The sequence below is a fragment of the Dama dama genome, chromosome 30, assembly GCF_033118175.1.
Source record: "Dama dama isolate Ldn47 chromosome 30, ASM3311817v1, whole genome shotgun sequence".
Lineage (NCBI taxonomy): Eukaryota > Metazoa > Chordata > Mammalia > Artiodactyla > Cervidae > Dama > Dama dama.
In genome coordinates this window covers 52,378,423-52,450,511 of record NC_083710.1, presented here as the reverse complement: position 1 = coordinate 52,450,511, position 72,089 = coordinate 52,378,423, and positions in this window count along the sequence as shown.

Sequence of the window (72,089 nt, the reverse complement as noted above, 5' to 3'; positions counted from 1 at the left end):
GTTGCTCTTCGAATGAATTACGAAGTCTTCAGGGTAATAATTAAGGTTCCCTGCAGAGAGCACTGAGCCTCTCAGGTGGCTCAGTGGTAAAGAATCTGCCTGCCAATGTGGATTTGGTCACTGGTTGGGGAAATGCCCTGGAGAAGGAAACAACAACTCACTCAAGTCTGCTTGCCTGGGAAATCCCATGGACAGGGGAGCCTGGAGGGCTACAGAGGCCATAGGGTTGCAAAGAGTTGGACAGGACTTAGCAATTGAACAACAAAAAATTTAATTTTTAGGTGCTAATATACATGGTGTTGTATTTTAAAATCACATTCCACTTGTTCATTGTTGGTATGTAGGAACACAGTCAACTTTTATAGATTAACCTTACATCTGGAAACCTTGCTAGAATGGCTAATTAGTTCCCAGAGTTTTATTTTTCTGATTCTTTTAGGTTTTCTACATAGATGGTCTCATGTCATCTGTGAAAAAGACAGTTTTTTGTCTTCCTTCACAATATGTATATCTTTTCTTTTCTTTTCTGCCATATTTCATTAGCAAGGAGTTACAATAGAATGTCCAAATGGAATGGATGTTGAAAGAGGAATCCTTGCCTTGTATCTAATCTTAGTGGGAAATCTGAGTTTGTCACAATTAAGTATGAGTTGTTCCTTAGGTAAATACCATACTTTTATTAATTTAACTTTTTAAATTTAACGGCTCCCTGAAACTGATTATATTCTTTGCAGCCAAAGATGGAGAAGCTCTATACAGTCAATAAAAACAAGATCGGGAGCTGACTGTGGCTCAGATCATGAACTCTTTATTGCCAAATTCGGACTGAAATTGAAGAAAGTAGGGAAAACCACTAGACCATTCAAGTATGACCTAAATCAAAACCTTATGATTATACAGTAGAAGTGGGAAATAGATTTAAGGGACTAGATCTGATAGACAGAGAGCCTGATGAACTATGGACAGAGCTTTGTGACATTGTACAGGAGATAGGGAGCAAGACCATCCCCAAGAAAAAGAAATGCAAGAAAGCAAAAAGGCTGTCTGAGGAGGCCTTACAAAAAGCTATGAAGAGAAGAGAAGTGAAAAGCAAAGGAGAAAAGGAAAGATATACCCATTTGAATGCAGAGTTCCAAAGAATAGCAAGGAGAGATAAGAAAGCCTTCCTCAGTGATCAGTGCAAAGAAATAGAGGAAAACAATAGAATGGGAAAGACTAGAGATCTCTTCAAGAAAATTAGAGATACCAAGGGAACATTTCGTGCAAAGATGGGCACAATAAAGGACAGAAACGGTATGGACCTAACAGAAGCAGAAGATATTAAGAAGAGGTGGCAAGAATACACAGAAGAACTGTACAAAAAAGATCTTTATGACCCAGATGATCATGGTGGTGTGATTACTCACCTAGAGCCAGACATCCTGGAATGTGAAATCAAGTGGTCTTAGGAAACATCTCTAGGAACAAAGCTAGTGGAGGTGATGGAATTCCAGCTGAGTTATTTCAAATCCTAAAAGATGATGCTGTGAAAGTGCTGCACTCAATATACCAGCCAATTTGGAAAACTCAGCAGTGGCCACAGGACTGGAAAAGGTCAGTTTTCATTCTGATCCCAAAGAAACGCAATGCCAAGCAATGTTCAAACTACTGCACAAATGCACTCATCTCACACGCTAGTAAAGTAATGCTCAAAATTCTCCGAGCCAGGCTTCAACAATATTGAACCGTGAACTTCCAGATGTTCAAGCTGGTTTTAAAAAAGGCAAAGGATCCAGAGATCAAATTCCCAACATCCACTGGATCATCGAGAAAGCAAGAGAGTTCCAGAAAAACATCTATTTCTGCTCTATTGACTATGCCAAAGCCTTTGATTATGTGGATCACACCAAACTGTGGAAAATTCTGAAAGAGATGGGAATACCAGACCCCTGACCTGCCTCTTGAGAAATCTGTATGCAGGTCAAGAAGCAACAGTTAGTACTGGACATGGAACAACAGACTGGTTCCAACTGGGGAAAGGAGTATGTCAAGGCTGTATATTGCCACCCTGCTTATTTAACTTATATGCAGAGTACATCATGAGAAACACTGGGCTGGATGAAGCACAAGCTGGAATCAAGATTGCCAGGAGAAATATCAATAACCCAGATATGCAGATGACACCACCCTTATGGCAGAAAGTGAAGAAGAACTGAAGAACCTCTTGATGAAAGTGAAAGAGGAGAGTGAAAAAGTTGGCTTAAAGCTCAACATTCAGAAAACTAAGATCACAGCATCTAGTCCCATCACTTCATGGCAAATAGATGGGGAACAGTGGAAACAGTGGCTGACTTTGTTTTTTTGGGGGCTCCAAAATCACTGTAGATGGTGACTGCAGCCATGAAATTAAAAGGTGCTTACTCCTTGGAAGGAAAGTTATGACCAACCTAGACAGCATATTAAAAAGCAGAACTTTGCCAACAAAGATCTGTCTAGCCAAGGTTATGGTTTTTCCAGTAGTCATGTATAGATGTGAGAGTTGTATATTAAAGAAAGCTAAGTGCTGAAGAATTGATGCTTTTGAACTGTGGTGTTGGAGAAGACTCATGAGAGTCCCTTGGACTGCAAGGAGATCCAACCAGTCCCTCCTAAAGGAGGTCAGTCCTGGGTGTTCATTGGAAGGACTGATGTTGAAGTTGAAGCTCCAATACTTTTGCCACCTGATGTGAAGGGCTGACTCATTGGAAAAGACCCTGATGCTGGGAAAGATTGAAGGTGGGAGGAGAAGGTGACAGGGTGAGATGGCTGGATGGCATCACCGACTCAATGGACATGAGTCTGGGTAAACTCCAGGAGTTGGTGATGGACAGGGAAACCTAGAGTGCTGCAGTCCATGGGGTTGCAAAGAGTCAGACACGACTGAGAGACTGAACTGAACTGAAATTGAGACATTTAATGCTTGCTCTCTAAGGGTTCAAATCATAATCATTTCTTAACATTCCTTGCATCTGTAACAAGGCTACCTCCTCTATAAAAACAGTCCTATTGTTTGCAATCATGTATCATTCTCTTTGAACTTCTGTGTATTGGTTATCTGTTGCTTAACAAATTACCACCATCTTCATAGCTTAAAACAACATGCATAGACTATCTTACTGTTTCTGTAGATCAGGAGTTCCAGCACAACCCACTTCATCCTCTGCTTAGGGTCTTATAAAGATACAGGTAAGATGCCAGCCTGTATGAATTGGGTCCTCATCTAGAGGATTAACTGAGAATGGATCTGTTTCCAGGCTCCCTCAGATTGTTGACAGAGTTTATTCCTTATAGTTGCAGGATTCATGGCAGGTTGCTCCTTCCAAGCAAGCAACAGAGAGAAGGGGATTCAAATAAATGGGCTCTATGTGCTCCTGCAATCTTCACATCCAATCAACTTTGCCACTTTTTAGTGGTTAGAAGTAAGCCACAGGTCATTTCTACTCTCAAGAGGAAGGAATTACACAAAGGGGCATGGCAACCCACTCCAGTATTCTTTCCTAGAGAATCCCAATGGACAGAGGGGCCTGGCAGGCTATAGTCCATGGAGTCACAAAGAGTTGGATATGACTGAGCAACTAAACATGTGAATACCTTAAGGATCATGGGAGCCTTCTTAGAATGTCTGCCACACTCCGTATTATACTTCCCATTCTCTTATGATATAGTTTATGTCTCTCACATTTTTTAAGAATCTGACTTTCTCTTTACAAAATATTTTAGCTCCATGATCTCAACAGTTTATGCTACTGGGGTCTCAAAGAGTTGGACACAACTGAAGTGACTTAGTGCACATATGTGGGTTAAGTAACTTATGATTTCAGTTGATCACTGGATGCTTATATTATTCTGTAGAGTCTGTTTTTATCTGTCTCACATATTGTAAGCTTTTTGAAGACAAGAACAGTATTTGTAACTTATTTTGTCTAGCACCTAAATAAGTAAAAATCAGCATTTAACAGTATACTCATTGTTTACTGAGTAAACCTTTTAGAGCATGAAACTATTGAGCAATTAAATTTGTAAGATGGATGTGATCCTGCCCTAAAGATGACAGATGTGCCATGCCTTATGAAATGTGTTGTATGAGGGATACCATAATGTATTCAGTTCTCCAGGAACATCATGCCTCTGATATAAGGTCACTCTGTTTTTCTTCATTTTCTTTTCTTAGCTTTGCATGAAATATTAGCTGTGTGGAAAGCTGCCAGACATCTTGAAATAGGGGCACTGGATGTGAGGTGCATTTCTGGGATAAAGAAAAGCAGTTGGCCATGATCAGAAGGTGATGGAGAAGTTCTAGGAAGGAAGGATCAGTAAGTAAAAGAATCCAAACTTTAGGGAAAGGGTTTCCCAAAGGATTTTCCTTCAAGCTCTTGTTCGTTGGATATCTTCAAGGTGTTATTTGAAAAAAGATTTCTATTGTCCAAGGATGTTAAGTGATGTTAAACAGATTCTTGGAAGTACATTCTTCAGACTTCCTAATGAGCATCATATTCTTCCAGTGGGGAGATTTCATATGTGACTTTTCTGAAATTTGTTTTTCTTGGAGGTGTGTGTGTGTGTGTAAAAGGTAGAGAATTTCTTGATTAGTTTAAAAAAGATAAGTTAAAAAAAATAAAAACAAAATGACATCTTGAATCCCATGATGACTTTGGGGAGGGAACAAAATATTGAGTAGAGCTGTGTGAGTATGGGTGGGCTGGTGCGGGAACACCTGTGTCATTGAAGAAATAATGGAGACATCTTTAAGCATTCTTGTTTGCATCTTGAGTTTAGATAGCCTGAGCAAAGCTTTCCTATTAGTTAGCAAATCTATGAGGGAAAGCCCCCGTGGTTAATGTAGTGAGTTGATCAAGTTTTCACTAAGTTACTTAAAAAAGGAATAAAAATACATTGATTTTTGTTAGTGACTGAATAAATAATATCCATGGTATATGCTTAGTCACTCAGTCATGTCCAACTCTGTGACCCCATGGACTGTAACCTGCCAGGCTCCTCTGTCCGTGGAATTTTCCAGGCAAGAATACTGGAGTGGGTTGCCATTTCCTACTCCAGGGACCTTCCCAACCCAGGGATTGAACCCACATCTCCTGAATTGGCAGGCGGGTTCTTTACCACAGAGCTACCAGGGCTTCTCCAATATCCACAGGTTCCATACAGAAATAGAAGCTAAACGCATTACCTCGCAAATGTAAGCTAAATGTACTTCTTTATTTTGTCATTCTAAAGTTGAATTTCTGTCAATTTGTGTACTGCAAACAGGGTTTCCCTGTAAGAGTCAACGGTTTGTTTTACCAGGTCCAAGGACTGATATTTTAATAAACTTCAGATTGATTGTTTTTAAAAAACCAAACAACTACATTTGTTAGGATGTTTACTCTAGAGAATTATGTTTATTCTCTTGGTGGAATAAACTATGTTTACCATGGGAGTCTGAATCTGTTCAACCACCTTTTGAAATTTACCTGTTGAATATAGTTTTCTTGATCTAGTTATAGTTAACTGATAAGTGAAATCTGTTTTCATTCCAATCCCAAAGCAGAGTAATGCCAAAGAATGTTCAAACTATTGCACAATTGCACCCATTTCACGTGCTAGCAAGGTAACACTCAAAATCCCTCAAGCTAGGCTTCAACAGTATGTGAACTGAGAAATTCCAGATATACAAGCTGGATTTAGAAAAGGCAGAGGAACCAGAGATAAAATTGCCAACATCCTTTGGATCAGAGAAAAAGCAAGGGAATTCCAGAAAAACATCTGCTTCACTGACTACATACACTAAAGCCTTGGACTGTGTGAATCGCAACAAACTGGAAAGTTTTTAAATAGATGGCAGACCACCTTACCTAACCCCTGAGAAACCTGTATGCATGTCAAGAAACAACAGTTAAAACTGAACATGGACAACAGACTGGTTCCAAATTGGGAAAGGAGTATGTCAAGGCTATATATTATCACCTGGCTTGTTTTACTTATATGCAGAGCATATCATGAGAAATGCCAGGCTGAATGAAGCAGAAGCTAGAATCAAGGTTGCCAGGTGAAATATCAATAACTTCAGATATGCAGATGACACCACCCTTATGGCAGAAAGTGAAGAGAAACTAAAGAGTCTCTTGATGAAGGTGAAAGAGAAGAGTGAAAAGGCTGGCTTAAAGCTCAACATTCAGAAAACTAAGATCATGGCATCCGGTCCCATCACTTCATAGCAAATAGATGGTGAAACAATGGAAACAGTGAGAGACTTAATTTTCTTGGGGTCCAAAATCACAACAGATGGTGGTTGCAGCCATGAAATTAAAAGAATCTTGCTCCTTGGAAGGAAAGCTATGACAAACATAGACAGCCTATTAAAAAGCAGAGACATCATTTTGCTAACAAAGGTTCGTATAGTCAAAGCTATGGTTTTTCCAATAGCCATGTTTGGATGTGAGAGTTGGGCCATAAAGAAGGCTGAGTTCCAAAGAACTGATGCTTTCAAATTGTGGTGCTGATGAAGACTCTTGGAGTCCCTTGACTGTAAGGAGATCAATCCAGTCAATCCTAATGGAAATCAACCCTGAATATTCATTGGAAGGACTGATGCTGAAGCTGAAACTCCAATATTTTGACCACCTGATGCGAGGAGCTGATTCATTGGAAAAGACCCTGATGCTGGGAAAGATTGAAGGCAGGAGGAGAAGGGGATGACAGAGGATGAGATGGTTGGATGGCATCACTGACTCAATGAACGTGAGTTTGAGCAAGCTCTGAGAGATAGTGAAGGACAGGGAAGCCTGGAGTGCTACAGTCCATGCGGTGTCAAAGAATCAGACATAACTTAGCAGTTGAATAACAACAACTCTAAGAGCAAGTTTATATAAGCAAATATTAAATGTGTTTCTAATGGAATAACTTCACACACACCCACAGACACAGACAAAGCAACAACTTGAAGTGCCATTCTTCCTCAAAGGTGTCTCAGAAGTTCTAAATCTCAGTGAAAGGGATAATGGTGATTCCATTAACAGAAACAATGAAATAAAGCTGGAATATGTAGTTTGGAAGGATGGTGGAGGATAGGGTGGTATATTTAATTTTAGAAATGTTGAATTAGGAGGTAAGGTGAATTTGAAAGTCATGATGTTCTGATGTCACAGCTCTGGGAATCGATTTCTCAGAAAAAGCCTGGGGAACAGAGAGAAACTATTTATTTTAGTAAATTCTGGAAGCATATCAATAAGCACTGGGTTAAAGGGTCAGAGATGTGAAGAGCTGACTCATTGGAAAAGACCCCCATGCTGGGAAAACTTGAGGGCAAGAGGGAAAGGGGATGACAGAGGATGAGATGGTTAGATGGCACCACCCACTCACTGGACATGGGTTTGAGAAAACTCTGGGAGATAGTGAAGGACAGGGAAGCGTGGCATGCTGCAATTCATGGGGGTGGCAGAGAGACACAACTTAGTGACTAAGCCACAAAGGGTCAAAGAAAATCTGTAGAGATCTCATTGAAACAAACAGTTAAAAAATTTTTGTTTTGTTTAAGTATAGTATATATACAATGTTGTGTTTATTTCTTCTGTACAGCAGAGTGATTCAGTTACACATGCATATATGTTCCTTTTTTCATATTCTTTTCCATTATGGCTTATAATAGGATATTAAATAATCCCCAATGCTACACAGTAGGACATTGTTGTTTATCCATGCTGTGCAATAGTTGCATCTACTAATCCCAAATTCCCAAATTATACTGCCTCTACCCTGCTTCCCCCTTGGCTTCCATAATTCTGTTCTCTATGTCTGTGAGTCTGTTTCATAGAGAGGGTCATTTGAGTCACATGTTAGATTGCACATATAAGTGATATTATATTGTATTTGTCTTTCTCTTTCTGACTTACTTCACTTAGTATGGTGATCCACAGGTCGATCCAAATTGCTGCAAATGGCACTATTTCATTCTTTTTTATGACTGAGTAGTGTTCCATTGTATATATGTACCACATTTTCTATATCCATTAATCTGTCAGTGGATATGTAGGATGTGTCCATGTCTTGGCTATAGTGAATACTATTGCTGTGAATATAGGGTGCCTGTGTCTTTCTGAGTTATAGTTTTATCTGGGTGTGTGCTCAGGAGTGGGATTGCTGGATCATAATGGCAACTCTATGTTTAGCTTTGTCAGGATCCTTGATACTGTTTTTCATAGTGGCTGTTCCAGCTTACATTCCCACAAGCAGTGTAGGAGAGTTCCCTTTTCTCTACACCCTCTCCAACATTTGTTATTGGTAGACTTTTTAATGATGCCATATTGGCTGGTGTGGAGTGATATACCTCATTGTATTTTTGATTTATAGTTCTCTAATAACTGTCAATGTTGATCATCTTTTCATGTACCTTTTGGCCATCATTAGAAAAAATATTTCAATTAAGTGGAACCAAGCAGGCAAATCTTGCCGAATACATAAGAGTTTTTTAGGAAAATATTATAAACGAAAAATCTGGGAGGGAGTCACTTTTTCAACTAACGTTAAAAGAACTGATGAAAAAATTAATGAAACTTTCATGTAAGTTAATGTCAAAGTTGAAAAATATATCTATATGATGTGATGACTTAGAAAAATTCTTTGAAGACCTGAGTAACTAGAACAAACAAAAAATAAAAAAGATTAACTAGAACAAACAAATGCTTCATATAATTCTTATTATAAGTGGCTCATTCTCAGCAAAATCTCTGACCATCTGTATTCAGATTAGCAGTACTCGCTCATTCTCTTCCTAACCCATGAAATCAATCAAGTTATTATTATATGAGTATTTATTAGTCATTTATTTTTCTGTCTCTCCATCTCCCCATGTTTGAATATACGCTCCATGAAGGGATATCATAGCAGCTCAATAAATATTGTTGAACAAATGAATGAATCTGTCTTGTATTCAGAAGAATGACTTAGAATGGTGAGTACATATATACAACCACCACCGCCATAAATTCCAGGTTATCTTAGAGATCCAAGAAGGCTTTTGCTTGGGGCTGTAATTTTTCCAAGTGTATCCTGGCTTGGAAGGGAGTGTATACAAGACCTAAACTTAACAGCTATTTTCTTTCACTGTGACACTCATGTGAAGTGATCCCCAATTAAGTTTTGAACACCAATTGGAAGACTCTGCAGCAGCCATATTGTGAATGTAAGTTCTCAGGGAGGCTGAAAGTTAGCCCAGTATTTGGGTGGGCCGTGTCACTCAGACTGGATTATTTATTTATAGGGCCTTCTTGAGGAAGGCATTCTGGTCCTATGGAGTTTTTAGACTGGCGTGGGACCAGATTGCCTTCCGAATGTCTGGGCAGAGTCCTGGGCCTCACCTTCTGGCAGTCACCCTCCTGGCAGACTTCCAATCGCATTATTCTACTAATAGTTTAGTGAAAAATGCTGAGAGTGTCTCCTCATCTTTATCTTGTGTTCCTGCTAAAGCGAGTTCAATAGCAGCTTCTGGAAAGCATTCTAATAATCTCCAAAGTATTTAAGAAGCATTACTCACATTATCACAGAAACATGTCTTGCTCCAGAAATGTATTTACTGTTCTTTTTAGAAACACAGATGCAGTCTAGGTAAATAATACAAAACAGTTACGCTCTTGCCAAGGGAAAAATGCTGTTTTTGTATTTATCTATTTAAAAAGCAAATGAAATCATTCATAGTGAAGGAAGATGTATGATAGATCAGGATCTCAGACTTGCTCTCTTCTTATTCATCTGTATATTTATTCAGCACTGTCCTTTCAAGTTTATCTCTATCTGGTTTAACTGCGGAGGGTGTATTTTCTTTTAAGTCAGCCTGTGTATAATAAACAAAAATGTGTTGTTTAACTCTTTCATGGTTTGCAGACGTGGCTTCTGTTAATTTACCATCTAACGGTATGCTGCAAAAAAAAAAAAAAAAAAAAAATGTGGGGGTTGTGTAAATTGGGAAATGATTTTAGTCTTAGTATTTAGAGGTTGGGGCTGCCAGAGTAGCTCAGTGGTAAAGAATTCGCCTGCCAAGCAGGAGACATGGGTTTGATCCCTGGGTCAGAAATATCCCCTGGAGATGTAAGCAACAACTCACTCAAGTACTCTTGCCTGGGAAATCCCATAGTCAGAGGAACCTGGTTGGCTACAGTCTATGGGATTGCAAAGAGTCGGACACAACTTAGTGATTAAACAACAGCAACAATTTAGAGGTTATCTATTTAAAAAAATTATTTATTTATTTTTAATGTATTTGTCTGTACCAGGTCTTTGTTGTAGCATGTGGGATCTAGTTCCCTGACCAGGGTTTGACCTGGGCTCCCTGCATTGGGAGCATGGAGACTTAGCCACTGGACCACCAGGGAAGTCCTGAGATTATCTGTTTTTTAATGAAGTTTTAACTTATTTGGAATATCAAATCATTGATTAGCCCTTTAATGAGGGAATGTGAATGAATGCAAGCAGCAATGAGCAAGTTTCTTTCTCTTGCTTCAGTTCAGTTCAGTTCAGTCGCTCAGTTGTGTCCGACTCATTGCGACCCCATGGACTGCAGCATGGACTTTGTGACTCCCTGTCTGTCACCAGCTCCCAAAGTTTACTCAATCTCATGTCCATTGAGTTGGTAATGCCATCCAGCCATCTCATCCTCTGTCATCCCCTTCTCCTGCCGTCTTCAATCTTTCCTAGCATCAGGGTCTTTTCTGGTGAGTCAGTTCTTCGCATCAGGTGGCCAAATATTGGAGTTTCAGCTTCAGCATCAGACCTTCCAATGAATATTCAGGACTGATTTCCTTTAGGATGGACTGGTTGGATCTCCTTGCTGTCCAAGGGACTCTCAAGAGTCTTCTCCAACACCACAGTTCAAAAGCATCAATTCTTCGGCACTCAGCTTTCTTTATAGTCCAATTCTCACATCCATACATGACTATTGGAAAAACCATAGCTTTGACTACACAGACTTTTGTCAGCAAAGTAATGTCTCTGCTTTTTAATATGCTGTTTAGGTTGGTCATAACATTCCTCCCAAGGAGTAAGCAACTTTTAATTTCATGGCTGCAGTCACCATCTGCAGTGATTTTGGAGCTCCAAAAAATAAAGTCTGCCACTGTTTCCCCATCTATTTGCATGAAGTGATGGGACCAGATGCCATAATCTTAGTTTTCTGAATGTTGAGTTTTAAGCCAGCTTGTTTACTCCCCTCTTTCACTTTCATCAAGAGGCTCCTTAGTTCTTCACTTTCTGCCATAAGGGTGGTGTCATCTGCATATCTGAGGTTATTGATTTTTCTCTTGTAATCTTGATTGTGCTTCACCCAGCCCAGCGTTTCTCATGATGTACTCTGCATATAAGTTAAAGCATATAAGCAGGGTGACAATATACAGCCTTGACACACTCTTTTTCTTATTTGGAACCAGTCTGTTGTTCCATGTCCAGTTCTAACTGTTGCTTCCTGACCTGCATACAGGTTTCTCAAGAGGTAAGTCAGGTGGTCTGGTATTCCCATCTCTTTCAGAATTTTCCACAGTTTGTTGTGATCCACACAAGGTCTTTGGCATAGTCAATAAAGCAGAAATAGATGTTTTTCTGGAACTCTCTTGCTTTTTTGATGATCCAACGGATGTTGGCAATTTTATCTCTTGTTCCTCTGCCTTTTCTAAATCCAGTTTGAACATCTGGAAGTTCATGGTTCATATACTGTTGAAGCCTGACTTGGAGAATTTTGAGCATTACTTTACTAGCATGTGAGATGAGTGCAATTGTGTGGTAGTTTGAGCATTCTTTGGCTTGACCTTTCTTTGGGATAGGAATGAAAACTGACCTTTTCCAGTCTTGTGGCCACTGCTGAGTTTTCCAAATTAGCTGGCATATTGAGTGCAGCACTTTCACAGCATCATCTTATAGGATTTGAAATAGCTCAGCTGGAATTGCATCATCTCCACTAGCTTTGTTCCTAGAGATGCTTCCTAAGGCCCACTTGACTTCTCATTCCCAGATGTCTGGCTCTAGGTGAGTGATCACACCACCATGATCATCTAGGTCGTGAAGATCTTTTTTGTATAGTTCTTCTGTGTATTCTTGCCACACCTTCTTAAAATCTTCTGCTTTTGTGAGGTCCATACCATTTCTGTCCTTTATTGTGCCCATGTTTGCATGAAATGTTCCCTTGGTATCTCTAATTTTCTTGAAGAGATCTCTAGTCTTTCCCATTCTGTTGTTTTCCTCTATTTCTTTGCACTGATCACTGAGGAAGGCTTTCTTATCTCTCCTTGCTATTCGTTGGAACTCTGCATTCAAATGGGTATATGTTTCCTTTTCTCCTTTGCTTTTGGCTTCTCTTCTTTTCACAGCTATTAGTAAGGCCTCCTCAGACAGACATTTTGCTTTTTTGCATTTCTTTTTCTTGGGGATGGTCTTGATCCCTGTCTCCTGTACAATGTCACGAACCTCCATCCCTAGTTCTTCAGGCACTCTGTCTATCAGATCTAATCCCTTGAATCTATTTGTCACTTCCAGTGTATAATCATACCTGAAAGGTCTAGTGGTTTTCCCTACTTTCTTCAATTTCAATCTGCATTTGGCAATAAGGAGTTCATGATCTGAGCCACAGTCCAGTCCTGGTCTTGTTTTTGCTGACTGTATAGAGCTTCTCCATCTTTGACTGCAAAGAATATAATCAAGCTGATTTCAGTATTGACCATCTGGTGATGTCCATGTGTAGAGTCTTCTCTTGTGTTGCTGGAAGAGGATGTTTGTTACAACCAGTGTATTCTCTTGGCAAAACTCTATTAACCTTTGCCCTGCTTCATTCCATACTCCAAGTCCAAATTTGCCTGTTATTCCAGATGTTTCTTGACTTCCTACTTTTGCATTCTAGTCCCCTATAATGAAAGGACATCTTTTTTGGGTGTTAGTTCTAGAAGGTCTTGTAGGTCTTCATAGAACTGTTCAACTTCAGCTTCTTCAGCATTACTGGTCGGGGCACAGTCTTGGATTACTGTGATAATGAATGGTTTGCCTTGCAAACGAACAGAGATAATTCTGTCATTTTTTAGATTGCATCCAAGTACTGCATTTCAGACTCTTTTGTTGACCATGATGACTACTCCATTTCTTCTAAGGGATTCTTGCCCACAGTAGTAGTCTCTTGCTTTCCTCCTTCCAATTCCTGATGTAAAAGCTACACCATTTGCAGTTAGATGGTCATTTTCTGAATGGCAGTTTGTTTTAAGAGTCATGACTCTTTCTTATTGTACCTCAGCTGCACGTGCATGATTTAACATATGTTTGAAATGATTCAAATTGGATGTAAATCTATAAAATAGTGTGAGCACAGTGCCTGGCTCATGGTATACACTCAATAAATGAATATTGAATGAATATGTCCTTTTTACTTTAATTCTTCTGCCTGTATTCAAATATATTACAAATTCTGCTGAAAACCATGGCTCATGAGACTAAGACGAAAGGCAGTTTCAATCTGGGTCTCCACAGTCCGTTTGCCCCAGAGTTCCAAGTGCAGCTGAAGCAGATGGCTAAGGAAGAAACCCTGGTGAGTGCTATTGGGTTCACCTTGGATCTAATAGGAGAGGAAATCATTTAATGAGGGAGTTCTGCTGTTTCTCTCCTGTGTGAACATCGAGAGTCAGTGGAGACCCAGGTGTCTGAGCTGGTCTGGAATGAGTTGTGTGGAGTTCTTACCCCCAGGCATTTCTTGTTCTGCTCTGTGATCTTATAGAGAAAACCCAAGAATGAGTCAGCCAGAGGTTTCAAGGCTGACAGGAGCTCTGTCTTGGGCTCCACTGTATGGGGGTGTGAGGCAGAATGAACTGCTGGCCCACCAGTGTGGTGCAAAGTCTGCATGGCATATATTCTCTGACCTCACTGCCCTGGAACGCTGCTAATGGCTGCTCACAAAAAAATCTAATGGAAAATAGTCTACCAAAACAGAGTGAACCAGCTGTTCCTTCCTTCTCTGTTGGGATTTATTTTAAGTATTAAAATCAAGTATGAATTTATAAAATTTTATAACTCTAACTCTAGAAACAAGAAACCTCTGGAAGAGTCATTAATCTGTCTCTCCTACCTATCTAGTAAGTTACAGGAAAGGGAAAGTGTTAGTCGCTCAGTCATGTCTGACTCTTTGCGACACTATGGACCATAGCCCGCCAAGCTCCTCTGTCCATGGGATTCTCCAGGCAAGAATACTGGAGTGGGTTGCTATTCCCTTCTCCAGGGGATCTTCCTGACCCAGGGAGCAGGTCTCCTGCATTGCAGGCAGATTCTTTACCATCTAAAGAAGTCTGCCTCCATCTAAAGAATGGCCACCAGGGAAGCCCATTGTCAGTTATGCAGAGTTTTATAAAGAAATTTGGAATTTAGGGACTTCCCTGGTAGTTCAGTGGCTAAGACTCCACACTTCCAATTCGGGGAACCTAGGTTCAATCCCTGGTCAGGGAACTAGATCCCATGTGTCACAACTAACTCTTCGCTTGCTAAAACTGGAATAAAAAAATAAAAAGACCCCCTGATGTGGCAAGTAAGAGATGGCATGGCCAATATATATAAGAAATTTGGAATTTAGATGAATCTTAAACTTTCCTTTTGTCTTATTGGGGTGGCTCAGTTGTTCTCATCTAAGTGGTTCAGCATTTCATTGAACTTTTTCATTCCTGTCACAGTCCTTTGACTTAGGTAAGTGGAAAATTTTTTCTCCCATTTTCACAACACAGAGTTCCACCATGAACTCCTCTGTGAATTTCCACATCTGTTTTATATACTTCCTCTGGGTGTTAACTTCCTACAAGTTTCCATATCAGTCCACCATGCAGGCCCCCACCTCTCTACTGAAGCGTGGACATTTCACTTTTATGCAATCTAGTTTTTGCATGGGGTCATGTTTAACATATTTTCATAATTATTGCTAGCACAGAGCATAGGCTCTGCATTTACCTCTTATGAAAGCTTGGATAGCATGAATGTCATCCTCATAGTACAGAAGTGAGGGTTAAATTGGATTTATAGAAAACATCAAAGTTCCTGGCATATTGCAAGTGTTTCTGTTCTATCGATAGTGTGTAGAGTTGACTGTGCTTTGAGATATGTTACTTGACTTTTAAAACTGTAAATATTTTTTAAGTTATGAAAAGGAGACACTTCTTCACATGAATATAACACATAGGGAGCACATCACATCAGGATATGAAGTTTCTTTTCTTGATATTGTGTCCTTTATTCTCTTTCACCATTTCTATGATTGAGGATGTGTTATTGTTCAGAAGCTGAGTCACGTCTGACTCTCTGCAACCCATGGACTACATGCAGCATGCCAGGCTTCCCTGTCCTTCCCAATCTCCTAGAGTTTGCTCAAACTCATGTTCATTAAGTCAGTGATGCCATCCAACCATCTCATCCTCTGTTGCCCCCTTTTCCTCCTGTTCTCAATATTTCCCAGCATCAGGTCTTTCCCAGTGAGTCAGCTCTTCACATCAGGTGGCCAAAGTATTGGCGTTTCAGCTTCAGCATCAGTCCTTCCAATGAATATGTTTCTTCTCCAGATTCCAACGGAAAGAAGTGAGTAGTGAACTTGAGAGTACAGTAAAATTGTTAGTTTTTTTTTTTTTTTTAAATAGTTATTTATTTGGTTGTGCCAGGTCCTAGTTGTGGCATGTGAGGTTAATCTAGTTCCCTGAAGAGGGATCGAAACTGTCGGGCCCCCTGCATTGGGAGCAGGGAGTCTTAGCCACTGGACCACTTGGGAAGTCTCAAAGCAAAGGACAATTATAAGTAACTGTTGATTCTTTGGGTGGAATCTACTAACACCATGTAGGAAAGCATATGACCTGGTCTTAATCTCAGCTCTGCTGTGAGTGTCTGGGTCAACCACTTACAGGTTGAAATCTCAAGCTAGCTCTTCATCTGTAAAGTAGGAACAATACTAATGCTATATAAACCTAATTGGGTTGCTGTGTTGTCCTGATGGAATGATGTATGTGAAAAAGGTTTAAAAATTTGGAAGATTTTACACAAGTATAAGGTATTAAAACTGCCAAGGGATTGTCTAGATTTTCCTAACCATTTCAAAGCTAAAATAATCACTGTGGCTGGAGACCCACATGTGGATTCTTCTCAAAAAGCATAGTGGAAAATAAGCAGTTGTTTTATAAAAACTTCCACATTTAATGATAGTATTTACCACTCTTATTTGAAATTCTAAAGAAGGACAAGTTGTTGGTTCCTTGATACATTTAGCAATTTTAATCCCTTTTCTATTTCTGAGGTCCAAACTCAGTGCTTTTTTTTTTAAAACCCAGAAACCTGCATAATATTATTCTGGAAGAAGGTGAGAAATCTAGTCCATGGAATAAAACAACTTTGTACCACACCTAAATTTGGAATGCAGAGATACACGAGAAATGTCAGTCTAAGCTGTCCAATATCTAGGATTAGAGAGAAAAATGTTCATTTGAAACCAAAGTCCTTGATAGTATATTAATAGTGAAATAAAGCTTGATCTGTGACAAAATACATAAGAGTATTAGACAGTGCAGAAGACAACGAGGGGATTAATAAATGAAATTGAGCAATCATACCACAAAACAAAACAAACTTCTGTGGTTTCTGGAGACACAAATGTCACAAGCTTGTACATGTTGAAAGTCATATTTCACGTGTTCATTCAACTGATATTTTCAGATCATAGCCTACATACCAGGTACTGTGTAAAGTTGTAGGACGCAGAGACAAACATATAGTCCCTTCCACTAGACCGATGGTTCTGAAGAAGGTAAATCTTGCTGTATTTTTAAGAATCTTGCATTCCACTCCTAGAGATTTAGATTTAGAAGCCCTGCAGTGGAATCTGAGCAAGTAGATTAAGAAACTCCGTCATCAATAACAAAACGAGTTCCCTGGGGTTTTGATGTGTCACTCTGGTTAATAATCACTCAACATTGTTAATGAGCTTCCCTGGTGGCCCAGCAGTAAAGAATCTGCCTGCCAATGCAGGAGACGGGGGTTCAATCCCTGGGTCAGGAAGATATTCTGGAGAAGGAAATGGCAACTCGCTTTAGTATTCTTGCCTGGGAAATCCCATGGACAGAGGAGCCTGGTGGGCTACAGTCAAGGTTCCCAAAGAGTTGGACAAGACAGCAACAACATACAACAACATACAACAACATGCTAACAGGTGGGGACAGATGCAGCATGGTAAGAAGAGCTTCTGAGATGTGAACAGGATACTATGAAATGCAAAAATAGGGACACTTAATCTGTCCTCAGAGGGAGATGGATAGGGAAGGATTTCTGGAGAAAGTGATTCCTAACCTTTCCAAATATTTTTGTGTTGTTTTCTAATCATAAGTTTAATGTAGGAAACCAATGAAAAACACAAAAAAGCAAGAATCATCCATTGCCTATGAATTTGATGTTCTTAAATTTTGCTATAAAATGTGCATGCTAAGTCGCTTCCATCATGTCCAACTCTTTGTGACCCTGTAGACTGTAGCCCACCAGGCTCCTCTGTTCATGGCGATTCTCCAGGCAAGAATACTGGAGTGGGTTGCCAGACCCTCCTCCAGGGGATCTTCCCGACCCAGGGATTGAACTCCATCACTTACATCTCCTGCACTGGCAAGTGGGTTCCTTACCACTAGTGCCACCTGGGAGCCCCCTGCTATAACATGTATGTAGTGTTTTTTCCCTTAACCATAAATTTTGCATTGTATAAATTTTTGGATTTATGATCTTTAATCATTCTGTAATTTAGGGAAATATACATACCCTTTAAACATCTCTCTCGTCTTTTTCTTTGTAATTTTCTGGGATTTCTATTATCTGTATCCTGGCATCTTATTCTATCCTTTCTCTCTGCAAATTTTCATTTCTTTATCCCTCCTTTGTTTTTGTAGATTCCTTATTTCATTATTACAGTTGGTATTTCAACTATTATATTTTCAACATCCAGTAATTCCACTTGGTTCTTCCTTTTAACTTGTGGTCTGTTTCATATTATTTAAAACTTACCCTAGTTCTTTGAGACTTTTATTCTTGCTCTTAATTCTGCTTTATGCAATAAAACTCTTCTTTGTAGTGAATGCACTACAGAGTTAGTAATCTATTGCCCTATAAAAATTCTTGACAAATTACCCCAAAACTTAATGATTTTAAAAACAATAATATGTATATTTATTTGGCCTCTCATGGTTTCTGTGGTTCATGAATTCAGACAACGTACAGCAGGGGTGGCTTGTCTCTGCCTCATGTTGTCTGCGCCCTCAGCTGGGAAGACTTGAATGTTGGGGACTGGAATTATGTGAATTACAATCTCTCACATTTCTGGTGATTGATATAGGTGTTGGCTCGAGGCCTGGCTGTGACTGTCTGCAGAAAAACCCACACGCGGCTTCTTCACTTGGCTTGAGGTTCCTTGTAACATGGTGGCTTGGTTCCAAGAGAGACAGAGACAGAGAGAAAGAACCAGGCAGATTTGTATTTTTTCCTCTTCCTAACCTTAGAAGTCATAGAGCATCACTTCTGTTCTACTCCTCTGTTTGAGGCAGGCATGAGTTTGCTCAAATTCAAGAGTAAAGAATATAGACTATATATTTTGGGCAGAGAGAGAATGTCAATTATATTGCAGGAAGAGTGTGGGACTGGATGAACATCTTGGTGTGGGCATCTTTGTAAGATAGAATTTGTCATGTTCTCATCGTCTAGCTGTTTTTTTGTTTGTTTTTTTACCTGTGAGCTCAGGTTCCCTTAGGGCTGTAATTGTCTTTCTGTTATATGTAAGGAAGTGTGGTGAACCTGAGCACTAGCTTCTACATCTTTTGGTGAGCTTAAGAAGATCAACAGGGATGGCCTCTTCTTTGTCCAGGTGAAAGATTTCAGGAGATTATTCCTTTATTTCTCTACCAGGGGTTCTTGCAGATGAGTTCTTGGATGTGAGCTCTTCTTTCATTACTATTTACTTCTTAATTTTTTCTTTGAGGCAGCCAGGAGCTGAAGCTATTTCATCATCTGTCGGGAACCAGAATTTCCCTATTAGTATCCTTATTTTCTAAATAGTCTGTAATTAGATCTTGGATGTCTTCTTTGCCCCAGGAATTATGTAGAACAATGTAGTTTTATTTTCCCCAATTCCTATTTGATTGGGTTTAAAAATTTACACTTTAAAATCTTTTCCTTCTTTTATTGCTTCTTGGTCAAAGCAAACTGTACTGTTTCTACTTTTCAGAATTTGAAGTTATTTTTATTACTTAATTATACAGTCAGTTTTTGTTACCGCTCAAAGAAATCTTAAATAAAATGTATTCTCTTCTTTGGGAAACTTTTTTTTTTTTTTTTCCTGCTTGAATTCCTTTTAGAATTCTCTCCTTATCCTTGGAATTCAGAAAATATTAAAGGCGTTTCTAGATGCTGGCCTTTTATCATCACTATGCTTGCTACAAAGGAAGCCATTTAAATTTGCAGGTTCAGGTTTTTACTTCAGGAGTTTTTCCTATGTTATATCTATAATTATGCCTATTATTCCTGCTTTCAAGTTCACCTTAGAAAGTCTTTTCCACATTTTTCATCTCAATATTACTAAGCTATTTTAAGTACAGTTAGATCTTTAATCTTATCTGGAATATTTTCTTTATTGATGTGAAGTAAGTAGCTAATCAGAGAAGGCAATAGCACCCCACTCCAGTACTCTTGCCTGGAAGATCCCATGGATGGAGGAGCCTGGTAGGCTGCAGTCCATGGGGTCGTGAAGAGTTGGACACGACTGAGCGACTTCACTCACTTCTCACTAAGTAGCTAATAATTATTTTACTTTATTCCAGAATTTATATCCAGTTTTTCCAATATCAGTGATTTGAAGTGACATATTTTATGATTTTAAAACTCCCACTTCTTTCAGAAGTGCCTGAGTCTGACTAATAAATTCATAGTGCGTGCGTGTGTGCTAAATCACTTCAGTTGTGTTCGACTCTTTGTGACCTCATGGACTGTAGCCCACTAGGCTCTTCTGTCCATGGGATACTCTAGGCAAGAATACTGGAGTGGGTTGCCATGCCCTTCTCCAATAAATTCATAGATTAAACAGCAATCTGTGTGGTGGCATTAAAAAAATAAACTGAACCTATTTTTTTATGTTTCAAGTAAGAAAATTTAAGCAAATGATCCAGGTAAGGCTTGCAATAATTGGCTGAGAGTTTACCAAAAAGAATCAGCTAGAGAGATAGGTCTTGGCCTGGTGTCTCACAGGCCAAGTAATGAAGGGTCAGAAACTATGAGTAAGCAGAGGGAACAAGTTGGTCATTAAGGGACAGTCTGTGGAAGAGACAGCAGACCACTAGATTCCAGCTTGAGTAACTGGGTAGGGAGCTATTTTATCATTAAGATAAAAAAGACAGGTTAGTAGAGTTGGTCATACTGTGATATGAGAGAGCTGGTCATATTGTGACAATGAAATACTGAGAAAGTGCTATTTAGGAAGGAGTTGGACACTTGAATATGAAGTTCAAGAAGGATTCTGAGCCAAAATAATGATGTAGATTGGTGCAGTGGAAGGCAGGGCATTGAAATTATTGGCAAATGTATTCAGCTAATCCTTGGGAAGAGAAGACGTTTTGGCAGAGTCAGAGCTGAAAACAAGGTAATAGAGGGGGGTTCTGAAAATCTTCACTAATCTAATGTCACAGAGGCATATGCTGCTAATGTTTCAAGTAATTTTGTTTTGTTCCTTAAAAGTAAATACTTTCATTATAAGTGAAAAATTCCTGCACATGTGTTTGGCATTAAATTAGCTTCATGGAATAATTACACTACACTGAAATATTTAGTGGTCAAATACATTTGTGAAATGCTGTAATATGTATACCTAATTGGAGATTCATGTTGCCCATTACCCTAAGTTTCTGAGAATTTCTGCTACAAATAAGAAGCCAGTTTAACCTACTATTGCTCAATCTTCACTTGCTAGGAAACTAATTTTGGTGTATGCAACATCTGTTAATACTCCTCTAGAATGATTGTTACCAAAAACATATCTTGGAAGACATGGGAATAAATCTTGTTTATCATTAGGCAGCTGAGTAACGGTCAAATGTTAAAATAATTGGTCTAAAAGGAAATCATTTCAGAGAGCCGGTAGGTGTCCGTCTGTTGGACTTCCCTGGTGGCTCAGTAGTAAAGAATCCTCCTGCTAATGCAGGAGATGTGGGTTCAATCCCCAGCTCAGGAATATCCCTGGAGTAGGAAATGGCAACCCACTCCAGTATGCTTGCCTGGGAAGTCCCATGGACAGAGGAGCCTGGCAGCCTAAAGTATATGGGGTTGCAAAAATTTTTGGCATGACTTAATGACTAAATAGCAACAACAGTTTCTTTGTTGTTCCACCACAAAAATAACTAACTGAAGATGACTGCTTAAGATTTTTGGTGTATTTTCTATCTACCATAGTACTATTTTCTTCATGTTTTATCTTCCTCTTCATCTCCCATCTCCTTTACTGTTTTCCTCTCATCCTCTTTTTATCCCTCCTTTCTCTTCTCTTCCTCTCTATGTCCTATGCAGTAAAAATGCTTGTTATAGTATTATAAAAATCTTTATGAAAATGTCAATGGTTGTATCACATTTCATCATGTAGCTTTATAATAATTAACAGTTCTTCTTTTGGATCTTGGTGTCAAAGGCATTCTTATACATTATGCTCTGATAGATATTTTTACATTGAGCTATTCATATGTTTTGAGTCATTTCCTCAATAATTTTAAATGTTTTAGTTAACCTTTTCATAAGCCTTCTTGGGATAGCTTACCATTTTACCTTAAGATTTCAGTGATGCAATGGAAGGCAATAAGGCAATAAAAATCCATCAGTGTCTTGTTAGGAATGAGTCTAATGATTGAAATGTTATATTTTCACACTTTGACCAGGACTTGGTAAATAAAAGTGTGTTTGTCACTCCCCATCACTTCTCTTCTTTCTTTTAATTCTCTGTTACTGTTTTCATTAGCTCCTGGTATTCTGGCCTGGAGAACTCCATGGACAGAGGAGTCTGGGAGGCTACAGTCCATGGGGTCACAAAGAGTCGGACATGACTGAGCAACTAACACACACACACATGCAACACACATGTATCTTCTTTACCCACTTAAATCTTCCTTTCTCTTTATTCTGCTAATCTATCTCACACCTATCAGTCCTCAGCAAACACCTCAAAAAATACTCCAGCCTCACTTTCTCATCTCCCAATCTCCCATTAACCTCCTGCAAGCAAGCGTCTGATGCCATAACTTAAAACACTCGACGCGTTGTACTGTAGTTTATTTTATAATTTTCTGTTCGACTGTGTGTGCTTTAGCTGCAGTCTCAGCATACATAGCATCTGGCACCAGAATGTGTATGCAGGAAAATGAATTCATTCAACAAGCACTGTACGATGAAGCCTCATCCATTCTTCACCTACACTTACCTAAGATGAATTCATCTTTCCTTGGCTCTGAGAGTAACAGAAATTCAATACACCTTTTCCTAGGAGTTATTCACTATTACATTTCCTTTCCCTTAGCATTCATTAAGATTGTCTATCTTTCATGTACACACTACTATATTAAAGATGAATAACCAAGAAGGACCTACTGTATAGCACAGGGAACTCTGCTCAACATTATGTAACAACCTAAGTGGGAAAAGAATTGGAAAGAGAATAGATACAAGTATTTGTATAGCTGAATCACTTTGCTATACACCTGAGGCTAATGCAACATTGTTAATCAACTATACTGAATATAAAATAAAAACTTATAAAGAGATTGCCTTTCTGTCTGTCTCTGTAACTGTCTGTCTACCTAATTGTCTATCACCTAACTATCCACCTATCTATATATTCTTACTTCTTGAAATTTTCTCAAGTTTATATAAATTAACTTAATATTTTTATGCTCTAGTTTTCAATCCAAAATAATTTGTACTCTGTGTTGTCATTCAGTTATATCCGACTCTTTGCAACTCCATGGACAGTAGTCCACCAGGCTCCTCTGTCCATGGGATTTCCCCAGGCAAGAATACTAGAGTGGGTTGCCATGCCCTCCTCCAGGGGATCTTTCCAACCCAGGGATTGAACCCACATCTCCCACATTGCAGGCGGATTCTTTACTATCTGAGCCACCAGGGAAGTGGCTTTTTGTTCTTTAAAAGCAGGTAAATGGCATTAGGATAATATTTCCCATAATTGCAGTAATAGAGCTTGTGACAAGGGTCACAGGAGGCCTGTGTGGTCCAGGGGGATTGGATGGAACAGAAGAGTCACTTGCACGAGTGTTTGTGCCACTTTGTGTGTGTGCTAAACTGCTTCAGTCGTGTCCAACTCTTTGTGACCCTATGTACTGTAACCCACCAGGCTCCTCTGTCCATGGAATTCTCCAGGCAAGAATACTGGAGTTACAGTAGTCCATCTCTAAAATGAAGATGCTTCTGAGAATCTCCTGGCAGTCCAGTGGTTAAGACTCCACACTTCCACTGCAGGGGGTGCTGGCTCCATCCCTGGTTTGGGGAACTAAAATCCTTCATGCCACACAGACCGAAAAAAAAAAAAAAAAAGATGTTTCTAATTACTTGACACAGTTGTGTGGTCAGAATCCTGTCCATGGTACCAGTAACAAAGGAAGTAAGGAAGGAGTCCCTTACATGGAGAAATTTTCTAGTTGAACTAGGCAACATCACCAGAAACATGTACACACAAATATGTTTGGGTTGTGTGCACTATCAAAGAATTGCTAAAATTATTACCTTGAGTTGGGTCCAGAAAGTCTTTGTGGGAGAGGCCAGTTTTAAGTCATGTTAAGAGCTTTCACCTTAGGAAACAGAGGGGCTCACTTTGAAGAAGAGGATCAAGGCTTCCAGATGGAGAGAGTGGCGTGTTAGCAGGGTTAACAATGGAAGTGAGCAAGATGCTGGACGGCTTTGAAGCTAACAATTAATAGATGTAACAAATGTAAGAAGCAGTTCTGAATCATTTCTCAACTGAGGAAAAAAGTGCTGGAAATGAGTAAGAGCTGAGAGGCAGGAAGTATTGTGTTCCTACTTAACAGAATAATTTTTAGTCTTGGCATACAATTATGGATATGAGACTGAAAAGGCAAAAGAGTAAGTATATGACCCACCAGGAAGATGAAAGAGGCTGAGGAGATTACAGGTCTCTGATCTAATCGTGATGCTCATGGAAACAGTGTGCTGGGTCCTGACCAAATCTTTGTACCTAAAAATGGGAAGGATAGATATGACATCCTTAGAGAACCAAAGATACCATCCCACGAGGCAAAAAGTGAGAAATGGGAGAGAGAGAGAAAGAGAAGATGGTTTTGATTTTGTGGAATCACTGTTTAAAAAGTGAGCAGGAGAAAAAAAAAATGAGTGTCTAGCACAATACTATGGTGACTAGAATCCTCTTTCCTAGTTAAGTAAGCAAAAGAGCCCCCAAATAAATGGTTGTCTTTGAGGTTTGAGTGAGATTGGCTCGAGAGCTCTTGATAAATGACTCAGAAGTGGAATTTAGGGCTATGGTTCTTAAACTGTGGTCCTTGGATCAGCAGCCTTATTACACCTGGGAACTTGTGAGAAATGCAGGTTGTCTGGCCCCTTGCAGAGATACTGAATCAGAAACTCTGGAGGAGGGGTGGGTCAGAAATCTCTTTCTCCTTTTTTTTTTTTTTTTTTTGGTGGTGATAGTAGTGTTAGTTGCTCAGTCGTCTCTGACTCTGCGATCCCTCGAACTGTAACCCACCAGGCTCCTCTGTCCATGGGATTTTCCAGGCAAGAATACAGAAGTGAGTTGTCATTCCCTTCTTCAGAGGATCTTTCTGACCCAGTGATCGAACCCAGGTCTCCTGCACTGCAGGCAGATTCTTCACCCAACTTGTTTATTACATTATATTACATGTATTCCATATTATCATCTTCTTTTTTGTCTTTTTGCTTATTTTTATTTTGGAGGATAATTGCTTTACAGTGTTGTGTTAGATTCTGCTATACAGCAACATGAATCAGCTATAAGTTACATGTATCCCCTCTTTCTTGCACCTCCCTCCCACCCACCCCCATCTCACGCCCCCGCCCCCCCATCATCTCAGAGCACTTGGCTAAGCTCCTTCTGCTATCCAGTTGCTCCCCTCTAGCTATCTGTTTTACACATGATATAGTATATAAGGACTTCCGTGATAGCTCAGTTGGTAAAGAATCTGCCTGCAATGCAGAAGACCCCAGTTTGATTCTGGGTCAGGAAGATCTGCTGGAGAAGGGACAGGCTACCCACTCCAGTATTCTTGGGCTTCTCTTGTGGCTCAGCTGGTAAAGAATCCTCCTGCAATGCAGGAGACCTGGGTTCAATTCCTGGGTTGGGAAGATACCCTGGCGAAGGAAAAAGCTTCCCACTCCAGTATTCTGGTCTGGAGAATTCCATGGGCTGTATAGTCCACGGGGTCGCAAAGACTCAGACACCAGACACGGCTGAGTGACTTTCACTTTCACTTTTCATAGTATATATGACAATGCGGCTCTCCCAATTCATCCCATCTTCCCCTTCCCCCTCTGTGTTCTCAAGGCTATGTCTGTTCCTGCCCTGCAAATAGGTTCATAAGTACCATTTTTTAGATTCTATATATATGCCTAATTGTACGATATTTGTTTCTCTCTTTCTGACTTACTTCACATTGTATACTAGGCTCTAGGTTCATCTACATCACTACAACTAATTCAAATGCATTCCTTTTTATGGCTGGTAATATTACACTGTACATATGTACCACGTTTTCTTTATCCATTCATCTGTTGATGGTAGCCAGGATGTAGAAGCTATCTTGGTTTTAACAAGGCTTCCAGGTGATTGTGAAGCTTGCAAAGTTTGAGAAATACTGATTTAGGAGATAATCTGTGCTCGCCCCTATTTCAACACCTCACTATGAAAAACACTCTGTAGAGACAGGAAGTTTGCAGGATATTAATATCAGCAACTCTGCAAAGAGAACAAATTCATGAGAGCCAATTTGGAGGAAACTTTGTGAAGGAATATGACAAAATGTTTCTCTTGTGAAAATGCCTTTGTTCAACCGTAAGAGTGATGATTAACATTATTACATTAGTTAAGTTTACTGATGTAAATTTAAGTTTAAATTTATCTTGTTGTAATGTCATTAAAAAGTAATTTGTGAATGTTAACAAGAGGATGTATAAAAATTTCTTTCTCTTCCCTTCCTTAAACATTTTCTCAGCATTGTGAGGCAGAAGACTTTTTGTTTGTTTTGTTTTGCTTTCAGAGATTCCTTTTGCAAATTGCAAGGGAGTAATGCTTTCTGTCCCTGATACACTGTTGCCTATTTAAGGCTTTTCTAAGATTAGAAGAAACAATAGTTGGTATATTGATCCTTTGCAAAGGCCCTATGCAAAAATGGGAAACATTTGAGTCTGCAGATTTAATTGAACATCAGTCAAGTTTTGCTTTTTCTAAAATGAGGAAATGGAATTGTGAAGGCCAAAATATTCTTTGAATCTTTTAAACTTGGTTATTGATAAAGAATGAGATTTAAACTGATCTTTGATCTTTGATGACGGACTATTGCAGTGTCATGAGTTTTAGAAGTAAGAACTCAATTGTGTGATTTGAAAAGCTTGGAAACCTTCTTTGCTTGCAAACAGAAGGAGTATTACAATATGTATAAAATTCTTTATGTATTTTTAATTTCCTCTTTTACTTTCTGGAAGGTGTTTGGAGACTGCCCATGAACACTACATATTCATTGTTATCCATAAAGGGTAAGCTTAGAATTTGATTTTAAACTACTGCTTCTGTTTTACATATTCTCCACTTCGTTCATCAGAACTACTCAAAGATGAATACAGTTCTAAGAGGCGAGGTAACATTTTAAGCTCATTTTTTAAGTCATAGACTTCCTTTGAGGCAGCCTGCTGTGTTTTCATACAGGTAAATGGAAATTAATCTTCATGGTCTTACTCACTGTCCTCCACCTTCACACAGAGCCAGGTCAGAACACTTCCTGCAGAACAGGAACAGACATGTGACTCTCCTCCTCTGCCTTTCCCGTTAAATGATCTGTTTGTAGGCTGATCCTTGATTTGTTCATAAGGACCTGATTCTGAATCCTCTCTTCTTGCTTTGAGTGAGTGAGTGTTAGTCGCTCCATCGTGTCCGACTCTTTGCGACCACCTGGACTGTAGCCCGCTAGGCTGCTCTGTCCATGGGATTCTCTAGGCCAGAATACTGGAGTGGATTGCCACTCCCTTCTCCAGGGGATCTTTCTGACCCAGGGATTGAACCTGGGTCTCCCGCACTGCAGGGAGATTCTTTACCACCTGAGCCACCAGGGAAGTCCTTTCTTTTCTTTCTGCTTTGGTGGTGTTCAGATGATGAAGTTTAGGCAGTACATTATCTAGAGCTGCACTCAACACGTGCTGCGATTCATGGGGTCGCAAAGAATCGGACACGACCGAGCAACTGTACTGAGCTGAACTGAATTGAACTCAATACTCTAGGAGTGCTCCTTGTATGGAACATGCTAGAAATCTTTACTATCATCTTTTTCTCTTGATACAGTTGAATCAGGATATCTTTGGTTGGAGACAGATTGCAGTAAAGTTTGACATGTTCTGTGTGCATGGGGAATCGAGAGGTTTTAAAGGGGAAATTATAAAATCAGGTTCAAGTTTTATAAAAGTAACTTTGATCTATAGGCAGTCAATGTCTACATCTAAGACATAGCATTATAATTTGGATGCTGAGCAGAAAATGGAGAAAGACACAGTCCCACAGGGTGGACCAAGCTCCCCCTTCCAAGTCATTACACCTTCTTCAGTATGATAATTCAGACACTCACATCTTCACCTAGTGCAAATTTATCTTATACACAGTACTGCTAATAAAAATGATGATAGCTGTATTCTCAGAGAGACAGCAGTTTTGAAGTAGGATCTTATTTCCCTGCCCAGAAATTGCACCTAGGCACTAGTTCACCAGGGACTAGAAGCTAGAAGCAAAGTTCCCTGACTCTTGCCCTGTTTGAAAGCAAGGATGTTTCAAGGAGGCAAAAATGTGAAACCAAGTACAAAGTTTATAATTAGAGCTATAACACAACCTATAGGAGGCTGCACAGAAAAACAAAGTCATAAGCAAGGCAGAAATACACAACCGGAGAGGCACCAGGCGCCTTGACAGAGGAGCACAGGAAGAGGTAATTTAAATCACTTATGTAGGACCGTTCTTCTGGGTCTTTCATTACCTCTGGCCAATTATCTTGTTTCTTTTTTCACACCCACCCTGCTTTGGGACCCTCACCAACAAGTGTGCACAACGTTTGGCTAAGATGGATTCCACCATAGAGACCTGTAGGGTCTTGGCATCACCTATTATGGAGTCACACCCCTACTTTTTGACTCCCAAGGAGTCTTTCTGTTCCTGTGCAGTTGGGGAAGTTTCCTTAACCTCTGGAGTGGTCCTCTCACCTCTTTATTTCAGCAGAGCTCATCTTATGCCACTAGATTTGTCCTTGACGTGTCTGGGAGAAAGCAAAGCTCCCATTTTACTCCATGTGACAAACACCAGCAACCCAGCCCAGGGAGTCTATCTCCTACCTCAGTTGAGCCATTTTTATCATGTGTGATTTGCAGACACTCTTCTATGTGATATAGAAATGTTAATTATTTAATTATCTTCATAACTCTTTGAGATAATACTAATTTCATCATGATTTATAAATGAAGAAACTCAAGGACACATAATTTAAGTAGTATATCCAACATTAGGGTTTCCCTTGAGGCTCAGATGGTAAAGAGTCTGCCTGCAATGCAGGAGACCTGGGTTCAATCGCTGAGTTATGAAGATCCCCTGGAGAACGGAATGGCTACCCACTCCAGTATTCTTCCCTGGAGAGTTCCATGGACAGCAGAGCCTGGTGAGCTACAGTCCATGGGGTTGCAAAGAGTTGGACACAACTGAGCGACTAACACACACACACATGTCTAAGTGAAAAGGTAAGTGAAAGGATAAGCTGGTAAGTGAAAGGGCTGCACTTCAGCTCAGAGGTCTGGCCTTAGAGTATGGTCTCTGAACCTCTTTCCTACACTATTCCTAAAGAGCCAAAACAATGTAGAATGAATATCACCTAATATGACCATGTACAAAGTAACCTCTACTTCATCGGTTGTCATAGATGCTCCTCATGTCACTTGTTTTTCAGTCGCTAAGTCGTGTCTAACTCTGTGACCTCATGGACTGCAGCATGCCAGGCTTCCCTGTCCATGACCAACTCCTGGAGCTTGCTCAAACTCATGTCCATTGAGTCAGTGATGCCATTCAACCATTTCACCCTCTGTCGCCTCTTTCTCTTCCTACGCTCAATCTTTCCCAGCATCAGGGTCTTTTCCAGTAAGTTGCTCTTTACATCAGGTAGCCAAAATATTGGAGCTTCAGGTTCAGCATCAGTCCTTCCAATGAATATTCAGGGCTGATTTCCTTTAGGATTGACTGGTTTGATATCCTTGTTGTCCAAGAGACTCTCAAGTGTCTTCTTTAGCAACACAATTTGAAAGTATTGATTCTATGGCATTCAGCTTTCTTTATGGTCCAACTCTCACATCCATACATGACCACTGGAAAAACCATAGCTTAAGCTATACAGACCTTGTAAGTAAGCTCAGTCTATGGGAAGAAGGACTGAAAGATAGACATAGCAAGTCCAGGTATTGTTGGCATTTTGAGAGAGAATGTATTTCCATTCAGAAATGTATTAAAAACGTAAGGAAGTCCGATTCCTCCAAAAATAAGTTACAAACGAGGTTTAATTTCATTTTTTTTCTTCAGAAAATACTCAGTGGTATATTCTTGTAGTCTTTTAATAATAGTTGAACTTCACCAGTTCATAACTAGAGAGTGTTTTTTAAATCTGTGAATATTTATATTCTGCTTGATATTCAATTTTACTACTTCTCTCAAAACTTTTCTACTGATAGTTAATTCTTATTATTCTTGGTAGTTGTGTTCCATTAAGTCATCATGAACACTGAATTAGGGGACATATAGAATTATGTTCTTGTGAGCTTCTGGATACAATATTTTTTGTCATTCAATCAACATGTAATCTTATGTATATGTGTTTTTTTCCTTTTTAAAGACACAAATAAATATATATTAAAGACAAAAATAAATATATATTTAATATATTTTGTTGATTCACTAACATTGAACTCACAATCAAAAACACTAAATTCATGCCTTAACAAATCTTATTTAACACATATATTCTCTCTATTAGACACATCCTAGCCTTTGTGTGTTTAAGAACCCTAGACAGTACTTAAGTGTTATGCCTGAGGACCATTTAAAATAGCACAATAAGCAAAATGTGCACAAAATAGCATAATATCACAAAAAGCAAAAAAGCCCCAAAATGCAAAAGAAAGAAAGTGAAGTTGCTCAGTTATGTCCAACTCTTTACAACCACATGGACTGTAGCTTGCCAGGCTCCTCCATCCATGGGATTTTCCAGGCAAGAGTACTGGAGTGGGTTACCATTTCCTTCTCCAGTGGATCTTCCTGACCCAGGGATCGAACCTGGGTCTCCTGCATTGGAGTCAGACACTTTACTGTCTAAGCCACCATGGAGGAAGCTGTCAAAAATCCTCACACTAAATAGACCAAGAAAATGACACCTGCTCACAGTCTGAGAGATGAAACATGGCAAAGGTTCACTATTTTTGATCTCCATTGGGAATGTACACAGTGGGTGACTCATGTTTCATTACTCTGCACATGCCCATAAATGACAATGAAAACACCATAGCTATTGATTTTGAGGTTATAAATAAGTTTCAATGGGTAGGCAAATTTAAAAAATACAGATCCATGAGTAATGAGGGCCGATTCTATGTATTTGCCTTTGTATCTGATTAAAACACAGTAGTTCTGCTTCTGCTAAGGTATGAATTGAGGATGGACTTGAAGATGACTTTGACTACTGAAAGGATTCAGAAGTTTCTAGTAGTTTTCTTAAGGTGACTATTTTTCCAAATGTCACAATTTTTTTAGATCTTTTCAAAATGAGATTTAGAAGTACAGTTCTCAATGGTTAGGAATTCTTTTGCTGAAAAAGGATAATGGAATTAACTGAGTTTGAGGTCTACATTTTTCCTTTTCCTTATCTTGTGGGCAGCTTGACTAGAGGTATTACAATTAGATAAAGTTTTATAAAATAGTTTAAAACATCTTCATATAAAAAACTTTTACAAAAGCTGAATTTGTCAAATTGCCAGACACCAGAGACAAATCTAAAAAGTAGGGAGGAAAAAAATAAGACATTTTACCCAAAAAACAGCAATAATAAAATTGATGACCAACTTTGCTGCAGGCAATATGAAAACCAGAAGACAATTTCATGACAACTTTAAAAAGATGAAAGGATGGACTGCCAACCTGGAATCATATACATTGTGGAAATATCCTTCAAAATTGATTGCTAAATACTCTTTAAGACAAGGAAGATATTAGACAATTTGACACCAGCAAACCTATAATACAAAAATATTCACAGAAGTTTGGATTAAAGAAAAGTAATTTTTGACAGAAATTGTTTGAAGGAATAAATCAATAAAACAGTAAAATGCAATTAAAAGATACATGTGTGGGTAGAGATAATATAATATTGAATTTTTAAAGCAACAACAATGATAATGTAAGTTTCTAACAAATGTTAGAGTAAGATATACAAAAACAGTAAGGAAAAGGGCAGAAGGATATCAGTGGAATCAAATGCTTGTAAGTTCCTTACATTGTTTGGGAATTTTAATTAATATAAAATGTAATAAGTGAACCATGTGCATAGTAAACTCTAGGGTAATCACTAAATAATAATGCAAAAGTGTTTAAGAGAAGTGAAAGACACTAATAGAAAGTACTTGACTCATTAAAATGAGGATTAGAAAAGAAGAGTAAAGCAAAAAAGAAAAAAAAAGTAAAAAATAAATAATAAGGTTCTAGGCATAATCTCAATTATTTTCTTAAATTGTATAAATATAAATAAACTAAGCAATCCAATTTAGCAAATTATCAATCTGAATAATATTTAAAAAACCCCTCAAAACACAAATATATATTCTTTATTAAAAAACATACTGAAAATAATTTGGCAGAAAAATAGGTGGAAGGCAAAGCATGGAAAAAATACATTCAAACACTAACACCACTAATATATTAATATCTATATTAAGATAGAATATTACTTGAGATAAGATTTCATAGTTCTTAATTTCAATTCCATAAGAAGATACAAAAGTCCTAAGTTTGTACATCATCAATAACAATATTCAAAATATTTAAAACAAAAGTTAATGAAAATAGAAAGATAAATATACAATCAGCAATGAAATTTAATATACCTATTGGTTATGGACAAAAGAGTCAGACAGAAAAAATCATCAAATATATAGAAGATTCTCATTTTATAAATAAGAAATTGAATTATAGAACACATATAGGACTTTACATCAACAAATTCAGAATGAGTATTTTTTCCAATGTCAATGAGAAATTTACAAAATATATCCTATGCTGGACCATAGTTAAGACACAACAATTTTCAAAGGATGGAAATAATACGGAAAAAATTCTTAAACTGTACTATAATTAAAGTAGATATTAATAATATAAATGTGATTAGAAAATTCTCCAGATATTTAGAAATTGATTATTAGTAAAAGAGGAAGTCACAGTGGACATTAGACCATAATGCATGATCTTGAGAATAAATTATGAAAATACAGTATATCAAAACTACCTCAGGTAGGAGTCGTAAAAGTTGGGGCATTAGATATTGGGTCTCATGGGCTTCCCTCGTGGCTCAGATTGTAAAGAATCTGCCTGTAACGTGGGAGACCACGTTTGATCCCTGGGTCGGGAAAATCCCCTGGAGAAGAGAATGGCAACCCACTCCAGTAATCTTGTCTGAGAATTCCATGGACAGAGGGACCTGGTGGGCTACAGTCCGTGGGGTTGCAAAGAGTGAGACACAGCTGAGCGACTAACACTTTCACTTTTTTACAACCCCTAACTCTGTGAAGGGAGGTCAGAGGTGTATACTCACATGTACACGTATGACTGTATGTTGCTGTGCAAGGTAGGGTTTATGCCAAGAGTGTGTCTCAGACTTTTCTACCCATTTCAGTGTTTTGTTTTTTTTCCATTCTTCAATTCTGTAGAAATTGCTCTTCAGCTAGTTTCTGGATTCTTTTCAGGAATTGTGCTGTATATGGCTGTAGATTGTGTACATGGGAAGAGGCCTTTCAGAATTTTAAACTTTTCTTTGTCATTTGTCTATTTCCTATTTCATTGATCTCTGCTCTTGATTATTTCCTTTCTTTTTCCTTTGTTTTTCTTTTAATAGGTAGAATTTTAAATCATAGATTTTTTTGACTTTCTTATTTTCTAATATGTGTTTAAAACTTCATATTTTCTTTGAGATACATATATTTTGATATGTATTTCACTATCCTTCTATTCAAAGTTTTTTTAAAAAATGTATTTACATTGTGATTTCTTGTTTGATCCATGGATTATTTAGTAGTGTGTTGTTTGACTTCCAAATTCTGTTTATATATATATATATATATATACATATACATATATATATATATTTATATTAGAGTATGGTTGATTTACAATGTGATGTTAGTTTCAGGTGAATAGCAACGTGAATCAGTTATGATATATACTTATATTCACTCTTTTTATGGTTCTTTTCCCATATAGGCCGTTTTAGAGTATTGAGTAGAATTTCCTGTGCTATACAGGAAATCCTTACTAGTTATCTATTTTATATATGGTAGTGTGTTTATCAGAGAAGGCAATGGCACCCCACTCCAGTACTCTTGCCTGGAAAATCCCATGGACGGAGCAGCCTGGTAGGCTGCAGTCCATGGGGTCGCTAAGAGTCGGGCACGACTGAGCGACTTCACTTTCACTTTTCACTTTCATGTTTTGGAGAAGGAAATGGCAACCCACTCCAGTGTTCTTGCCTGGAGAATCCCAGGGACGGGGGAGCCTGGTGGGCTGCCGTCTATGGGGTCACACAGATTTGGACACGACTGAAGCGACTTCGCAGCAGCCGCAGTGTGTTTATGTCAATCCCAATCTTCCAATTTATCCCTCTCCCTCTTACCCCCGGTAACCATAAATTTGTTTTCTACATCTGTAACTCTATTTCTCTTATAGTGAGAACATATGAACATATGACCATAATCCTCTTGAACTTTCTTTATGACTTAATATATTGTGTAGCTTGGTTAATGTACTATGTGTATGGGTGCTTAGTCGCTCAGTCGTGTCTGACCCCTGCGACCCCATAGACTGTAGCCTGCCAGGCTCCTCTGTCCATGGGATTCTCCAGGAAAGAATACTGGAGTGGGTTGCCATTTCCTACTCCAGGGTATCTTCCCAACCCAGGTATCTAACCTAGGTCTCCTGCGTTGCAGTCAAACTCTTTACCGACTGATCTATGAGGGAAGCCCATGTGCTCTTTAAAATTGCATGTATTCAGAAGTTACTAAGGGTAGCACTAGTAGTGTTAGTTGCTCAGTTGTGTCCAACTCTCTGTGACCCCATGGACTGCAGCTGCCAGGTTCCTCCATCCATGGGGATTCTCCAAGCAAGAATACTGAAGAGGGTTTCATTCCCTTCTCCAGAGGATCTTCCCGACCCAGGGATCAAACCTGGGTCTCTGGCATTGCACCCAAATTCTTTACCATCTGAGCTACAAGGAAGCAGTGCTAAGGGTAGTGCCACATAAATATTAGGTCAAAGTTTTGATGGTGTTCATGTTTTCTGGTTTGAACGTAGAATATGCAGCAGGCCCATTTATCTTACTAAATTTTCCTACTTAATTCATCAGTTTTTGAGAGAGAGGCATTAAACTCATCAACTATGCTTTTGGTCTTGCCAAATTTTCCCTTTACTTCTGTCTATTTTTGCTTTATGTATATTAATGTTGTTGTTCAGTTGCTAAGTCATGTCCGACTCTGTGACTCCATGGACTGCAGCGTGCCAGGCCTCCCTGTCCCTCACCATCTCCCTGCCTGTCTGTCACCATTTCCTGGAGTTTGTGCAAGTTCATGTCCATTGAATAGGTGATGCCATCCATGTATATTTATACATGACTATTATTTCCCTTTTTAAACTAACCCAATTGTTATTATTATTAAAATTTTCTTTTTATGTCTGAATTATCTGATATTAATATAATCAACCCAGCTTTCTTTTACTATTTCAACAGGAAGAATCCCAAGACATTTTCCAAAGGTTTACTGACTTCTCCCCAGGATTGTGAATATGATGAGATATCATTTTCATGAATATGCTGCAGTATTTGGGAAAAGTTAGGTAACTGGGTGGCCCTAATCTGTTCACTAGCTGACTAATGCAGATAGCTTCCTCTGGCTGGTCACAGATGTCAGAGAGATTTGAAGAATGAAGGGGACTTGACATAAGGAATGTTCCCCTTTGCTCAGATGGAGGGAAATCACATGGAAGAGCCTGAGAGAGGCCTCACATCACTGAATGTGACCTTTAGCTCATTGCCAGGGAGAAGATGGAACTTCAGTTTTAAAATTGTAAGAAACAATTCAGCCAACCACCTGCATCAGTTTGGTGGCCAACTCTCCCTGGAATCTCCAGGTAAGAACCTAGCCTGGGTGACTCCTTGATTTTGGCTTTTGTGAGACTCTGAGCAAAGAATCCAATTGAGCCTGCCTAGTCCTGGGTGTTCATTGGAAGGACTAATGCTGAAGCTGAAACTCCAGTACTTTGGCCACCTCATGTGAAGAGTTGACTCATTGGAAAAGACCCTGATGCTGGGAGGGATTGGGGGCAGGAGGAGAAGGGGACGACAGAGGATGAGATGGCTGGATGGCATCACCAACTCGATGGACATGAGTTTGAGTAAACTCCGGGAGTTGGTGATGGACAGGGAGGCCTGGCATGCTGCGATTCATGGAGTCAGACACGACTGAGTGACTGAACTGAACTGAACTGAGACATTGCACTTAAAAAACTGTAAGACAGTAAATGTGTGTTGTTGTAAGCTGCTAAGATTGTGGTAATTTGTAATGCAGAAATTAAAACGAATGAACTTTGCCCTGATACATCATTCTTCCATCCATTCATTTTAATGTAGTTTTGTTTTTGTTTTTTTTTCCCATCACTCTCTTATCTCCTTCTGGGACTCCATTTACACATATAGCAGATCAGTTCATATTATTTTTAAAACCTTATCATTTTTTAAATCTATTTTTCAGATCAGATAACTTCTATATCTTCATTGTTAATTTGCTGATATTCTTTCCTTTCCTCTCAAGTTTCTTGTTAAGCCAATCTGGTGACTTTTTAAAGTTTTACATATGATATTTTCAGTTCTAAATTTTTATTTGATTTTTTGTAGTTCTTATTTCTCTCGATTACATTTCTCTGTATGTCATTTACACATACTTACACAGCTGCTTTACATATTTACAGGGCATACTTTCACAGCTGCTTTAAAATCATTATCTGCCAAATATTACTTCCAGATCATCTTATGGTATGTTTATGTTGACTGTCTTTTCTCTTGAGAATGGATCACATTTTCTTAGTATCGAGTAATTTCGAGCTGTACAGTGGACATTGTGAACATTATGTAGTAGCACTTTAGACTCTGTTACTTACCTCCAAAGAGTGTTGTGGGCTTCTTTTTGGAACATTAAACTTGGTTAATTTGGCTGGACTCAAACTGTAATACTGTGTCTTGGACAACAGCGCAAATCTCAGCCCAATTTTGTCTTTAGCTGAGCTTCTTTGAGTCTGATGTTTACATGTGTGGTTCATGGTTGGCCAGATATTTGGACACACCCTAGATGTGGATTCCTGTGGAATTCTCTTTTCTGAGCTTTTAGTCCAGAGAAATTATTGGGTTTTATTGAAATTTTCATTACCATGTATGGTGCCTATTTTTGTCTGTCCTCTAGCTTTCAGTTGCTTAAAACAAACAAATAGTTAAACTTCATATATGCTAGCCTCTTCTGAATGTCAGCTTCCTGCTAAAATCTGCTATTTTTGTTCTCACTCTCTAGTACTTTTAAGTAGTATTTATTTTTATTGTACTTTGTCCAGGGTTTAAACCTGTTATCCGTGAAAGGGTCAGTCTGACAGGAATTACTTTATAATTATATCAGAAATTAAATCTTTCTATATTTATCTTTAAAATAGCAAATCTCTATTTAAAAGCATTTCATAAAAGGAACAACAACAAGGAAAACAATAAAAATTCCTGGTCTGGATATTTCCACTGGCAAATTCTTTCAAATATGTAAAGAAGAAATAATATCAGATAAAAAAACTCTTCCAGAAAAGTTGGAAAGGAAATACTTTGTAACTAATTTTCTATATCCAGCAAAACACTGAGATAAAAGCCTGATAAAGATGTTATAAGAATGGAAAATTATGGGATAATTTCTTTCACAAATATAGACACACACAAATAATCCTAAAAAGTCATTAACAAATCAATTCCAGAGATATATTAATAGCAAATTATACCATGATCTAGCTGGGTTTATTTTAGAAATGCCAAGTTGATTTAACTATTATGTATCAATCAATCAGTGTAATTTTTCATATTTGCACAAATATGGAAAAAACCATGATTTTTCTCAAATTACGCCAAAAAAGCACTTTTTAAAAATTTAATGCTCATAAGTTTTAAAAATGCTTATCAGTTTACAAATAGGAACATTCCAAATGTGGTATAGTATACCTACATAAGCCAGTTATTAGTGGTAAAGTGTTGATTGCTTTATCTGAGTTCAGAAGCAGGACAAGGATGTCTGTTGCCTCTAGTTCTGTTCAATGTATCCAGTGCAACGAGGTAATAAAGAATAATAAAATGTAATAATTTAATAATAAAATTTATAAAGGTTGAGAAGGAAAAATAACACTACCATTATTGGCAGGTGATATTATTATATAAAAGACAAAAGAGTATATAAATTCAAAGGATGTACAAATTACTAGAACTATTGAGTGAATTTAGTAAGAATACTGGGCACACATCAATATCAAAATAAAAATCAGTTTTATTCCTATAAACTAACATCAGCCAAGTAGAAGTTATGATTAAAAACAGCAAGAATCTTTAGTATCTGGGAATAAATCTAATAAAAATAACAAGAATCTTTAGTATTAATGAATAAGTCTACAGAAAGAACTATTAGACCTCTACACTGCAAACTATATTAAGAGGAATTAAGATGACCTGATTAAAAGGAAGAACTTTCATGAAGACTCAATGTTATTAAGATATCAAGTCTTCCTAAGTTGGCCTATAAGTTCAATGCATGTGTGCTCAGTCATGTCTGACTCTCCGCAACCCCACGGACTGCAGCCTGCTGGGTTTCTATGTCTATGAAATTTTCCAGGTGAGAATACTGGAGTGGGTTGCCATTTCCTTCTCTAGGGAGCTTCCCTACCCAGGGATCGAACCAGCGGCTCCTGAGTCTCCTATATTGGCAGGCATATGCTTCACTACTGTTCATAAGTTAACATAAGTTCAGTAGTATCCCATTAAAAATCTCAGTGGTGTGTATATGTGTATGATATTGACAATCTAATTCTAAAACACATATGAGACCTTATAAGACCTAGAATATTCAAGGCAAATTTGAAAAAGAATAAAGATGGAGAACTTACACTAGCAGATATAAAGATTTATTTATTATGCTGTCATAGAAATGAAAGTATTAGCCCCAAAACAGGCCCATGCATATATGTTCATCTGATTTATGACAGAGGAGCCACAGCAATATGTGGGAGGAAGGTGGTCTGGGAGGATAGGGTCAGTTGGATAACCACATGGAAAAAAAAATTAACACTGACCACCATCTCACGTTATGTGCAGAAATTCAGATAAGATGTATTATAGACCCAAATGTATAAGATAAAAAACAAAGCTTAGAGAATAAGATGTAGAAGGATATCTTCTTGAATTTAGGGTAGAAATGATTTCCTAAAGTTTACATCAGAATATCACAAAAGAGGGCTTCCCAGGTAGGGCTAGTGATAAAGAAACTGCCTGCCAGTTCCAGAGACATAAGAGACAGGAGTTTGATCCCTGAGTTGGGAAGATCCCCTAGAGAAGGAAATGGCCACCTGCCCCAGTATTCTTGCCTGGAAAATTTCATGGACAGAGGAGCCTGGTGGCTACTGTCATAGGGTCCCAAAGAGTTGGACACGACTGAAGTGACTTTCCTGCAATCACAAAAGAATATATTAGTAAATTTTAGACTTCATTAAAATTAGACATTCTAGTTAAAATAATAAGAGGCAAATCACGTATTTGGAGAAGACTGGGAATGCATAATGTTAGATGCATGTTTTGTTAAATATCTTTATCAGTAGATGTCTATCTATCCACTCTATCATCTGTTTATCCATTCTATCATCTTCTATAAGTCCATAAAAAATGACTGAAAACTAGAGACAAATAGTGACTTTATGAAGAACATTCTAATGACGCATTACCAAAAGATGCTCCATATCGTAAGTTCAAACATATTTAAATTACACTGACATTATAAAACTATTATATACCAAGTAGAATGGCTAAAAGAAAAAGAACCAGCAATACAAGATATTGGCACCCATGCAAGGTGGTGGAAGTTTAAATTGTTAAAAACCACTTTGTAAACACATATTAGACATTAAAAGACCTAGAATAGTCAAGGTAAAAGTATCCATTAAATGTATAAGTATCCATTCTTTCTAATCCTTAGCACCAGTTCTGAGCATATACCCCTCAGAAACTGCGTGTTAACATCCACCAAACAACATGTATAAAAGTAGTATACTGTTGTTTATTATACCCCCCAAGTGAGGACAACTAAAATGCCCATGATCATTAGAATGGGTAAATAAATTTTTATACATTTATATCACAGAATGCCTCACAACAATAAAAAGAATGCAGTAACCTGATGAATCTCAGTGACAATCATGGAGCAAAAAAAGCCAGACACAAAAAGATCACATATGGTATAATTCAATTCATAGGAAGTACAATTTCAGGCAAAGCTACTTTATAGTGATGAAAGCTGGAATAGTGTTTACCTTTGGGAGAACAGAGTTTTGCCCAGAAATATTCTATGTCTTGATCTAGATTATGGTTATATGGATGTGTCCATATTTGATAACTTTCTATTTAAGATTTGTGTACCTTTCAAAATGAAATGTGTCCAAAAAATGCTTGCTTCATTAAAAATGAGTAGAAATAAGCTGTAATCAGGGAACAAATTAAGCACTTTTAAAAAAGATTTAAAAATTATGTCCCCACATGCAAAGATCTGTCTTCAGGAGGGTGTTTTATTCTGGATGTTTTCTTGCCAAGTAATTCCTCCTTGCTTAAACTCAGCATTCAAAATCTAAGATCATGGCATCCGGCCCCATCACTTCACGGCAAATAGATCAGGAAACAGTGGAAACAATGACAGGCTTTATTTTCTTGGGCTCCAAAATCACCATCGCAGATGGTGACTGCAGCCATAAAATTAAAAGACACTTGCTCCTTGGAAGAAAAGCTATGACAAACCTAGACAGCATATTAAAAAGCAGAGACAGTACTTTACCAACAAAGGTCTGTCTAGTCAAACTATGGCTTTTCCAGTAGTCATGTATGGATGTGACTTGGACCATAAAGAAAGCTGAGCGCTGAAGAATTGATGCTTTTGGACTGTGGTGTTGGAGAAGACTCTTGAGAGTCCCTTGGACTGCAAGGAGATCAAACCAGTCAATCCTAAAGGAAATCAGTCCTGACTATTCATTGGAAAGACTGATCCTGAAGCTGAAGCTCCAATACTTTGGCCAACTGATGCAAAGAACTGACTCATTTGAAAAGACCCTGATGCTGGGAAAGATTCAAGGCAGGAGGAGAAGAGGGTGACAGAGGATGAGATGGCTGGGTGGCATCACCGACTCAATGGACATGAGTTTGAGTAAGCTCTGGGATTTGGCAATGGATAGGGAAGCCTGGCGTGCTGCTGTCCATGGGGTTGCAGACAGTTGGACATGACTGAGCGACTGAACTGAATTGAATTGAATTTCTCCTGGGGACCCTTGAGGAATGCTTCTATGTTCTGTAACCAGTCTGCCTACTGCCTAGGTCACACATCTGTGTATTGTTTGATCCAGAGGAACAGGAGGATCATCCAGGTCACCTTGGGGGTGTTTCAAAACTTTCTTCTCTAAGCTCCAAGCTGAACCAACTGCCTCCTGTCAATCTCTCAAAGCTCATTTAAGGCTTACAGAATTTCTGGTCCAGCAATTGGGTTAACCAAAACTTTCATTTGGTTTTAAGTAAAAAAGAAAGACATGATTTCATTTTCACCAAGAACTTTATTGAACAATGTTTTTGTTAACTAAATGAACTTTTTTGGCCAACCCAAAATTTAATATAATCCTAATGGTGAGCATTCCTGTTACTAAGTCCAAGCTCATTCTACTCACTGCACGACTGGCCAAATAGCCAAGAGATGAGGTTTTGAGGCAAGGAACACAATTTTATTCAGAAAATTGGCTGACTGAGAAGATAGCAGACTAGTGTCTCAGAATAACCATCTTATCAGGGTCTGGGTGCCAGTTTCTTTCATAGAGCAGAGATAGGGAAGGTGAGAAAGTAAAAAGGCCATTAATCTTGCAGATTCCCTAGAATGGCCAGCCTCAGGGAAGCAATATGTTAATTTCTTCCTTCTGTAGCCAAACAGAGGTAGATTGGGTCCTGAACAAAGGCACTTTGGTTTAATATTTAGGTAGAGGCCCAGTGTACCTTGAGGCAGGCCATTATGTGTAAATAGTATCTTTTTAGTGAACAAAAGCAAGGGGAAACAAAGGTTAAAGTAAAAGAAACAGATCTGACATGGAGTCATAATTGGATCAGTAACAGTCTGTGTAACTATCTGTGCCTTATAGTTTCAGCTACTCAGTACAAGTTTCATCAGCCTCAGAGTCGACTCCACATTTAGGGAACACATTTCTCCTTCTTCTAGGAGACAGTTTGGCAAAAGACAAAATGATTCACCCCAATATCTCATCTGTCCTTGACATCTGTGTTCAGTGTTCTCTGAATATAGAGTGAGGATTGGTCTTTCCTTTTGTGTTCTAAAAGAGATCATCATGAAAACCTGCCCACAATAGAGGGAACAACTCCAATCCACAAATAGTGGCTCTTCAGCTAAGGAAGAAAGGGTAGAAAGAAGGAAAGAACAGTAGAAATAAAACAAAGGAAAGTCTTCTGTAACGGAGTTCCCACAATTCTTTTTTTTTTCTTTTTTTTTTTTGGGTTTTGTCATACATTGATATGAATCAGCCATGGATTTACATGTATTCCCACAATTCTTTTAGCTTTTCTTCAATTGCCATTTTCCAGGTTAGCTAAACAGTATATAGCATTTTTTTTTCCTTCAAATTTAAGAAACATTCACAGATTTCAAAATATGAGAGCAAACACCTGTATTCTAGCACTGTAACTATTTTAAACCAAGAGAAGGAAGCAGAGAAATTGGTTTTAAACCCTGAGATATAGCAGACCATATCAAAACGGTACCCACGGGATGTCATTTTATCTACTGGGAAAGGTTTCATCCACGTGGTGTAAATCATTCTACTTTAGAAAAAGGAGAGAACTGTACAAAAGCACATGCAGGGATTGTGGTCACAGTAGAATGTCATGGTTTCCCCATTGTCCATGGAGGGAAGTGAGTGACACTCTGATATTGCTGTGATTCCATGTGGGTAAGAGCCACTCCCCCTCCCCCACCACACACATGGGACCTGCCCACCGCCTTTCTCCCATCTCTGCCTGGCTTAGTCTCCCGGACATTCTGCTGCCCTCCGGGATCCATCAGGATTCACTGAGATCCTCAGATAGGGGAGGCTTGTGGCTTATCTCTCAGAGTACTGCCATTTCCTGCCTGATGTTCTCCTGTGAAAAGCCACAATTACTTTTTTTTTTTCCTCCCAAGTCTGTCTGGATGTGACATTTCCATTTGCTCCTGCCATCCTCACCCTGTCCCTGATTAGGGTTGTCACCTTCACTTGAACCGCCCTCTCACAACAAATGAAAGAAGGAGAGGGAGGGAGAACAGGGAGGTAGAAGGTGAGGCCCCGTTCCTCCTGCATTTACAGCTTAAAAAAAAATCAAAATAAATCCGAGGAATAAACCCTCCTTTGTCTCCACTGATATAACAGCCCTCAATTCAGGCCCGTGGCCAGAGCTACTTTCAACCTTTGAGCTTGGCATTTGACTCAGCTGTTTCCTTTATGCTATTAAAAGATAAAACTGAGGTAGGTTAAAAATTTTGAGAGTTTATCTGAGCAAAAATCAATCAGGATGGGGCAGCAGCAAACTGGAACTGGCTGCCAGTGCTGGCTCTGGAAACGGCTTTTTACAGAAAAAGGTGGGGATAAAAGGAGGCAATTATTGACTAGCTGTGACTTAAAGTCTAGATGGCTGTTCATGATTGCCTGTCCTTAATATTCTGCTTTTGCAACCTTGAGACATTTACAAGTTTAGGTTTTGATTTGCTTATATAGACCTTAGAATAAACATGTAGTAACAACATATTTTTGATTTGTGCATCAAAATATGTGCCTTATGTATATGCAACACAAAGATAGCAGTATTTCCAAAATCACAGTCACAGGAAAGAGCCCTGTGTGTTTCCATTTGGCCCAGTGGAGGGAGCAGGATTTAAGGCACCTGGGAAGCCCAGTGGAGATGCTGCAAACAGAGGCTCAGGCCTTCGCGTGCTCAGCACATATCCTGTCTCCCCAGCAGCAAAAAGGCCTCATACTAGGTGGGGGGCTGGGGCGGGGACAGAGGCCTTTACCAGATGGAACTCTGATTTCAGTGAAGACGACTCAGTTAGCCGCGATACCAGTTCATGCACTGGTGTTGTGGCATGGAAATACAGTAGCGACGCTGTCGGAATGTGGAACTAAACACGTAGGTGTTTATTAAAGAAAATACTGAGATTTTAAATGACACTGTTTCTTTTGGTTAAAATGTGGCCTCTGGAGTCCTAACACCTGGGTTCTCATCTCAGCTCCATCAGTCTGTGACCTTAATTTGTTCAATCTCTCTGCCCCTCGGGCTTCTCTGACAGCTCAGTTGGTAAAGAATCTACCTGCAGTGCAGGAGAGCCCGGTTTGATTCCTGGGTTGGGAAGATCTGCTGGAGAAGGGATAGGCTACCCACTCCAGTATTCTTGGGCTTCCCTGGTGACTCAGCTGGTAAAGAATCTGCTTGCAGTGCAGGAGACCTGGGTTCGATCCCCGGGTTGGGAAGATCCCCTGGAGAAGGGAAGGGCTCCCCACTCCAGTATTCTGGCCTGGAGAATCCCATGGACTGTATAGTCCATGGGGTCGCAAAGAGTTGGACACGACTGAGTGGCTTTCACTTCACTTCACTTCTCTGCCCCTCTGTTTCTCCTTTGTGTATGATTGTTGATTATATCTCTGAAACAACTAGCTCAATGGCTTGACCCCTAACAGGTTTTTGCCTAATGTGAGTAATTATTATCAATTATGTGGAAGATGAAATATAGGGACATGTTCATGATTTCCTCCTCTCATTGTTACTAATATTTTGACACCTTTTTAAAAATTATTACATATTTATTTTATTTGAGAAGAGTATGATTCAAATTTTAGGTTTCATTGAAGGTGTTTTAGAGATAACCAAGTTAACCTGTTAGCACAGATACACAATCATGTGAGTGTAGGAATGTGTATGTCTGTTCATGTTTGTCTCCATGAGTAACCAGTGTACATATGTGTGCATGTGTGTGTATGTGGCTATATGACTGTGTACATATGTGTGTGTGTATGTGCATATATTGATGGGTGTTTTCTGGGGTGTTGTAACAAATTACTGCAAACTTGATGGCTTAAAACAACACGAGTTTATTCTCTCAGTTTTAGAGGCGAGAGGTCTGAAATTTGGGCTGAAATCAAGATATAGGTGGGGCTTCCCTGGTGACTCAGTGATAAAGAATCAGCCTGCAATGCAGGAGGCGTGGGTTTGATCCCTGGGTTGGGAAGATCCCCTGGAGAAGGAAATGACAACCCAATACAGTGTTCTTGCCTGGGAAACCTCATGGACAGAGGAGCCTGGTGGGCTATAGTCCATGGGGTCCCAAAGAGTTGGACACAACTGAGAGAGCAAACAGCAACAACAAAGTGTAGTCAGGGCTGCAGTCCCTCTGGACATTCTAAGGGAGAAGCCGATCCTTCCTTCTTCCAGCATCTGGTCACTGGGCAGTTCTTGACTATGGCCACATCACTCCTGTCTATGCACCTGGCTTCATATGGAATTTCTCCTCTGTGTGTGTGGGTGAAGTGTCCCCCTGCTCTCTCTTATAAAGACACTACTGATGGCATTCAGGACCCAGCTTGACAGTCCAGAGTGAGAATGATCTCTCCATCACAAGATTCTTAGTAACATTGAGTGTGTGCATGCTAAGTCACTTCAGTCGTGTCTGACTCTTTGAGACCCTATGAACTATAGCACGCCAAGCTTCTCTGTCCATGGGATTCTCCAGGCAAGGATACTGGAATGGGTTGCCATGCCTTCCTCCAGGGGATCTCTCTGACCCAGGGATTGAACCTGTGGCTTCTGCATGGCAGGAGCCATGCATTCATTACCTTTGAGCCACCAGGGAAGCTCCTTAGTAACATTGTTGTTTAGTCACTGAGTTGTGTCCTACTTCTTGCAATCCCATGGATTGCAGGATGCCAGGCTTCCCTGTCCTTCACTATCTCCCTGAGTTTGCTCAAACTCATGTCCATTGAGTCAATGATGCCATCCAATCATCTCATCCTCTGCCGCCCCCTTCTCCTCCTACCCTCAGTCTTTCTCAGCATCAGGGTCTTTTCCAATGAGTAGGCTCTTTGCATCAGATAGATGAAGTATTGGAGCTTCAGCATCAGTCCTTCCAATGAATATTCAGGGCTGATTTCTTTTAAGATTGACTGGTTTGATCTCCTTGCTGTGCAAGGGACTCTCAAGAGTTTTTAGCACTGTAGTTCAAAAGCATCAATTCTTTGGCTCCCAGCCTTCTTTGTGGTCCAGTTCTCACATTCGTACATAATTACTGGAAAAACCATAGCTTTGCCTATATAGATCTTTGTCATCAAAGTGATGTGTCTGCTTTTTAATACACTGTCTAGGTTTGTCATAGCTTTTCTTCCAAGGAGCAAACATCTTTTAATTTCATGGCTGCAGTCACCGTCCACAGTGATTTTGGAGCCCAAGAAAAGAAAATATGTCATTGTTTCCACTTTTTCTCATCTATTTGCCATGACATGATGGGACCAGGTGCCATAATCTTAGTTTTTTGAATGTTGAGTTTTAAGCTAGCTTTTTCACTTTCCTCTTTTATCTTCATCAAGAGGCTCTTTAGTTACTCTTCACTTTCTGCCATTAGGGTGGTGTCATCTGTGTACCTGAGGTTGTTGATACTTTTCCCAGAAATCTTAATTCCAGCTTGTGATTCATCCAGCCTGACATTTTGTGTGATGTATTCTGTATGTAAGTTAAATAAGTAAGGTGACAATATACATCCTTGACATACTCCTTTCCCAATTTGGAACCAGTCCATTGTTCCATGTTAGGTTCCAACTGTTGCTTCTTGACCTACAAACAGGTTTCTCAGGAGGCAGGTAAGGTGGTCTGGTATTTCCATCTCTTTAGGAATTTTCCACAGTTTGTTGTGATCCCCACAATCAAAGGCTTTAGTGTAGTCAATGAAGAAGAAGTAGGTGTTTTTCTGAAATTCTCTTGCTTTTTCTATGATCCAATTGATGTTGGCAATTTGATCTCTGCTTCCTCTGCCTTTTCTAAATCCATGACCTTTTCCCCAAATACAATAAGTGGCAGGGATTAGGTCCTCCTATCTTTGAGAGTTTACTTTCCACCCTACTTCAGGTATATCAGTTCAGTTCAGTCACTCAGTCGTGTCTTGACTCCTTGCGACTCCATGGATTAGCGCATGCCAGACTTCCCAGGGCTTGCTCAAACTCATTTCCATCAAGTCAGTGATGCCATCCAACGATCTCATCCTCTGTTGTTCTCTTCTCCTCCTGCCTTCAATCTTTCCTAGCATCACGGTCTTTTCTCATTAGTCAGTTCTTTGCATCGGTGACCAAAGTATAGGAGTTTCAGCTTCAGTATCAGTCATTCCAATGAATATTCAGGGTTTATTTCCTTTAGGATTCACTGGTTTGATCTTCTTACAGTCCAATGAACTCTCAAGAGACTTCTCCAACACCACAATTCAAAAGCATCAATTCTTTGGCTCTCAGCTTTCTTTATGGTCCAACTCTCATCTCTCTCTCTCTCTCTCTCTCTATATATATATATATATATATATATATATATATATATGCCTGTGTATGGGCACATGGGTGTGCATATATGTGTACGTGCATGTGTGTGCATCTGAGTGTATACTTGTGTATACATGTATGTGTATCTTCACTGTGTGCATGTTAGTACACATGTGAGCAGTTACATGCATGTAAGTGTATGTATGAATGAGAATGTGTGATAAGTATGCATGTGTGTGAGTGTTTGGGTATTATTTACTGGAAAATGGGCTATCCATGTGACCTTTGCTTAAAATATTTTATTAAAGTTCTGAAATGTAAATCGGTTGGAAGCCTGTTCTATTGACTCAGTGCTCTCCTAACAGATGGTCAAATAAATACAATATTTCTACCTTCCCAGAAATCATCTTAAGCACAAAATTGTTACTGTTTGTTGGAAAAGAGCAATCTTGTTTAAATGCTAGTAAACAAGCAAGACATGCCTCTTTTACCTCTGCCTGAACCTCAGAAAGAGGGCCCAAGTGGGAGTTCATCATAATGAAAAATGCATTAGGATTGTATTGATGGCACAGAGGGTCTATTACTCAGTTTTAATCTCAGCCAACCAGGTACAAAGGCGCTGGTCCATGAACCCTGACCTGAAAGAATCAGGGAAGGTTTAATGAAAGCCAGACAGTGGCCCTAAAGGACGGGTTTTTAACTTTCTTTTCTTCTGCATTTTAAAACCTGTATATAGGAATTCTATTTGGGTTTTATGAGGACTGGAAAGTGTTGCAATCTGCACTGTTGGTTGTTATAACGGAGACTAGGAAAGATGGAGCCATGGTGAGTTAATTGCATTAGAGCAACTTCTCAAAGGCTTAGAGTATGTGTGTGTGTGTACACACACACACACACACACACACATATATATGCTTCCCAGGAGGGTGGCTCAGTGGTAAAGAATCCACCTGCAATGCAGGAGCCACAAGAGACTCGGGTTCAATCCCTGGGTCAGGAAGATCACGTGGGGGAGGGCATGGCATCCCACTCCAGCATTCTTGCCTGGAGAATCCCATGGACAGAGGAGCCTGGTGGGTTACAGTCGTATGGTCACAAAGAGTTGGATATGACTGGAGCAACTGTGTATGCGTGTGTGTGTATATATATATATATACATATATATTTGTATATAACACATAGGTGCAATAATAATATTAAGCACCTATGTGTTATATACAAATAAAAGGGAGCCCGTTCAATACTGTGTCGGGCACTAAGCCAGTGGCTGTCATGGACATTTGCTTCCAGCTGCTGGCAGCGGCCACCTTCCCCATACCACCCCCAACCCCATTTTGTACACACCACAGTTTCTCCAGAGATGGTCAGATGTCTCCTGGGCACAGTGAGGCTCCTGGTAGAAAAGTGCTGCTCTAGAACTTTGTGCTCCAGGGACCGGCTGCAGGAGCATCATCGGGAACTTACTGAAACGCAGATTTCATTCCAGACCTATTGAAACAGATTCTGCATTTTAACCGGCTCCCTGGGTGATTCATAAGCACATTAAAATCTGAGAACTACTCCTCTGAGAAGTAGAAGAAAGAGCTGGTGAGATGGGTTAGGGGTAGACCCTGGAAAGGCTTGAACATGTTGTTACAGTTTTAGGTTTAACTCTGTAGGTAATGAAGCTGTATTAGATGTTTGTTTTATATCAAAATTTTATTTTCGAAATATTGACTGGCAGGCTGATTTTACCCATTTACCATTCTTCTTACCCTTCTTACTACCTCAGCCTCAGGTTTAGGGAGAGTGATGAATGCCAGCCCCCAAACTTTGTTTCCCAGTCTCCCCTGAAGCTTTGGGGGCCCCGAGACTCTATTCCAAGCAGGGGTTGTTTCGGGAGTTTCTAGGAAAGCTCTTGCCGACTCAGATGGCATGCCCCTTTTCCTTTAGATCTTTCTTCTTTCCTGGGAATGAAAAGATGGTTTGAATTCCAGGAGCCATCTCTCTTACTTATTTATGCATGTTATTTTTGGCTGTGCTGGGTCTTTGTTGCTGCTCAGGCTTCTTCTCGAGTTGTGGGGAATGGGGGTTGCTCTCTAGAGAGAGTGCAGAGCTTTTCACTGTGGTGCCTTCTCTTATGGGGGGGCCTGGGCTCTAGGGTGGGTGAGCTCAGTGATTGCACCTCTTGGGGTCTAGAGTGCACGCTCAGTAGTTGTGCAGTCTGGGCTTAGTTGCTCTGCAGTTCGTGGGATCTTCCTGGACCAGGGATTGAACCCACGTCACCTGCATTGGCAGGTAGATTCTTTACCACTGAGCCATCAGGCAAGCCCTCTGGCAGCCGTCTTTAAAGTCTGAGAAGAAGCCCTCCCTGAGGATGGTGGAGTACAAAATTGGAGGGAACCTGAGTCAAAGAGAAAAATATACCCTAATCTTGTTTAAACCTTTTGCAGAGGTTTATTACTCACAGCTGAATGCAATTCCTAACTGATTAAGATTGCTATTGATGTGATGGATGAATTGAAGAAAAAGAGAGCTGTGCAGAAACTATTGAAATAGCCTGGGTGGGAGATTGGGGGAATGTAAATAGAAGTGAAGAGGAATTTAGAATCCAATATTCTTTGAGGTATGATTATTTAAAAATTTTCCCGTGGAAAACTGGCCGTGTAGTTTATAAACATTTATAAACAGGAGTGGACTGTGATAATGCCATGAGTTTGATTGTGGACATACTGAACTTGAGATTCATCAGACAATTAGATGTGTGTATCCAGCAGATACTTGCTTGGTAGAGAAGGTACCTGTGAACATAGAAGGACGCTGGTGAATGGAAGGTGGGCAGGAACAAGGACTGGCACGATGAAGAGGGGACGAGAAGAGGGTGATCCTGGCACATCACTGAACTGGAGGGAGAAGAGAGAAGCGTGACCGAGAATTATGGGCTGGGAGTTATTGAGGAATTTCTTCTGAACACGTTCCACCCAAGGGGTTTTTACAGTGATGTTGAAAGGTGGAATTCGTAGGACCCGTAGCTATTTTATGAGGACGTCCACTTGCTCAGGCAGCACTTCTTTCTCTGCGGCGACCTCATAAATCATCGAGGTCATGTGTTTGTTCATTCTCTGAAGTTAGGCTGAGTAACTGAAGCCTCCTCCATCTTTTCCACTCTCCCAAGTCTGCTGTGACTCCTCAGACTTGTGCTTTAGTGACTGTTGTCAGGGTAGCAGGCGATCCATGTTGTGTATGGCATGGCCAAGATTACTGCCTTCCAAAAATATTTCCCATTTTTTTTCTTACTTCACTACTTTTGCATACCCAAAGAAATTAATTCCCCAAAGGTGGGCTTATTAAATAGCTGCAGATACAGGTTATCGGCGTGGTGTATACAGGGATGCAGAGCTATTAAAGCCGTGACCTAAATCTCAGGACTTTATGCCTAAATGGGAACCAGAGAAGTGTGTTAAGTGTTTTTTAGTAAGACGTGTCCCAGGGTGCTCTGGTTCTAAGAGTGAAAGGCCTAGGGGTGACGTCTGGAGATAGGGCTTTCTGCCTGTCTAAAATGCATGAGCTCTGGGGTCCATGTGGGGAATGTTTCTTCAGTCTTCTTTTGTCTCTCGTCCATTTAACCTCATTGTCTTATAGCACTTCCCTCCTTCACAGAGAACAACCTAAATCTCATCCATTTTTGTCCCTCCTCAAAAATGAGTTTCATTATAGCCACAGTTTCTTATTTCATATTCATGGTCTCTTTTCTGCAATTATGAAATCCTGATGCTCTGGAAAACTGAAGTTTTTTTTCTCCTTTAATAGCTCATATGTAGCAAAACCCTCCCTGAACTTCTGTGAGGTGCTTTACTTCCTCTATTCATCCATAGAACATTCATCTTACTGATGGAAGAAGCATTAATATGTTTAGTCAAGGAGTGCTGCCTCATACCATACTATAGGAAACTCCACCAACACATTTTTATCTTTTGAAAAATCCTGAATTCCTAAACACTCTGGAACCAAGAGTTTTGGATGAGAAAATGGGGTCCTGTAATGTTCTTAATATCCTCTTTCATGTGAAGAAGATGAAAAGAGGAGGTTATAGTGACTGGGAGAATGGAGGCATCATGATCATTTACAAAGGATGCCTTCTTTTGACCAGAAAATCTGTGGGAATCAACTGGAAAGGCATTAGCAGTAAGTGAGATGGCTGTACTCAAAAGTAAACAGACATGTCAAAATCCAGCCCTTTACTAGCTTCTGAGACTAATCTTAGAATTTAAGGCAGCACCGTGGGGCTTCCCTTGTGACTCAGATGGTAAAGAATCTGCCTGCAATGCAGAAGACCTGGGTTCGATCTCTGGGTCAGGAAGATCCCTAGGAGGCAGGACTGGCAACTCACTCCAGTATTCTTGCCTGGAGAATCCCAGGGATGGGGGAGCCTGGTGGGCTGCCATCTGGGGTCACACAGAGTTGGACACGACTGAAGCGACTTAGCAGCAGCAGCAGCAGCAGCAAGAAGATGCACAAACAAAGCCTACAAGAAACACCACCTAGTTTATTAGTTTAAATGACTGAGATCAAATGTGTAATCCAAATTTAAGAGCTGGGTTCCTGCCTTTACTTGCAGTTCCACTGTAACATCCCACTCTGATTTCCAGTTTCCCCAAGATCCCTGGGGATGGTAGCCCTGATTCTAAACAGCAGCTTTATGACAAGAGAGTCAAGGCTTGCTCCATGAGTTCTTTAGTCCTGCCTGCCTCCCTGATCTCTTTTCACATGTTGCTTGGATTTGCTAAGAACTCAAGCTTCTGCCAGGCTTGATTCTGCCCCTGTTCTTCCCTCCAGCCCTAGTTGTCTTTAGAATGCTGCCCCTTGCATGATTATGGATGCCGACTTTAGCCTTTCTGAGAGAAGATATTCAGATAGCTTTGTAGTGACTTTACCTTGAGTGATTGTGCAACACATCATTATAAACAACCTCAAGACTCACAGAAACAAGTTGGCGCAGCTGTGCCTGTATGCCCAGAAAAGCCATTGAGTCTTGGTGACATTTTAAATCAGAACAGTGACTAATGATGCACCTGGGATTTCAACTCTGAATCATATGAAACCATTCATTGTCTCTATACCAGGTAAAGCTCAAGCCGTGGGAACTGTTTTGTATGGCACATGTTTGAGCTTCACGTATTAGTATGAGCAGGCTTACAGAAGGAATCTGTTTGGAGAAGCGAGTGTCCACCTTCTGAATATTCTTTTCCTCTCTCTTCCTCCCTCCCTCTCTTCCTTCTTTCCCAGTCTTTTTCCATTTGGCATTCACTTGTCAGTTTGCTCACCTGTAAAACGGAGATAATAATAGTATCTTTCTTACAGAGTTGTTTCGAAGATTGCATGAGTTGGTATCTATACAAAACCCTTGAGTGCTTGGCCCAAAGTAAGTGTTTTTAAAGCATCTGTGATTATTGTTGATGCCAACTGTCAGGCTCAGTTCTAAGGGCTGTGGATTCAAAGATGAGAATCATAGGTTTTGCTCTTATTAAAAGTCTCCAATACTTGTATGTATTTTGTATTAGCAGATGTGCTTTTCTAAAACGTGGACCCTGGCATGAGTGGTCTGGATCTGAGAGCCAGCTCCATCCTGTTGCTGGGGGCTTCCTGGTGGCTCAGATGGCAAAGAATCTGCCTGCAATGCAGGAGACCCAGGTTTGATCTCTGGGTTGGGAAGATCCTCTGGAGAAGGGAACAGCAACACACTCTGGTACTCTTGCCTGGAGAATTCCATTGATAGAGGGGCCTGGCAGGCTACAGTCCATGGGGTTGCAAAGAGTCGGACATGACTGAGCAACTAACACACCTGTCGCTCATTAACTGTATACCTTGGGCAAGGTTCTCAGTCTTTCTAAATCTTAGTTTTCTCCAATGACAGTAATGATAATTCCTATCTCATAGATCTGTGGTGAGTAATAAAGGACCTAAGACAGCAAAGCACTTGAATAACAGAATATCCAGAGTAAGTTATCAGTACTGAATTCCCTTATTTGCAAGTTGTTAGGTCCTGATTGAAGGTCCTGGGATGGCCCTTGATGGCACTTGACCTTACAATTCTCATCTTTGTGGATGGGATGGGGAAAGGATGGGATCTGTCATGCTGCTCTGAATCTGGTATTCAGAAAGTTTCTTCATTTGAATACTTCTTCCCTAATATATTGGCTAAGTCCAGACAGCTGAGGGACCACATGGAGGAGAGAGGGATTCTCCCTTGATACTGTCTGATTTCAGATCTCAATTTACGCAGGGTCTGATTCTGTGACTAGCATGTCTACTTAACTTCTCAAGTTCTGTTTTTCCATATGTAGCATGGGCATAATATTATAATAACCACTAGCTCATAGTAGTTATGGTGAAAGTTAACCAAGATAATCTAAGTAAGGATGTGAGTACGGCCAACATACCCGACATGTTGTAAGTGTTCTATTAAGTTGGCAATCGCTGTTGTTGTTTGATTAGTATTTGATTCTTTGCTTGTGAAACAGCTTGCACAGCTAGGGCTCTGAGCCTCTCCTCACTCTAGTCTTATTTTTACCCTCATGAATATTTATTTTAATTTTAATAAGTTCTTTTCTTATTCCAAAAGCATACATGTTCATCACTGGAAGAAATATCAAAAATTTCTGTTTTGTGTTTGCTAATCCTCCACCTGTGGGCAGAATGGGAGTCACAGTGGGTGAGGAGATGAAACAGGGCGGCTGGACCCTGTGTGTTTAATTATTGGTTGGCATTCAGGATAATAGAAAATGGTCACCAGAAATCATTTGTTACCTGGAAAGAAAGTATCGGCTGGGATAACTACCTTTATGTTTTCTCTCTTGATATTGTCCTTTTGTAATGTTTTAGGAAGAAAGTCAGATTCAGTGCTGTCATGTCATCCTTGAGAGTGGACCTATACTACCAGTCACTGTCCTCATTTACAGAATATTTCCAGTGTAAGTCTGCACTAAGCAACAGGTGATGCTGTCAGTAGCCATCATTTCTTAGGCAACAGGCCCCTCCTATGGCTTTCCTGGTGGCTCAGCAGTAAAGAATTTGCCTTCAGTGCAGGAGACGCTGGTCCTATCCCTGGGTTGGGAAGATCCCCTGGAGGAGGCCATGGCAACCCACTCCAGTATTCTTGCCTGGAGGATCCCACGGACAGAGGAGCCTGGCGTGCTACCGTCCATGGGGTCGCAGAGTCGGACACGACTGAAGTGACTGAGCTCGCATGCACGTGTGCTGGCCCTTTGTGCATCATCTCATTTGCTCCAACTGGTCAGCTTGTGGAATAGATATTAGTTCCCCTTTGTAGCCATGAGAAAACCAGCCCTAGATGAAATAGCTTGCCCCAAATAAAAAACTAGGATTGAAGCCAGACTCAATATGGCTTCAAGGTTTTTTAAGTTACCGTGTCTCCAAAACTGATTTAAACAAACAAAACTTTCAATGATAATCTTTACTAAAGGGAAACCTAGGAACACAAATAGAATACACACACAAAAAAATGTAAAGATCAAATAGCCAAGTATATTTTTCCCAACCTTCTGTACACATTCAAATATACCCATCAAGTCCCGATAGTTGAAAATCTAATATAGTCACTCAGTTCATAAAACTTTGACCTCATTTAATTTGTCAAGTAGAAGGAGATCATGATGAACAAACAGACAGGAGCAATCAAAAATTGCATATAAAATTTTGGAGACAACTGAATACAAATGACTTTCTAAATGCAGGTTTCTCTTATCATTTTGTATAAGAAACGCAACCTTAGACCTTCCTGACATTGCAATAATAATGAAGGAAGGCTCTTATGCACAAAATGATTAAAGCATTTAATACGCAAAGTGAGCACTGGGGAGAAAGTCTTGTCTTCATTATAACAGCGTTGTGCAACAGAATGAATATAATCTCCCTTAGGTTTTACTAAACATCCAAGCTCTTTAATTTACATCATTTTATTCATTTGAATTCACCTTGGATTTAATAAAGGAAAAAACTCCAAAACCTCACAATAAATGACAAGGTGCAGTTGACAAGATACTGTGAAAATCAACTCACCCTGAAGTCACATTGGTTGGTGGCCAAATATTTTGTAGGGTGAGAGCAAGCATATTGACTATTAGAAGACAGTAATTAAAATAACTGTCTGTGCTGCCGTTCAGCTTAAGTTATGATCCTGAAATATCTCATGAATTTTGCTTCATATTGAAAGTATTTTCTTAAAAGAAAAACAGCCCCAAAAGTAGATTATAGCATTTGCATAGCACTTTGCATATAAGTTCTCTGTGAAGGTAGTTGGCTGTCTAGAAACTCTTCTTTATAATATCATTGTACCTTAGATGCTGGGGATGTCTTGGCATCTACTTATGTATCAGGTACAGCTTTTATATTCTTGAGTAATACTGAAGGCTGGGATATGAGGACTTGCAACATTTTGCTGAAAAATTATTTTCAAAATGGTATTCTTTTAGTAAAAATAAACCATCACTATTTTAGTAAATGTATCAAAAGGAAGAAAATTAAATTTTTTTGCAGTTCTATCATCATAGAATAAGTATTGTGTTCACCAGTGTTTTTATGTGTGTATATATTTAAAATAAGAATAAATTGTATGTGTGTTAGTCGCTTAGTTGTGTCCGACTCTTTGCAACCCCACTGACTATAGCCCACCAGGCTTCTCTCTCCATGGAATTCTCCAGGCAAGAATACTTGAGTGGATTGCCATTCCCTTCTCCAGAGGAGCTTCCCAGCCCAGGAATCAAACCCTGGTCGGTCTCCTGCATCGCAGGCAGATTCTTTACTGTTGAGCTACAGGGAAGCCCTATGAAAAATAAATTGGATTTTGTCGAACATATGCTTTTTCTTTTTTTTCTTATCAAAGGTCAGTGACTGTGTCTGTCTTTGTCACTACTGAGGTTCCAGCACAGTGTCTGGAACATAATGAGGGCTAAATAAACATTTGCTGAATAGATAAACATTTTATTACAAGTTATACATTTAGTTACATATGATCTTAAAGCATCTTTTTAATGACAACATAATATTCCATTCCATGGATATATTATAATTTATTTAGCTGAGTTCCTTTGATATTATGGGTTTCTCACTATTTCAAGTGGCAATAAAAATTTCTGTAGCAAAATCTTCTTTTAAAAGTCCACTTTGAATTCTTTGAAATTGTCATTACAAAGAATAAGCAAAAAATTTTAAATGTTGATATCTGTTATGGAAAAAACCACCAAACATATTTAAATATCTTACTGTGACATGGATACTATATGAGTGACATTTCTCACACTTTTGTGACTTACAGGTCTTTGGGGACAAATACAGAGAAAAATTTAGTTAGAAAGTAAGCCTAATTGACTAACCTCTATTTCTCAGTGAGGTTTTATTTTTCTCAGTGTACTTTCTATGAAGTGAATTAAATCCCCAAATTTGGAAATTGCAAAAGCTATCAGAATGAGCACCTTTAAATGTCAATCATTAATGTTATCTAGTGTTTTAAAAGACCATTCTTTAGGCAGCAAAAACCCGACCGCTTTGTCATTTAGGGTGAATGAAATTTCAGTAGATGAATGTACTTCATTGGATAGAGCAGATCAGTAATTCATCCTAAATCTCATTTTTGAAAGTAAATACAGCTGGAGCAATAATGTATGTCCCAGAGGTGTCAGGTTAGGAAGGATTTAACACTTCACAATAAACTATAAATAAACAGGGTCATTTTGAAGAGCTATTGCACACTCATTAGTGTTGAAGAAGGAATTTGTAAATAAAGTAACCATAAACCAGCAATTGTGGTGATAGTAATATTTCACAATTCTTCATTACCAGAGAAAGAGAAAATACATGATCAAGAAATGGAGATGAAGAGATTTTCCAATTACTTTTTCACACTGAGTGTATGTAATTAATCCTCTTGGATATAACCCTTTAGGTTTATGAAATAGAGTGCTCCTCGTATGGTCTGAGTATTCCAAAAAGCCCATGAACTCCTTGGAAGTAATTTTCTTGAGCTGTCAAGTTGGATATAAAATGGGTACTACACACTTTAATTTTAAGAAGCATGAAAAAGACAATGCCATGATAATTTAGTAAAAAGTTGGATGATGGTGAATTTAAACAGTATTCAAAGAGAAAATCTTATGGAACTGAGAAAGCCAACTATGATACATGCTCAGAAACAGCAGGAGCAAAATCAGAGAACACAGATCATATTCAAAAACTCCTGAAAGTGATGTCTGGTATACCTAAGAGTTAAGGAAGTGATGCCTTTTCCAAATGCAGCTTACTATATGCTTATTGATATGTATATATGAATATTGTGTATGTATATTGTATATGTATATGAATATTGTGATGGTTAGTTTTATGTGTCAGCATGACTGGGTTAAAGGATGCCCAGATAGCTCTGGAAACATTTTTTTCTGAGTGTGTCTGTGGAGTTGTTTCTGGAAGTGGTTAGCATTTGAATTAGTAGACTGAGTGAAGGTATACCCTCCCCGCTGTGGGTGGGCATGCTTCAATCTGTCAAAGTCTGAGTAAGAAAAAGGTAGAGAAAGTGCAAATTTACTCACTCTACTAGTGCTGAGGCAGCCATCTTCTGCGCCCAGATATCACTGTTCTTGCTTTTCAGGTTTTCAGGCTCAGACCAGGATTTACGCCATCAGTTCCCCCAGTTCTCAGGCCTCAGACTAATGGTGTTTCTGGTTTTCCAAATTGCATAAGGCAGATTGTGGCAATTCTTTTGTGAATTCCACAATCACGTGAGCCAATTCCTAGAACAGATATTCTTTTACACATCTCTCTCTCTACAGCCTATTGATTCTGTTTCTCCAGAGAACCCTAAGTCAAACAAACATAAAATTTTTCCTTTTACGTGTTTCTCCCAAGAACAGAGTAAAAAGATAGCAGTGTTGAAAAGTCTACCAATTTTCTGCTACTGCCTTAGCTGTCTACATGCTAATTTGTTGTCTGTGTGTTTTAACTTAGCTGTTATCAAATAGGCCTATAGACATGGTGGTAATTAGATTTTAAGAGCAGAACATGGATTATCTTGCAAGTTGTTATAAGGAACCAGAGTAGTGTTCTTTTAGATGCCTTTTCACTCTGCCCACCCCCACCTTATTCTGATTTTAGAAAATTATTTTGGAGATTTGGTATAGTTATACTTTTTTTCATGTCATGTGTGTGAGAAAATTTCAAAAGTTGAGATTTTCAAATGGGAAGAAATGCCTTTGTGAAGGGATCTTGTTTTGTATAAATTAAGAGCAGCTCAAAGATCTAATAATTCCACCCTTCATTTATTCATTAATTCATTCAACACATACTTACTCAGTGCTCTTTGCTTTCTTATATACAGAAGATATACACCTTATGTTCATGTAGCTCCTGTTTTAGTTGGAAAGGTAAAAATAAATAATGAATGTATACAAGACTAAACCAACTAACACAAACTATTTATAACTTGTGATAAGTGTTATGAAGGACAAAAACAATGAGCTGAAATTAAGAAGGTGCAAGTTTACTTTTTCTATTGTGGTCAAGGAAGACTTGCCCAAGGAAGCAAAATTTCAGTTGAGAACTGAAGGATGAGTAGGACTACTAGGTCATCCAAAGAGTGGGTAAAGAGTGTTATGTGTAGAAAATGACTCTGTATAAAAGCCATGAGGCTGACAGGAGCCTGCGTGTATTTGCAAACCTCAGAGTAAACCCGTGTGGATGGAATCATGAGCAGGTAAGAGAAAGGGATTAAGTGAAGCTGCTGAGGTTGACAAGGCCATGGTGTGCAGGATCTGTGAGGCATGAGAAAGAAGTTCAGCTTTTATCCCAAGTATAATTCCTTAAAGGTTTTATCAGAAATGTGACATGATCAAATCTGATTTATGTTTTAAGATGACTCTGGCCCTGAGTATAGAAATATAGTGAAAACTAGAAAGAGTGGAAGCAGAAACCTTGTCAAGAGTTGTAAAAGTTTTGACTAGAAAATGATAATCGTTAGCAGAGAACATACAGGGAAGTGGGTTTATTTGAGATTTTGTTTGATAACATAAATTCAACATGGGTAATAAATTGTATTAAATATACAGGAGTTAAGAGAAAATGCAGAGTGAAGAACTAATACAACTTTGGCTTGTGCATCAGGATAAATGGTGACACCATTTTGCTGAACTGTAGCTGACTGTGGGTTTCCCTGGTGATTCAATGGTAAAAGCCAATGCAGGAGACACAGGTTTGATCCTGGGTCAGGAAAATCCCCTGGAATAGGAAATGGCAACCCACTCTAGTATTCTTGCTTGAGAATCCCATGGACAGTATTCTTGCGGACTATAGTCCAAGGGGTTGCAAAAGAGTCAGACTTAGCGACTAAAACAACAACAAAAAGTTAACCAGAGTTGCTCCTCAACTAATAATGCTCAGAAATGTTTATATAGATGCAATTTAAGTTATTCATTGTATAGCTCATTGAGTCTATTTTCTTGGTATCTAAGCTCTTTTCAAATATCCTTTCAATTGTATATTGATGAACTCCCGCTTTGGGATCGAAGTGCTCCTTTTCCTACTTTCTTTCTGGGACTGTAGGCTGCTGATGGCTCACAGCTGAGTTCCTCCCTGACATTTACCCTCAATCCAAGGGAGATGAGGCCACCTTGCCCAGGTTACACCTCTTCCCCAAGGGATGACTCTCATCCAATAGCTGTGAATGTGCAAGGCGGGGGAAGTATACATGGTCCCCTTACCGCCACCTCTACCCAATTCTGAGACTTCTGTTGCGACCACATTGCATTTTAGCTTCTTCTTTTACAGTCTTCTTCTATTACTACATTACTGTAGCTCATTTGAGTGATCCCCAATAAACTCCTCGTGTGAAAATCTGTCTCAGTCAATTTCCAGAGTAACTGACCTACAACATGCACCTTCAACTTTGATTTTAACCTACTATGAATAATACCATTGTTATCCCAGTTGTTCCATGTTGGAAAATGCCTTTTCTTTGGTCATACTTCTGATTAACATTCTGCCACGTTTGTGCATTGTTGTTGTTTAGTCGCTAAGTTGTGTCCAACTCTTGTGACCCCATGGACTGCAGCCTGCTAGGCTCTCTGTCCATGGGATTTCCCAGGCAAAAATACTGGAGTAGGTTGCCATTTCCTTCTCCAGGGGATCTCCCTGACCCAGGGACTGGACCTGTGTCTCCTGCACTGGCAGGCAGGTTCTTTACCACTGAGTCACCAGGAAAGTGTCTGTTTGTGCATTAACCGTATCCTAATACATCACCTACAAGTTCATGTTTCAGACTTTTTAAACATAGTAAGAACCTAAAAATAGACCCAAGGCTGAGTGTAGGATGTTTTTAGATTTTTAAAACTATTTTACAGTTGCGTTGACACACCTAATTCAAAAGCAATTTTTCTTGAGACTCACTTAGCCAACTTCTTCAGATTGTTCAACTTAGTCATAGAAGCAGTTGTTTTCTTTACATTCTCATGTTATCTGTTTGTATACTACATGGTTCAATTACATAATTACAATTATATATAAAACTTGCATAAACAGACTTGGAAACATGCAGAGCCAAGGGTAGACTCACCTGGTGAATAGACCTCACCAGGTGTAGTAACCTACCAGTGGCAACTGGTCAGCGATTTTAGGTCACAGCATCACGTGTGTTTGACAGCACAGAAGGTTAATTCACTGAGTTAGGTGAGTAGAAGCCTTAAAGCTTCCAGACCTAGCCTGCTGAAAGACTCAAGGGAATCCAAGACTTGACCTTGTCTGACTGATGCTGAATTGATAAAACAGAATTATACTGCTCAGGAGACCTGCTATCTTCCAAGAGACTAGGATTAGAAACCAGGTTTCTGATTCTTAGGTTAGTATTCCTTCTGCTACACTACACTATAAACCCAGGCTAGAGAGATTAATTAAGATTTATAATTTATTCACAAATCTTAGACTTTCAGTCACTTAGAAGTAGCGTTAAAATATTTATGTCCGATGCTCATTGGAATATATGGGAGTTAATACATTCTGTTACTTGTTTAGTATTCTGAACTGAGAATCACCTTCCCTGACACCCCAATCAAGCTAAGATTAACTAAATCTGAGGTAATGAAGATATAGGTAGACTAGTCCACACACGTAATTATGAAAATGGCATTTAACTAAAAGTAACAGGAATAGAGACGCAGATGTAGAGAACGGACATGTGGACACTGGGGTGGGGGCATGGGTTTGGGATGAACTGGGAAATTGGGATTGAGGTACCCTGCACTGCCAGTCATAAGACAGATAGCTAGTGGAACCTGCTGGATAGGATAGGGGGCTCAGCCCGGTGCTCTGTGATGACCTAGATGGTTGGGATGGGAAGTGGGGGTGTGGAAGAGAGGCTCAAGAGGAGGGGATATTTGTATACAGATCGCTGATTCTCTTTGTTGACCAGCAGAAGCTAACACAGCATTGTAAACAACTATACCTCAATTGAAAAAAAACTAAAAGAAGTGCCTAGCATTTTGGTTGCCAAAATGTCCCATTATCATGGGAGTAATGAACACATGTTCTATCCAAACCTTCTCAGAGCAAAAATAATCAAACTGCTCTTTTCACTTTTAAAAGAAGAAATTACATAAAACATTTTCTTCCACTATTTAGTGGAATCATCAAGAAAAAGAACTTCTAAAATCATTTTTTCAACTTATATATCAACTGTTAAAATTCTAATCTGAAATAACTGCTCCTTTATTTTAAAATATCATCAGTAGTCCCCTTTATTTAAAAATACTGTTACTAAAAAATCTTTATTATATAAAATGTCACTTTTTGAGTTAATTTTTTTGCACAGAATTTTGTTGCATAACATAGATTTTTTTTCTTCTCATTGTTTAAGTTGTTTGTATACATACATACACATATATTTGATTACACATATACCTATATTTGGGTTTCCCTGGTGGCTCAGACAGTAAAGGATCTGCTTGCAGTGCAGGAGACCTGGGTTTGATTCCTGGGTCAGGAAGATCCCCTGGAGAAGGGCATGGCACCCCACTCCAGTATTTTTCCCTGGAGAATCTGGTAGACAGAGGAGCCTGGTGGACTACAGTCCGTGAGATCACAAACAGTCAGACATGACTTGGTGACCAAGTGCGCACACACACATACCTATATTTATGTGTATGTGTTTTATATATATATAAGTATATATGTACACTTATATGAATACTAAGGTTTAGACACAATAAACCTTCATTTTAGAGAAATGAATTTTATATCTTTTGAGAATAAGTGAGCAGATCAATTATTCAGAATAAATTAACTGAAGGAATGTTCTAATTAACATATGCACAGATAGTTATTAGTAACTCACACTGTTTATTACTATGGACCAAACTTTCTGAGCCTTTAGAAATTTTTCAGTTTTTGGCTATTACAAGTTGTGCTTCTGTGAATGTACTTGAACATACATACTTTGATACACATATGTATATATTTTTCTTTGCTTTACACCTGGGGTAGAATTGCTGGGTTATAGGACACGCATAAGGTTTCCTTGGTGGCTCAGACAGTAAAGAATCTACCTGCAATACAAGAGACCTGGGTTCAATCACTGGGTTGGGCAGATCCCCTGGAGAAGGGCACAGCAACCCACTCTAGTATTCTTGCCTGGAGAGTCCCCATGGACAGAGCAATCTGGAGGGCTACTGTCCATGGGGTCACAAAGAGTTGGATATGACTGAGCAGCTAAGCCCATGCACACACAGGGCATACACCTGTTCATTTTTAGTGACCATTGCCAGTTTTCCACAGGGATTGTACAATTTGGCCTCCTGCCGGCCCTTTTGTACACTGCTGTGTGTTCTCACCCACAGGCAGTCATTTTTACTTCGGCTATTCTGGTTCATGTAGGATGACATTTCATTATAGTTCTAATTTGCATTTCCGTGAAAACTAATGAATAAACACTTCTATATAAGCCAATTAGCCATTTGGATATCCCCTTTTGTGAAGTACCTATTTGGATCTTTCATCCATTCTTCAACTGGATTGTTTATTCTTTGTCATATTGATTTGTACAAATTCTTTATATATTTGTGAAATGAATCCTTTTTAGATTTATTTATTGCAGATATTTTCTTCTGCTCTGTAGGTATGCAGTTGGTTTGTATCAACCCTAGAACTATTGTGTTGTTGCATGGTCAATCAATTCTGAGAGAAAAAAAACACTGGCTTTCATAACAGGAGTTTTGAGTTGAAGGCTTAAACCACTACTGTGTGATTCAGGTCAAGTTTCTTATTTCACCTTGAAGAATTGCTTTGCTCCTCTCGTAAGATGGAGTTAATCCCATTCACAGTGTATTGTGAGGGTTAAATGAGCTGTTTTAGTGACAGAGCCTAGCAGAGTGTCTAGCACATGTTAGATGCTTAATGTATTTTACAGAATAAAGGACAGTAAAATGTTCTCCGTTTAATTTCATCTCAAGTATCTGATACTGGCCATGGACTTTACAAATCTACAGCTAACAGTTCAGTATCATTTTAGTACTTCCCTGAGGCATGCCTTATATGTTGTTGTGTCTTGATCCCTTGTTATAACTCAAGGGAGTGAAAAAAGCTTGAAACAATCACTTTCTACTCTTGTTTCCTTAGATAGGGGGTCAGAATGTACTTTCTTTTGTGGGGGTAAAATGTATCAGATTTTATAGGAAAATAAATATGTTGGAAATACACAGATATCCAAAATTGTCAGAAATATTTTTAAGGGAAACAACTTAAGTGTCTTTAATAGGACCTGGGCTTCCCAGGTGGCACGGTGGAAAAGAACCCACCTGCCAATGCAGGAGGCCAAAGAGACTCAGGTTTGGTCCCTGAGTCAGGAAGAGCCCCTGCAGTAGGAAATGGCAACCTATTCCAGTATTCTTGCCTGGAGAATCCCAATTCCTCTTCCCAGGGGAAGAGGAGCGTGGTGGGCTACAGCCTGGGGGTAGCAAGAGGTGGACATGACTGAGCATGCAATGCACCAAGACGCAGCAATAGCATCTAGTTAATGACTTCCAAATATTGTTCTCAGTAGGTTTTTTTTTTTGTTTTTGTTTTTTTTAGCTTTTGATGGATAATTTCTAGGCTAAACATACAGCTACACTTCTGCATTGTATTTTTTTCCGTGGAAATGTTAATGACACTTGTTTCTAGTTGTAAGGAAAGAGAAATTGCGACCTGTTTGATGTGACAGTGGCTAGTCCAGGAGCAGTCAGGTAGTCGGGCAAGTCAGCGTTCTTGGGTAACGGGATGTCATGATCTCAGTCAAATACCTGAACACAGACTTTAAGAACAATAGGGAAAGCCACCATTTCTGGAATTGAGAATTATCTAATCAGATTATCACGTGGAAGTTCATGATTAATTTATGCTATCTTAAAATCTGATGTTCAGCGTGTCTATGGTAGCCATAATGTTATTTACAGAGGTATCTGGTGCTCAATGTCTTGCAATCGTAGGCAAAAGAGCCTCACTTTCAAAGATACAAAACAAAAGAAGGAGAATTAAGCAAAATTCATATTCTTCTTATTAGAGGAGCTACATTAATTACTCTGTATTCTAGAAAGGTAGATTTAACCAGGTGAGGAGACACAGTATTCTGGCCTTTGCTTTCTTTTTTATTTTTAAATTAAATTTATTTTTGATTGAAGGATAATTAGTTTATAGTATTGTGTTGTTTTCTGCCAAATATCAACATGAATCAGCCATATTTACTTAAGTGAGTATTCCAAGGGCATACTGAAGTTGCTATTCTCTCAGGATAAAAAATGGTTTAAAATAATCCCCCACTTCTTTCCACTGATATCTATTTTCCTTCCTTCAGGAATTCATTTAGAAGAAATGGAAGGTTCTCAGAGTAGAATGCCTACTTTTACTGTCTGTTACTATATAGCCAAACTAGTTCTAAGTGACCTGTTGACTTCCAAGATTTAACGGGTTAGTGGGTTCATGAAAACTCTAATGGGGGAGCATGTAAAACCTGTATTGGACCACATCCTTGTTGCAATAATAGCAACAATTATGCTTTGAGGATTTGTCACTGAACTAGTCCTATATTTTCCTTTCTCTGAAAAGTAACCAGTCCTTTGTAATGACCAGATATTGGGCATACTGATCAGTCACTGAGTGATTGTTTGCCAGTTCCAGAAATCCTATAGCATAATCCTTCCTTCACCCCACATCAGATCTGCTTTAGGTGTTGCTCAATATCATCCATGAGCCAGCTTGTTATATATTTACATTTAATAAGATCCTCGATTCTCAATTTTGGATTGCATCTACTGGTTTAAAAATAAAAATGTTTCAGACACTTGAATATTTAAAATTTAAATTTAGACACCTTAACTTTAAATTAATTGAACAAATGAAATTGGATAGAATCAAGGGGTTGGGGCAGATGGTGTGTTAAATGTCCAGCAATACCAGAAGGATCCAGGTAACTACAATATCTGCTTTGAAAATTTCATCAGAGATGTTGCTTGGAACGGCAAAGATCCAGAGAAGTTGTCACTAGCTTTGGAGACCTTAGGAGATGTTAAGAAACATTGAGACCAAGGGCATCAGGTTCTCTCAGGCTTCCCAGGAGGATGGGATGGCCTGGAACTTGGGAGAAAGAAGAAAGAACACATTTTTGGGCATGAAAGTGGAGGGCAGACATCCTGTGGAGATCTTATTCATCTCAGAAGTCAATCCATGGACCATGAAATAAGATTTCCTAAGATTTATAATTTCTCCAGGTTATGCTTTTCATCTTGTGTATTTCCTATAGTGATTAACAACATCAGTAAAATATAAGATCTGAATGTGTTAGTTTTGGGGAGCAGTGATCAAAGTAGTTATTTACATTTTACTTGGATTATTGCTGATAGAAGGAGTGATGTTAAAATCACCCAAAGGTATGGGATACAGAGAAGAAAGCAAGGCTGAGAAGTGGGCTGGACTTTCACTACTGGAACGCCCCTCACCTTTGTCCCTATTCCTGTAGAGATCATTTAGAAACATTTTCAGAATATTGTGTTGAAATTTGTAACTTTCTGAAACCTTTAAAAAATGTTCACAGAATTTACATTTAAAAGTACCAGTCTTGTCATGATAATGGAGGCACATATAATGGTGAAAGTAGTTTACACATTTGAGTTATTTTAGAAACAGATTAAAAGAAGACAACTTCAATATCGTACTAAAAAACGCTAACAAATAAAAGGTCAAATCATGGGACTACAGATACAGATTCTACTGCAAACTGTAGCATTTATTCCCTATTGTAGTAGTATATGTAGTTCACATTTTTATTATGCAAACCTTTTAACATACACCACAGTACAGAAAATGATATAATGAACACCTGCATACCTGTTACCTGGATAATCAAGATTTTTCATACTTGCTTCATCTGTCTCTTGTTTTGAGCTGAAATATTATAAAGCACGTTGAAGATCTCATTTTAGGATTTTAAAGTTGCCAATGTGTTTTAATTTCACTTGCTTTTCATTTTACCAATCTTACTGCATGTAATTGTAGCAGATAATACTATCATCACTTGATAGGGAAAGAAACCGAAACCCAGACTTTTGACTCATCTAAGGTCACTCATGGCTCCAAAACCCATGGACTTAAACACAGCCCGAAGCCCCTAAGGCTCAGCCCCTGTTGTGTTTTTTAACAGGTTTTTTTTTGTTTTTTGCCTCAATTCTGTGTCTGTGATACCCAGTAGTTATCCCAATACATAAAGAGAAGCGAGACAATATAATCCAAAATGGATACACAAAAAAGAAGTACTTGTGTTTGTGATTCTTTAAAACAAATCAAACAGATGAAACATCAAGAAATGAAACAAAGCAAAACAAACACTTGATCTTCCTAAAAATATTTTTTGTCAAAAAGAAAGTTTATTTCTTCAGCAAACCACAGAACGTAAAGGATCCTAGTAAACCTACTTTTGTGTACAAACACTCACTAGGGGCCATATTTCTTATTGTGCTGCAGCCTCTATTTTGCTCTCTTATAAAAACAGGGGATTTAGAGAAATTTATGAAAATGGGCCCAGATATGCCTCTAAACACGGCTCAAGGCAATGGTGTAAGTAGGTCAAATATGTTTCTTGGTTTTATCCCCACCGTTTCCTTTTCTTCAGGGGACATCATCAGCTTGATACCTTCCCCTAAATTTAATCCAGGCTGTATTTATTGGGCTTATAATTTCTTCATAGGCATGTATCAGCATATATCAGCATATCATCAGCAGATCATATCACAATATGTTGTTGTCAGGATGCTGTCAATGGAGTGAGGTTGGGGGCCAGGGAGTGAGGCTGGTGATGTGAGAAGCTGAACACGGAATGTCAGCAAGAGCATTAGAAGTAGGACATGGATTTTCCAAGCTGGGGCAGGGAGACAGCATTTGATGTGGATGGACCAGCATGAGTAAAGTTGTGAGGTGTGTTAGTTATAGAGTTTAGTTGACAGTGAATAGACCATGTGCTAGAGAACATTTTCAAGAGAGGACAGGCAAGAGAGATTTGAGTGGAATGGAATGGGAGAGGAGCAAACAGGGGGAACCTAATCATAATGTATCAACAGGCACTTGATGTACTACTTCTTTTTTTTATTATTTTAATTAATTTATTTTTGGCCAGGTGACATGTGGGATCATAGTTCTCTCACCAGGGAAGTGCAGAGTCTTAACCACTGGACCACAAGGGACGTTCTGGTGCTTATTTCATTTAATCTTCACTTCAATCTGTGGGGTGTTGTAGAGTTGCAAAAGGGCTCTAGAAATGGTCAGAACTCAAATTCAATAGGTAGATTAACCCCAGAGAGGTGTTAGTTCCATATTTTCATCTCTAATTGTGTAATGGAAGACTTGTACTATGGTTAAAGAAAAATTAGGGGGAGAATTTTCAGGGCTGGCAAATTGAAAGCTGGCTTTGCTATCTATGCAGTTTGAATCAAATTTACAACCTATATAACAAGGTCCTGCTATTGGTTTCCAAAGCAGTTCATCCCAGATCTGGCTAGATTTGCTCTGTGGTAAAAGGAGGATAGGGCTTCCCTGATGGCTCAGTGGTAAAGAATATGCCTCAAGTGCAGGAGACCCGGGTTCAATTCCTGGATCGGGAAGATCCCCTGGAGAAGGGAATGGCAACCCACTCCAGTATTATTGCCAGGAGAATCCCATGGACAGAGGAGCCTGGCGGGCTACAATCCATGGGGTCGCAAGAGTCAGACTTAACTTAGAGACTAAACAACAACAATAAAAGGAGGATAAGATGCCATTCTCTTCCTGAATTGGCAAGAAGAGCAGAGTGGGATCAGACCAGCAAACGTGATAATGCTGTTTCCTCCCCTGTCGTGTGGGAGATGTTACTCTACTTCAGCGGTTGTTTGTGACGATTAAAATTAAACAACCATTTCTGTGACAATGAAACTTTTCTTTTTATCCTGGACAATTTCACTTGAGACATTCCATTTAATTTTAATTTGACTTTAAAAATTTTAATCATTTTTCAGAAAGTTGGGACTGAGTAGGAAGGGGCTGAATTCTTTTTATTTGTATCAGAATGATAGTAATAGAAAACTAAATGTGGACCCACAGTACCCATGTTTGGGGTCCTGGCTTGGCCACTTACTGAGGGGTCTGGAGTGACGCTCTTATCTTTTGAATCCCAAGTACCTGCAATTCACCTCATGGTGTAAAGATCTGATATTTCAATAAAGAAGAAAGTGCTTTGTGAATTAGAATGTCTTCGGCTAATACTGGTACCACGTGCAGAATTGTCTGTGTGATTACAAGTTGACCAGCTATCCATACTTACAAGATACTTTTGTCATCTTATCTGAGTCACTTAACAGGAACAAGTGGTCCAGAAGTCAGTACACAGGCTGACCTATGAATCACATTCTGCCTTCTTCTGAAAGATCAGCTGCATGTCATGTATTTAGCCTAAAAAACCACAGATATAATCCTTCATCCATGTACTTGTACAATGTTCCATTTACTGAGTTCTTGGCATTTTCTATCATACACATGTACTAAGAATCAGTAAGAGAAGCAGCTGAAGTTTTATCAAGATTTGAGTATTGATGGCTTATTAAGATATAAAAACACACACATTCATTCTCTGACTGAACAGATCTGGGTACCCACATAAAATATGGCTTCTGTTTTTCACATATGTAAAATTTCTGTATTTATTAATGCAGAAATACTTGAAGTTTTAAAGATTTTTTAGATAACAAAAATGGCCCTCATTAGCCACAATTCTATGTTCATTGAAAAAAAGGAGATAAGAGGATAGCTATTAAAAAATATGAACAGGCACCAAGAAAAACCTTTGTCCTAGTAGACCTTATTTCATATGATCCACAAGTTTTTCACTTTCTTTGAAGAGGAAATTGTTCCTGGAAAGAGATATTTTAGAGAAAGGACATTGTTTCATTTTCCAGAGCATTGTATCAGGTAGGTAAGCCAGTAGGCTGACTTTATTCTGTTTTCTCTTTGCCAGTAACATTTATATACAGAATTTCACAGAGGATATGGTACTTGGGGAAAGCTCTTCATTTTAATATGCAGAAATGACTTGTCATCCAAAATTTAAAGTCGTGTTACTTCAATAGAGTCCAAAGCACAACAAAATAGTTATTTCATCAGCTAATCACATGCTGCTGAATTTGATTTAAGTCAGCTCAACTGCTCCCATAACATTTTACAGATCACTGTCTGCACTTCAATAGGCTCCATGCAATGTGCTGGTGGAATCTATTTCTGTCTGTAAAGACCTTCTTGTCTCGGGAGTGACATTAATGATTATCTCTCCCTTTCACATGGGCGCCCACCAGCTGAATCGCCTAGGTGACTTCCTGCCCACTTGGATGATTAGAGTTTTGCAGCTGACTCTGACTTGGGCAGCAGGATCAAGTTCCCCACCTCCATCTGGCAGCTCCCCGCTTTGGTCTCCTGCACCCTGAAGACAAATGAGGGCAGCAGCATCACTCTTAACCTACGTCCCCCTAGGAATGAGAATTTCTCCTCGAATGAATGTGAAGGCAGTGGGATGTTGCTTCATTTTTTAGGTGAACATTAATATTAAACAATAGAGCTGCCTGGGAGAGGGCTGCCGCTGCTTGAATGCTAAGCTGCATCATTAAGATTTGAAACTGAACAAAAATAAAAAGGAAATAAAGCTTAGAAAAAGGAACTGAAGAAAGAAAGAAGGAGACTAGGCAAATGTACAAGCTTAGGAAAATTCAGGAAAATAATCATTTGTCTTTAAAAACATGGTGATTTCCATTGCTTTATCGTAAGAGGTCTTTTAAAATCCTGAGCTTAGGTTAGCAGTGTTTGCCATCTCACCCAGGACCTTAGCATTGTATGCTGTACTGGGAAATGCTTTATTCATGTTTTGATGGTTTATATTTGGGGATCTTAATAGATTAATTTGTAGCCCCCATTTCTCATATTGTGTCCATACCTTTTTACAATGTGATTTTGCAGCTCCTCCCCTCAAGAGATGGAGTCAGTTTTTCCAATGCTTTCATATGGATTGGCCTTATGATGTACTCTGGCCGATAGAATCTAGTAAAAGTGACCATGGATCAAACCAAGCTTAAAACCTTGAGCACTTGCTCCCTCTCTCAGAACACTGCCCAAGCTCACAGAACAGTCTGCTAGAGGATGAGATACCATGTGGAACACCTTGGTTGTTTCAGCAAAGGCCATTTAAGACAAGTCTGTAGCCAGCTGAACACCAAAAGCTGACCTATAGTTGACCACAAATGCATTAAGTGAGCCCAGTTGACTCCTTGACTGGTACAAGAATAATTGTTTATTATATTAAGATTCTGAGTTTCAGGTGGTTTGTTAGGCAGCAAGAAGGGTGAGTAATGAAGAATTGATCCCTCTGAGTTAGTGGTGCTGGAGAAGACTCTTGAGAGTCCCTTGGACTTCAAGGAGATCAAACCAGTCAATCTAAAGAAAATCAACTCTGAATATTCATTGGAAGGACTGATGCTGAAGCTGAAACTCCAATACTTTGCCCCCTAAGGTGAAAAGCCAACTCATTGGAAAAGACCCTAATGCTGGGAAGATTGAAGGCAAAATGTGAAGGGAACGACAGAGGATGAAATGGTTAAATAGCATCATTGACTCAATGGACATGAATCTGAGCTAACTGCGGGAGATAGTGAAGGACAGGGAAGCCTGGAATGCTGCAGTCCATAGCATCCCAAAGAGTTGGACATGACTTAGCAACTGAACAACATTAAGAATGATAGCTGATTGATACAGACAGTAAGACTTTATGTCATTATTTTTATTTCCTTATACTCATTATTAGAGACAATATGTATAGAATTTATACTAAGGAGACAACAGCATAACATGATTAGGGTTCCTTTGCACACTCAAAATAAGTCACCTGAGTGGCAGGAATTGTAGTTAGACATGCAATCTGAACCTCTTTCAGAATCTTATGACTCATGATGCTGCTGCTGGATTTTTTTTTTTCCTTGAGGGCAATTGTGATCCTTTGAAGAGTTTTAAGAGTCTGTGCAGGCTGTCCTGAAAGTAGTTGTATAAATATCTCAACTAATTC